The 72,089-nt window shown below is 44.6% G+C and overlaps 1 protein-coding gene across 2 annotated transcripts; it reads left to right on the top strand.

Moving 5' to 3' along the window:
- The first annotated feature begins 3,769 nt into the window (after window positions 1–3,769).
- plpp3 (phospholipid phosphatase 3) lies at window positions 3,770–44,403 on the top strand. Of its 2 annotated transcripts, none has more exons than XM_031833440.1 (7): window positions 3,770–4,326; window positions 28,258–28,415; window positions 30,409–30,501; window positions 30,624–30,811; window positions 30,932–30,989; window positions 34,726–34,902; window positions 41,919–44,403. In XM_031833440.1, exons 1-7 carry the CDS (start codon window positions 4,221–4,223, stop codon window positions 42,045–42,047), a joined length of 909 nt encoding a protein of 302 aa, XP_031689300.1. In that variant the 5' UTR covers window positions 3,770–4,220; the 3' UTR covers window positions 42,048–44,403. The 2 variants fall into 2 exon arrangements, with proteins under 2 accessions (XP_031689300.1, XP_031689301.1); XM_031833441.1 differs by lacking the exon at window positions 28,258–28,415 and adding an exon at window positions 27,645–27,799 and having other exon boundaries at window positions 3,809–4,326; window positions 41,919–44,330.
- Window positions 44,404–72,089: the final 27,686 nt, after the last annotated feature.

Consider the following 72,089-nt stretch of genomic DNA (forward strand, 5'->3'; position numbering starts at 1 on the left):
GCCAGGCAAATTATTAACTAGATCTCCACTATAAAAAACATCTAGACTTTATCTCACATTTCCTTTCAACTAAAATTTCATTTTCAACAGTGGAGATTTATATAAACCTTTCTGTCTGTCTGTGTCTGACATTTGCAACATTGTTTTAATATTCAAATTCGATCTCCAACTGTCCCATGGTGGGGCAAAGGGGTTGAGTACTTATTGACTCAAGACATTTCAGCTTTTCATTTTTAATTCATTTGTAAACATATCGAAAAACATTATTTCACTTTGACATTATGGGGTATTGTGTGTAGGCCAGTAATCCATTTAATATTCAGGCTGTAACACAACAACATGTGGAAAAAGATAAGGGGTGTGAATACTTTCTGAAGGCACTGTATATACATATAAAGTGGGTAAAACAGCTTGCACCTGTACTGTCTCCTTCTTCTAGATGGTAGCGAGGTGAACAGGCCGTGGCTTGGGTGGCTGAGGTCCTTGAATACCTTTTTGGCCTTCCTGTGACACCGGGTGCTGTAGATGTCTTGGAGGGCAGGCAGTGTGCCCCCGTCGGGCTTGACCTCACACCCTCTGGAGAGCCCCGTGGTTGTGGTTGGTGCAATTGCCATACCAGGTGTCGGTACAGCCTGACAGGATGCTCTCAATGGTACAAAGACAAATTTCTTCAGCCTCCTGAGGTTGAATAGGCGCAGTTGCGCAGTTTTCACCACATTGTCAGTGTGAAGGCACCATTTCAGGTCGTCAGTGATGTGCACGCAGAGGAACTTGAAGCTTTTGACCCTTTCCATTGTGCCCCCGTCGGTGTGAATGGGGGCGTGATCTGTCTGCTGTCTCCTATAGTCCACGATCAGCTACTTCGTTTTGTTGATGTTGAGAAAGATGTTATGTTTCTGGCACCACTCAGCCAGGACTCTCACCTCCTCCCTGTAGACTGTCTTGTCGTTGTTGGTAATCAGGCAGACGACACACTATTGTGTCCTCTGCAAAGTTGATGATTAAGTTGGAGACATGTGTGGTCAAGCAGTCATGGGTGAATATGGAGGACAGGAGGGGGCTGAGCATGTTGAGGATCAGTGTGGTGGAGATTTTGTTGGCTACCTTCACCACTTGGGGTCGGCCCGTCCATGACCCAGTTGCACAGGGAGGGGTTCAGACCCCTGACTACAGCTCAGCCCTGAGATTAGTGGTGAGCTTGAAGAGCACTAGGGTGTTGAAGGCTGAGCTGTAGTCAATGAACAGCATTCTTACATAGATGTTTCTCTTGTCCTGCTGGGATTGGGCAGTGTGCAGTGTGCAGTGGTGATTGTGTTGTCTGTGGATCTGTTGGGGCGGTATGCAAATTGTAGTGGGTCTAGTTTGCCGGGTAAGATAAAGACAATTTACCTACCTTAAATTTGACTGCTTTATTTAAAAAATATATTTTCTCTCTATACAAGTGGATTATTTATCTTTAGGCTCCCATAAGTGGATCTATAGTTTATAGATCTAACTTTAGATTACATTTGTAACTTTTTCCAAATTCTGAATTATTAGATACAGCTACCTCAAAATCATTTTGTTGTAGTGACTTACTTTTTTTTTGATCAGACAGAAAAAATGTTTTGTTGATTAAGAGTAGTAGCAACCAGGGAAAGTGTTAGAAAACAAAATTGTGACAAAGTAGTTTCTGTGCGAATTACAAGCGTGTACATTAGGGCACACCGAACCAAATGTTTTAAAACATTTGGCAAATAAATTGGAAATGAAAACAAACGTTTCTTTTCGCATATTCAGATACACCCGTTTCACTCAATTTCTGGGCGTTTTCTTCCATTTCATGCCAACTGGACACGACCCAGATATTTGGCTGATGGTTTTCTCCATCAGTAGCACAATATCCTAGGCCACAGTAGCAGTTTTATGTCTTTGGTTGCCTGTTTTGCATGTTATGTTGGCATTCATTTGTGTCACATAGCAGTTTGCAAACGATGTAAATATACAGTTGAAGTCTGAAATGTACATACACTTAGGTTGTAGTCATTAAAACTTGTTTTTCAACCACTCCACAAATTTCTTGTTAACAAACTATAGTTTTGGCAAGTTGGTTAGGAGATCTACTTTGTGCATGAAACAAGTCATTTTTCCAACAAATGTTTGCAGACAGATTATTTCACTTATAATTCACTGTATCACAATTCCAGTCGACAATCTTCTGGCATATCCTTGTCAATCCTTGTCATATGAAGAGAAATTACGGATAAAACATATCGGTGATCATCAGCCATTGGACATAAACATTACACAACAAGTCGGAAATTGCAAATACAACAATGAGTGGTTTAGAAGGAATCAATGGCTAACTGCAAGCATCTCAAAGCTATCACTATTTTGGTTCCCCTGCCTGCTGTTCAGTGGAGAGGGTGTGTTGTCCAAGTCTGAGTTTAATGATTTAAAACATCTATCTGAAAGGGTTTATTTTCCAAGCTTAAAAGGATAAACATTCACAGGCAACACCATGGGCCAGAAAAGGTTGAATACGTTGGCCATACTGCCAATCCAGCATGACTTCTGCCCCACGTTCAAAACAACCGAAAACTCAGAACTGATAAAACTCAGACTTCAATGCATTCAAGACAGCTGGGATCTTGGGGGGATAAAACGAGCTTGGACTGGGAAAATACGAGCTTGGACTGGGAAAATACGAGCTTGGACTGGGAAAATACAAGCTTGGATTGGGAAAAAACGAGCTTGGACTGGGAAAATACGAGCTTGGACTGGGAAAAAACGAGCTTGGACTGGGAAAATACGAGCTTGGACTGGGAAAAAACGAGCTTGGACTGGGAAAATACGAGCTTGGACTGGGAAAAAACGAGCTCGGACTGGGAAAAAACGAGCTCGGACTGGGAAAAAACGAGCTCGGACTGGGAAAAAACGAGCTTGGACTGGGAAAATACGAGCTTGGACTGGGAAAAACGAGCTCGGACTGGGAAAAAACGAGCTCGGACTGGGAAAATACGAGCTTGGACTGGGAAAAAACGAGCTTGGACTGGGAAAATACGAGCTTGGACTGGGAAAATACGTTTTGAACGGTCATCCTGAAGATCATTGACGTCATTTTTGCAAAAAATGTGGGGCTCAAAACAGGTGCCCTGAATGACGGGTCGCCACCGATGCCATAGATTGTACATCTCAAGTGTTATATTGCTTATATAGGTCTATCTCATTAGTCTCTTAGTCATCATTTTAGGGAATGTTGGAATTATTTAATTGTTTTGCCTACTTTGTGTATTATAATTAGCTCATGTGCTTTTCTTCACGAGGAGGGGATACTATATAATCTTGTTGGGTCTGTAACCAGTGACAGTCTCTTCCCATTCAAATATAATTCCAGTTGATATTTCAAGGGTTCTTTTTGTTGCGCAATGTGCTGTCTTTGCGCTGGAATATTGTATACACAAGTTGATCCTCGTGATTGTATTTTCGTTCCTTTTTAGACCACACAGGCCTAATAAAATAATAAAATGTTGTGTAGTGGCTTTGCTGGCATGCATCTAAAAAATAAAATGGGTTCAGTTTGCCCCATCAAGATGCACATGCTAAAATCGCCACTGCACACAAACGCCCTTTTATGATGTGTTCTGTGTTGGCCTCTCCGTAACCACCGCTGGGAGCAATGTCGGACTGCTCTTTATCCAGGTCCAGAGAAAGTTTTCTAGCAGGAGGTCTGGAGCTTATTACTGGGCTGTAGCAGAGAGAAGAGGGGGGTGGGGGGGGGGGGGGGGGGGGGGGGGTTGATAAAACTACGGTCTCTCTCCCAGCGCTCAGAGCGCTATTTTCTGCCAGGCTTTGAAGCGGACTGAGAGAGAGGAGAGGGAGAAGCAGGCTTCATTCATTATAGCGCCGTTACACACGTTTACCATCCCTAAAGCGTGGACCGGACAGACGTAAAGTTTTTTTTATCCGGGATCTGAAGAGGCGACTTCAGTGGAAAAGTTAAACGTCTCTAATAGTAGGCTAAAATACATGTTGTATTTGTTTAAGACGAGGCATCGCATCGTTGCAGCACTGATACTGAAGTTAGTTTCACATAGTTGGCTACTCAGTGACATTCGCATCTTTTCGGCTGGAAACCTTGACGGACTAAATAACGTGATTTAGTTTGTGTTTAGCACGCTTGTGGGATTTTAACTGGAGACGGAATTCTTACATGCAACAGTATTTTGTATGAGAAAGCCATGGCACAACAGAACAGAAACGGAGGGACTTCATTAAACAACAACGGCATCGATAACACCAAGAGGAAACTGTTGATAGGACTGGACCTCTTCTGCCTGCTACTAGGTGAGTTTCAAAGACATATTAGTCACAACTGTAAACAAATGAAATTACTTGACAGCACGGAATGAACTATAACGTGACAAGAACGTGACAATAGTGTCACACAGTAATGTCACCAGGGAAAAGTGCGGCCTATAACAAATTGGGCAATTACATAACATATTCAACACGTTAAAGGGTGTGACCATTATGTATAAAACTGCGCTCACTATAATGTACTATCAGTGAAAACAGAACAACTGTCAGTGTGTCATAACAGAGAGAGAGAGGCGGCGGGAGTGGGCACGCAACCCTGAGCAGAGAGAGAGAGAGAGACGGCGGGAGTGGGCACGCAACCCTGAGCAGAGAGAGAGCGAGAGAGTGAACACAACTGCATCCAATATGTCCAAAGGGACATACTATATTTAAAATAATGTAATATGTTAACATACTATATTTAAAATAATGTAATATGTTAACAACCTGCACCATGTCCACCTAACACACTTCGTTAACGTGATCAGAGTCAGACCGTGAAATAGACGCCAGACAGTGGGAACCAGGACCATGGGACTACGTTTTAAGTGCCACTGAGAGAGAACACATTGCGGTTGTTGACATGATGTGAAGTGGTCAGCCAACATGGCATATGGTGTCCTAAAGACCACTGTCTGACTGAACAAGACTCTGACTCTGAACATTAACCCAACTCAATTTATTAAGTTGCAGTTAAGTCAAATCGTTTATAAATGTTATTAACTCTAATGTTTTCAGAGTCTAAAATTGGATATTAGATTATCTCAATTAACAGTAGGAAAGGTCCCTGTGTGTGTGTATGTGTGTGTGTGTGTGTGTGTGTTTGTGTGTGTGTGTGTGTGTGTCAAATGAAATTGTATTTGTCACATGCACCGAATACAACAGGTGTAGACTTTAATGCTGCTTATGAGCCCTACCCAACGCAGAGTTTTAAAAACCAGAAAAATACAAATCGTAACACAACGAATAAATACACAAGAATGAAGATATATACCTGGAGTACCAGTAACATATCACTGTGCAGGAATGTGAGGTAGAAATGTACATGAAGGCAGGGTAAAGTGACTAGGCATCAGGATAGATAATAATACGAGTAAAATAACGAACAAAGTAGCAGGAGGAAAGGATGTGTGTGAAACTGTATGTATGTGTGTGTGGCATCGACATGCGTGTGTGTTTTGTGTGTGTGTGTGTATGTGATTGCGTGGTGGAGTGTCAGTGTAGTGTGTGTGAGTGTGTTAAATAGTGTATATACTGTATAGTATTGTGAGTGTGCAAAGTCAGTGCAAGATAGGGTCAATGCAGATAGTCCGGGTAACCATTTAGCAGTCTTATGACCAGGGGGAAGAAGCTGTTCTGGAGCCCGTTGGTCCGAGAGCCGCGATGTTCCGGTACAGTGTTTGCTGGATGGAAGCAGAGTAAACAGTCTATGGCTTGGGTGGTTGAAGTCTTTGTCATTTTTTTCGGGCCTTCCTCTGAAACCGACTGATATTTGTATTTGTATGTATTAAAATTAAGGCAGTTTATACAATTTTAAAAACATTACATTCACAGATTTCACAACACACTGTGTGCCCCCAGGTCCCTACTCCACCACTACCACATAGCTACAGTACTAAATCCATGTGTGTGTGTGTGTGTGTGTGTGTGTGTGTGTGTGTGTGTGTGTGTGTGTGTGTGTGTGTGCATGCATGTGTCTGTGCCAATGTTTGTGTTGCTTCACAGTCCCCAATGTTCCATAAGGTGTTTTTTTTGTCTGATTTTTAAATCTAATTTTACTGCTTGCGTCAGTTACTTGATGTGGAGTAGAGTTCCATGTAGTCATGGCTCTATGTAGTACTTTGTGCCTCCCAAAGTCTGTTCTGGATTTGGGGACTGTGAAGAGACCTCTTATGGCATGTCTTGTAGGGTATGCATTGGTGTCCGAGCTGTGTGCCAGTAGTTTAGGCAGATTGCTCGGTGCATTCAACATGTCAATACCTTTCATAAATAAAAGTAGTGATGAAGTCAATCTCTCCTCCACTTTCAGCCAGGAGAGATTGACATGCATATTATTAATATTATCTATTATCTCTCTGTGTACATCCAAGTGACAATCGTGCTGCCCTGTTCTGAGCCAATTGCAATTTTCCTGTCCTTTTTTGTGGCACCTGACCACACGACTGAACAGTAGTCAAGGTGCGACAAAACTAGAGCCTGTAGGACCTGCCTTGTTGAAAGTGTTGTTAAGTTTTATTATAGACAGACTTCTCCCCATCTTAGCTACTACTGCATCAATATGTTTTGACCATGACAGTTTACATTCTAGGGTTACTCCAAGCAGTTTAGTCATCTCAACTTGCTCAATTTCCACATGATTTATTACAATATTTAGTTGAAGTTTAGGGTTTAGGGTTTAGTCAGTGTTTTGTTCTAAATACAATGCTTTTAGTTTTAGAAATATTTAGGGATAACTTATTTCTTGCCACCCACCCAGAAACTAACTGCAGCTCTTTGCTAAGTGTTGCAGTCATTTCAGTCGCTGTAGTAGCTGACGTGTATAGTGTTTGGTCATCCGCATACATAGACACTCAGTGGCATGTCGTTAGTAAAAATTGAAAAAAAAACAAGGGACCTAAACAGTTACCCTGGGGAATTCCTGATTCTAACTGGATTATATTTGAGAGGCTTCCATTAAAAAACACCCTCTGTGATCTATTAGACAAGACAAGTAACTATTTATCCACATTATAGCAGGGGGTGTAAAGCCATAACACATACTGTACGTTTTTCCAGCAGCAGACTATGATCGATAATGTCAAAAGCTGCACTGAAGTCTAACAAGACGGCCCCACAATCATTTTATCATCAATTTCTCTCAGCCAATCATCCATCATTTGTGTAAGTGCTGTGCTTGTTGAGTGTCCTTCCCTATGAGCATGCTGAAATTCTGTTGTCAATTTGTTTACTGTGAAATAGCATTGTATCTAGTCAAACACAATTTAGTCCAGAAGTTTAATAAGTGTTGGTAACAGGCTGATTGGTCGGCTATTTGAGCCAGTAAAGGTGGCTTTACTATTCTTGGGTAGCAGGAATGACTTTAGCTTCCCTCCAGGCCTGAGGGCACACACTCTCTAGTAGGCTTAAATTAAAGATGTGGCAAATAGGAGTGGCAATATTGTCTGCTATTATCCTCAGTAATTTTCCAACCAGATTGTCAGACCCTGGTGGCTTGTCATTGTTGATAGACAACAATAATTTTTTTCACCTCTTCCATACTGACATTACGGAATTTAAAAGTATACTTCTTGTCTTTCATAATTTGGTCCGATATACTTGGATATGTAGTGTCAGCGTCTTTTGCTGGCATGCCATCCCCAAATTTGCTTATCTTGCCAATGAAAAAGTCATTAAAGTAGTTTGCAATATCAGTGGGCTTTGTGATGAATGAGCCATCTGATTCAATGAATGAAGGAACCGAGTTGGCTTTTTCCCCAAAATTTAATTTAAGGTGCCCCTAAGCTTTTTACTATCATTCTTTAAATAATGTATCTTTGTTTCATAGTGTAGTTTATTTTTATTTAGTTTAATCATATGATTTCTAAATTTGCAGTACGTTTGCCAATCAGTTGGGCTGCCAGACCTAATTGCCACACCTTTTGCCTCATCCCTGTCAACCATACAATTTTTCAATTCCTCATCGATCCAAGGGGATTTAACCGTTTTGACAGTTTTTTTTCTTAATGGGTGCGTTCTTATTAGTAACTGGAATAAGTAGTTTCATAAATGCGTCAAGTGCAGCTTCAAGATGCTCTCGATGGTGCAGCTGTATAACTTTTCAAGCTCCTGAAGGGCTCTCTGTGTGTGTGTGTGTGTGTGTGTGTGTGTGTGTGTGTGTGTGTGTGTGTGTGTGTGTGTGTGTGTGTGTGTGTGTGTGTGTGTGTGTCCAGGGGGAGAGATGTTGCAGATGTTTTAAAGTGCTGTAACTTGCACATTTTACTGCACCTTAATTAAATAGCCCGCCAGGCCCTCTCCCCTCCAGCCATCCTCCCTTTCCCTTATTGCTCATATTACCTGCTGAGCTCTCTTTCCATCTAGAGAACAGGAATGATATGAAACTAGGACTAAAGTTTAAGAATCAAAATCAAAATGGAATGGTGTGAAATTGGAATAGAAATAGACAAGGAATGGTGTGGAAATGGAATAGAAATAGACAAGGAATGGTGAGGAATTGGAATAGAAATAGACATGGAATGGTGTGAAATTGGAATAGAAATAGTCATGGAATGGTGTGAAATTGGAATAGAAATAAGCATGGAATGGTGTGAAATTGGAATAGAAATAGACATGGAATGGTGTAAAATTGGAATAGAAATAGTCATGGAATGGTGTGAAATTGGAATAGAAATAAGCATGGAATGGTGTGAAATTGGAATAGAAATTGACATGGAATGGTGTGAAATTGGAATAGAAATAGACATGGAATGGTGTGAAATTGGAATAGAAATAGACATGGAATGGTGTGAAATTGGAATAGAAATAAGCATGGAATGGTGTGAAATTGGAATAGAAATAGACATGGAATGGTGTGAAATTGGAATAGAAATAGACATGGAATGGTGTGAAATTGGAATAGAAATAAGCATGGAATGGTGTGAAATTGGAATAGAAATAGACATGGAATGGTGTGAAATTGGAATAGAAATAGACATGGAATGGTGTGAAATTGGAATAGAAATAAGCATGGAATGGTGTGAAATTGGAATGGAAATAGACAAGGAATGGTGTGAAATTGGAATAAAAATATACAAGGAATGGTGTGGAATTGGAATAGAAATAGACATGGAATGTGTGTGTGTGTGTGTGTGTGTGTGTTTGTGTGTTTCTGAGGTGATGATGGCTCGTTTGAACTGTAGACCCCCTTGAGTGTTACCAATGCCAGCCATCTCTTCTGTTTCTCTCTCGTTCTCCCTCTTTCTCACCCTCTTTCTCTGAGAGCAGGATTAGGGAGTCAAGCCTAACTTTACACATTCTTTTCCACAACCTTCCAGAAAATCCCCTTCAGCTGTCCGTACCCCATCACTCTACAGCAGATTATCTCTCTCTATCTCTCTCTCTCTCTCTCCTCTCTCTCTCTCTCTCTCTCTCTCTCTCTCTCTCTCTCTCTCTCTCTCTCTCTCTCTCTCTCTCTCTCTCTCTCCCTCTCTCTCTCTCCCTCTCTGTCTCTCCCTCCCCTCTCTCTCTCTCTCTCTCTCTCACTCTCTCTCTCTCTCTCTCCCTCCCCTCTCTCTCTCCTCTCTCTCTCTCTCTCTCTCTCTAATTGCTTAAACATGTGTTGTGAGTCAGGGGGAAGGTCTCTCAACTGTAAACCCTGCTCTGTGCACAGAGATAGATGGGCAATTCCACAACAACCCAAATTACTCTTTGAAAAAACATTGATTTCAAAGTTTAACAAACCATACAACTCTATGCAGAAGGACTACTTTGAACAATTTACACAGAAAATTTCACAAAAACACATTTACTTGAAGAACTGTGCAGATGCAAAGTTTGGTAACAGAATTACGGTAACATTTCCCACAGTTTTGTTATGCAACCAAATTCCCCCCCCCCAAAAAACTCAAACTCAAAAAACTCAGTTATTACATAACACCTTGAAATGTATATTTTGGTTACTGAACTACAGTAGGTGAAGTGGATTTACGTCCGGTAATGGAATTACTGTTACAGAATTACATCATGGGTGTCTTATCTTTACTATACAGAAATGCATAATTATGGACATGAATATCACTCTCTTCATGGTGATCTATCCTGAATAGGTACACAAAGGTAGAAATATGCAATGTTCTTCTTTTGCAAATGTGTGTGTTGTTATACACACTGGCTATTATTGTAATGAACTCCAAATCTGGAACAATCATAAATGTCTAGTGTCAATGCAGATAGTCCGGGTGTAGCACTCTTATTGCCAGGGGGAAGAAGCTGTTCCGGAGCCTGTTGGTCCGAGAGCCGTGATGCTCCGGTACCATTTGCTGGATGGAAGCAGAGTGAAAAAACAGAACAGCACAGCAGAGCACAGGTAGGAAGGGGGTGGCAGGTCGCCTATCAGTTAAGAGCGTTGGGCCAGTAACCGTGTAGGCCGTCATTGTAAATAAGAATTTGTTCTTAACTGACTTGCCTAGTTAAATAAAAGTTAAATAAATACAAATAAGTTTTTTAAAACTCAAAGTTACTGGTTCAAATCAAAGGCTGACTAGGTAAAAAAATAAGTCGTTGTGCCCTTGAGCAAGGCACTTAACCCTAATTGCTCCTGTAAGTCGCTCTGGATATGTGTCTGCTGAATACGTAAACAATTTAAAGTAGAGTACAGTAAAGTAGTCAAGTAGATATGTACAGTAAAATACAGTACTGTTTTCACAACTGTTTTCATACTGTTCTTTATCGTACTCTACTGTGCAGTCCAAACCTGGGAAACAGCCTATGATTGGTTCAGATTTGGTCCAGCCAGGGCGGACAGACCAAGTTTCAACTACTTTTCAACATCGAATGGCGTCCGGTGTCGGTTGGTGCTCAGTGGGTGAGGATGCTTGTTACAGTAAATGGAAAGAGGGTAGGTGGTAGGTGTCATGGTAGGTGTCAGTCTGAGAGGTGACATTAACTGGGGAGAGAGAGAGAGTGGCAGAGAGTGAGAGGGCAGGGTTGTCCCAACTGTTTTCACACTCTTGCTTGACCACTAGACAACAGAAAATGAAAGAAAACAGTTATGAGCTGAATATAACAGTATGCCAGTGGAAGGGAGGACAGTAGCAGGTGACACTATGAGCTGAATATAACAGTATGCCAGTGGAAGGGAGGACAGTAGCAGGTGACACTATGAGCTGAATATAACAGTATGCCAGTGGAAGGGAGGACAGTAGCAGGTGACACTATGAGCTGAATATAACAGTATGCCAGTGGAAGGGAGGACAGTAGCAGGTGACACAACTGTGATTTCCCATTGTAGCCTTTTGGGGTAATTCTTTCACCGATTTGGTAACAGAATGACAAGTTTTAATCACTTAATAAATCATAAAGTTGATATCAGTAAAAACACTATGATTAATTGGTAGGTCTACCTTTACCTTTCACTTCAGTGAACTTTCATTATTCTCCTTCCTTATGAGGTAAATAAATATTATCAAGATATGTGGTAACAGAATTACAAGGCAGAAGGTCCCTTTTCTTAAACTTACAGAAGATAAATAATTTCTCCATAACTAAACATAAATGTTGATATTAGTTGTGAGGGGTCTTAACTTCAACATTAATGTGTTTTGATGTATTTCTAATACCTTTTAAGACATTTTCTGGTAGATGTTGTCTAAGACCCTTCTAAGATCTGTTTGGATTCACCTGGTCAGTCTATGTCATGGAAAGAGCAGGTGTTCCTAATGTTTTGTACACTCAGTGTAGCATTTGCTTCATAAACATAGCTGAATTCAGTCTAGAAACAGTTGATTTACAACCAGTGAGTTACATTTCTATTGGTTTGGTATTGAAAAACCCTAAACACACACACTGTTTCAACTATGTCATCTCTAGCATATAAACTCAGAAACAGATACACTGTTTTATATAAACTCAGAAACAGATACACTGTTTTATATAAACTCAGAAACAGATACACTGTTTTATATAAACTCAGAAACAGATACACTGTTTTATATAAACTCAGAAACAGATACACTGTTTTATATAAACTCAGAAACAGATACACTGTTTTATATAAACTCAGAAACAGATACACTGTTGCATATAAACTCAGAAACAGATACACTGTTTTATATAAACTCAGAAACAGATACACTGTTTTATATAAACTCAGAAACAGATACACTGTTTTATATAAACTCAGAAACAGATACACTGTTTTATATAAACTCAGAAACAGATACACTGTTTTATATAAACTCAGAAACAGATACACTGTTTTATATAAACTCAGAAACAGATACACTGTTGCATATAAACTCAGAAACAGATACACTGTTGCATATAAACTCAGAAACAGATTCACTGTTGCATATAAACTCAGAAACAGATACACTGTTTTATATAAACTCAGAAACAGATACACTGTTTTATATAAACTCAGAAACAGATACACTGTTGCATATAAACTCAGAAACAGATTCACTGTTTTATATAAACTCCTTGAGACTTTGAATCCATGTGGAGTACATTTCCTCCACAAACCAACTTCTTCCACTTTAGAAACACAGGCTGGTATGCACACACACACGTGCACATACCCACACACACACACACGTGCACATACACACACGCACGCACGCACACACACTCTCACTCTCTTTCTTTGTGATGCTAAACTTGGAAAAGCTGTCTGTTTTTATTCACTGGCCTGGTTTAGTGGCGTGGGGGTGAGGGAGGGATGAATCTAGAGAAAGAGAAGAGGAGATAGAGGGGGGCTATCAGGGGGAATGAAAGGGGGAGGAATGCGAGTGTGGAGGACTTGAAGAATGTACGATTGGGAATGGGCTTTGTCCTTACCCGAGTGTGTGCTGCAAGTGGGTGTGTGTGTGTGTGTGTGTGTGTGAGGGCGTCCGATGGTGATGTTTAAGTGGCAGGAGAACCTCAGGGATAAGACAGAGTACTACCTGCCACTCCCCCAACACATGCAGGGTTCTGGTGAACACCGTCTAGGCAGACAGTTTATAGACCCTCCTGTTCCTCTTGTATAAATCAGAGATAATATATAAATCAGCTTCTATACTGTCAGAGAGAACAGCAGCCCAGAGAGGGATTGAGACAGACAGACAGTAAACAGTTAAACTCTAGTCCTTAATCCCATACTGGCCATATTACAGCATCTGATGATTGTCATAGTTGGAAAGAGCATGCACGAACATGGGAAATACACACACGCCACACGCACGCATCCCAGGGCTGTTTGAGAGTGGGAGATTGCAGATGTTGCAGATGTTTGTTAGAAGACGTGTTCTCGGTGGAGAGATGCTGCGGGACTGGAGCACTGTGTGTGTGTGTGTGTGTGTGTGTGTGTGTGTGTGTGTGTCTGTGTGTGTCTGTGTGTGTCTGTGTGTTCATGTTCAGACTAGAGCTGGGGAACTATTCAAGGTTGGCATCTTTCTCAGAATATAAATTCCAGTCCCTCTCTCTCTCTCTCTCTCTCTCTCTCTCTCTCTCTCTCTCTCTCCTCTCCACTCTGACTTTTAATCCAGTTGGCTGCTCAGAAGGCAACAAACAGTGAAAGTAAATGCTAAGTAAATGTAGCTAAGCAAATGTCTCTATAGCGACCAATCTTATTCTGTAAGGACCGAGGCCAGAGATGAGAAGCAGGTTGACATTTAATTATGAACAGACAAAGAGCAAGACAGAAACAGCGTCAGAACACAGATACACAATGACAAACAACAGTCAATACAGCAGTGGGGAACAGAGCAGGGGACTGACAAACACAGGGGAGGTAATAAACAGGTGATGAGTGAGTCCAGGTGAGTCCAATATCGCTGAAGCGCGTGACGAGGGAAGGCAGGAGTGCGTAATGCAGCGCCCTCGAGCGCCAGGGGGGGAAGAGCGGGAGCAGGCAGTACATATGCATTATTATGAACATTTCCTCATGTCACTGAATTAGCTGAATTTGAGATTTGAGGTAATGTGTGTTTGCGTGTGCAGTCTGACGTGACGTCAGTCTCTGAATAGCGTTCACCTCCTATAGCGGCTGTTAGCAATAACCCTGGTCTCTACCTCCCATTAAGACTTACAGCAATACATTACAGCAGTTTAACTTTAACCCATTCAATCACGTACATAACTTTAACCCATTCAATCACGTACATAACTTTCACCCTATAGTCTATCTCCTCAGTATGAGTATCCCTCCTCAGACACTTTATTCTGACTGACTGACTGGCTCTATACATATTTAACAGGATATCTTACATTCCTCATCACCCAGCAGTACCGAACTCTCTTGACGTCTGGCGTAATTGTGTGTGTGTGTGTGTGTATGCGCACGCGTTTGTGTGTGTGTGTATGCGCGCGCGTTTGTGTGTGTGTGTGTGTGTATGCGCACGCGTTTGTGTGTGTGTGTGTGTGTGTGTATGCGCGCGCGTTTGTGTGTGTGTGTGTGTATGCGCACGCGTTTGTGTGTGTGTGTGTGTGTGTGTGTAGGGGCACTCAGGAAAGGGTGGGGAACGGGAAAGGTAGTGTGAGTCGGATGTAGGTGTGTCTCACTTTGCTGTGAAACTTAATACTGTCCGCTTTCCAGCCTCCTCCCTCCTCCTCCTCCCTCCTCCACACCTCTACCTCCCTCTAACCCCACTTTGCCAGCCCCCTCTCCCTCTCCCTAGCTCAATCAGTGGAGTGATGGTGGTAGTGGGACCCTGTAGAGGGAGGAATGTGAGTAGTTTACTTGCAGGCTGGTAGCCCTAGTGTTAGCCAGGCGCCTGTTGGATGGATGACTAATCTAACCATAGGTGGCTCACGTCACAACTGTAAACACACACTAACACACACATACCAAACAGATTTTGGGTTAATTGTTGTGAGTGGTGCTGTTTATTCTCCAGTAGACCAAACACAGTTGTGTTTACAGATCGGGTCGCTCCAGAAAGTACAGTATTACATATTTTTACGGGTCTACTCTAGTCCAGGTCTTTCCAACCCTAGCTGTCAGGGAACAAGGTCGGAGAGCCCTGTTTTAGAGGACACATAGTGACTTGGCTCACGCACTACAGACAGACAGCCGTTCGAGTGGGAGTCGTCAGGCTGATATGGGAAGAGGAGCTGGGTTTAAACTCATGTAAACCGGTATGTTTACAGACCTCTTTCCTTCAAGAGAGAACATAAACCATTATTGGGTTGACTAGAGATGGTAAATAATCTCTGTAATCTATGTGATATGCTATGTACACCTCCACTCATTCCTCTTCTTGCTATTCCATGGCTGTATTCTGCTACAGAGGTTTTAGTCTGAGAGAGGACAGGAGGCCTGCAGTGTTATTATTGACATTTATTGTAAGTACACACACACACACACACACACACACACACACACACACACACACACACACACACACACACACACACACACACACACACACACACACACACACACACACACACAAACTCCATTATTTACAGTTCTGTGCATTGATACAGGGCCACACTAACCTATAGAGCCCTCAAACTCAACTCTGGACGTTGAAGACAGTTCCACAGCATTTTCTTTCTTAATTTCCCCCTCTAATCAGGGACTTATTTAGATATTTAGGTGTGTGCAATCAGGTCGAACAGACAACCAGCAGGCTCTGGACCTCGTAGGGTAAGAGTTGAATAACCCTGCTGTAGAGGGTCACGCATGTGAACATGATATCTATAGTATACAGGACATTTCTGGTTTGGTATTGTGATATGGTGGTATTATGGTTGAGTTGCTATGGGGTTAGGGTTGGGCCGATGCGTTTGTTATGGTATGGATTCCTTCTCTATTCAGAGCCTGTGTTCTGTTGTGTAGAAGGTGAGTTAGCTCCTGAGGCTTTAGCTCCAGTATTACTGCCTTACATAACTAGACTTAGCTCCTTGCATGTTGTCTACGCCAACCTTCATATAGGGCACCCAGACTTCCAAGAGTGTGAGTGCGTGTTTATAATCTAAGTGGCATCATGCCCAGGCTGATGTGTTTCTCTTAAACAGCCACCTGGTCTCCGGCTGCTGGTTGTACTGGTTACGTGACAGCATACACAAGAGGACGGCATATGGCAAACACACACACGCACACGCACACGCACGGGCGCACACACACACACGTACACACACGGTCACAGCTGGTGTTTGAGGCTACTGGTTGTACGGCTAGATGATAATGATACACTTGCGGGGTTTCTGAGGCCTCAGGGCTGTCATTAGATATGTTAGTGTAACAGACTGGACTGGCTGTGCGGGCAGCGTATTTGTGCTTGCCATATGCGGTGCCCTTTGTGCTTTCTGTAGCCAGTGTGTGTGATAGGAATAATGATGCCGATTCACTTGACCTGTCCTCTGCTCCTCTGATCTTACTCCTCTGTCTGTGTGTGTGGGTGTCTGATCTTACTCCTCTGTCTGTGTATGTGTGTGTCTGATCTTACTCCTCTGTCTGTGTGTGTGGGTGTCTGATCTTACTCCTCTGTCTGTGTGTGTGGGTGTCTGATCATGCATGCGTCTTGAACTCTTGATTATAATTCCAGGGTGTTTAGCTGTATGTTCTAAGTGTGGGTTTCAAGTTGACGTTTCGAGTGTGTGTTCTGTGGAATTGTGTGTGTGGGCATCACACATAAACATCTGACAGCCTCTTCTGTCTCTCTCTCCAGTCTCTCCCTCTCTCTTCGCTTTGTCCCTACCATCCTTGACAGGGCCTCATCTCTCCATCTCTTCTCTTCACTGTCACACTGGCCCCTCTGGCCTCAATACGGACTCCCTCTCTCTCTCTCTCTGGGGGTGGGGAGATATTCACTGTTTTGGGGAACAATGGTTCTTTTGATGCGTCTGGGCTCTTTGTGCCGCTAACGAGCACTAATAGTCCTCGGGGTAGAGAGAGAGAGGGATGGAGGGGAGAGCTGGAGAAAGGGGAGATAGAGGGAGATAGAGAGTTAGTTCCTCATTGCTTGTGTATCTCTCAGATACTCCCGCCCTTCCGCCGTGTCATTGGCTGGTTATTTAGTTGACAGGAGATACATGTTACAGAGGCTTTCTGGGGCTTTATTTCAGACTTTGTGATTCTATTGTTTGGATGTAGTCTTATCCAGCAAGAGGTGGTTAAAAGGCTGTTATAAGGCTGTTAGTTCTTATCCTTCTCTCTGACACTCTCTCTGTCCTGTTTACATACAGAGGGCTGGAGAGGAGAGGGTCACTGCTAAACTGGAGAACAATACTGAGGCCGCTCACACTATAGCCGGGATTTAACATCCATTGTCTTGATAGAAATAGAAGCTCACACTTACTTCTTTGAGCACGCAAGCACACACACACACACACACACACACACACACACACACACACACACACACACACACACACACACACACACACACACACACACACACACACACACACACACACACACATACACACACACACTTCAAGCATCGGCTGTCAGAGCAGCTTACCGGTCGCTGCAGCTGTACACAGCCCATCTGTAAATAGCCCATCCGACCAATTCCCTGCCTCATCCCCATATATATATATATGTATATTTTCTTCTGCTCTTTAGCACACCGGTATTTCTACTTGCACATCCTCATCTGCACATCTATCACTCCATTGTTAATTGCTAAATTGTAATTACTTCGCCACTATGGCCTATTTATTGCCTTACCTCCTTACTTCATGTGCACACACTGTATACAGATGTTCTATTGTGTTATTGACTGTATGTTTGTTTATTCCATGTGTAACTCTGTGTTGTTGTTTTTGTCGCAGTGCTTTATCTTGGCCAGGTCACAGTTATAAATGAGAACTTGTTCTCAACTGGCCTACCTGGTTAAATAAAGCTGAAATAGAAAATAAAAAAATACAATTGTACAACTAATCTTGTGGGGACACAACATTCAGTCCCATTCAAAATCCTATTTTCCCTGACCCCTAAACCGAACTCTAATCTTAACTCTAACCTTAACCTCAAAACCTAACCTTAATCCTAAACCTAACCCTAAACCTAACCTTAGCTCCTAAACCTAATTCTAACCCTAACACTGATTCTAACCTTAATATTAAACCCCCTAGAAATTTGCATTTGACCTTGTGGGGATGAACAAAATGTCCCCACAAGTATAGTTAAACATGTACACACACACACACACACACACACACACACACACACACACACACACACACACACACACACACACACACACACACACACACACACACACACACACACACACACACACACACACACACACACAGAGAGAGAGAGAGAGACAACCTTCGTTACAACACTGTATAAATACATAATATGACATTTGTAATGTCTTTATTCTTTTGGAACTTTGTGAGTGTAATGTTTACTGTTCATTTTTATTGTTTATTTCACTTTTGTACATTATCTACCTCACTTGCTTTGGCAATGTTAACATGTGTTTCTTGAATTGAATGGAATTGACCGGGGTAGTAGGCCCTGATCTCTAGCCCAGACAGAGACGGTACACTCTTCCCTTAGTGACAGCTGGCGCTCTGGTGCTCTGAGCCTCTGATATCGGGGCCTGGCGGTAAGGATGGGTGGAGAAAGGAGGAGGGTATGAGGAGAGGGGAACGAGTAGAGAAATAGAGGAATGGGGTGGGGGTGGGGGGAGGGCGGGTGGAGTCATCAGCTTTCAAAGGGCCTCCAGCCCTACTTTCCAGACCAGGTCTTTGTCCTACAGGGTAATGTAGAGGAACGCCCAGCAGGCCTGACAGACGGCTCTATTCTATACACTGTCCTTTATTCTCTATACTATAAAGCCCTGGGATCTGTGTGCTGCTGGGGTCCTATGGGGTCTCGGGTTTCCCTCCTAAAGCAGATATAACATGATGGAAGCAGTGTGCTGGACTCGCCAGTCCCCAGGGGGTCTGGCACAGGAGCGGGTGGATGATCATATCATTTGATCTCTGAGCACAGGAACTCTGCCTCAAAAGTGCCATGTTGGGCCCCCCCTCCTATGGAAAACATGCAGTCCCCCCCCCCCACCCCCCTTATGAAACGAAGACTAAAGGCATATAATATTGCACCAAACAAAATCAATGACAGAAAATCAAGGACTGACCATCCATGATATCAATGCCTACCATCCAAAACAGTTCGGAACAGTTCGTGCATATATTATGATGACATTTTGTGACGTTTTGGTTCGTTTTGGTCTTTGGCAAGGATGTTTTTTTCGGCTGCACACACAAAACAGGCAAGCCAAAGTCGGTCCCCAAAGTCTACGATTGGTCAACATTAGGGATTCTTCAATTAAGTGTGTGTTGTCATTCAAGGAGAGACAAATCGTGTTCATGCACGTTTTTTAACTTGAGAAATACTGCACCAAACAAAATCAATGACAGAAAATCAAGGACTGACCATCCATGATATCAAATGTATAGTTTTAACCATGTTTGAGGCTATGCAGTGTTTGTTTAGATTTACGTTGTTTACAAACATTGGAGTAAAACAAGCTTATATCTTGGGTTCTGATGGGGTAGGACAGTTGATCTAAGCTAATGAGGCATATTCTTCAAGAATCAATGGGTATGTGTCATTCATTTATAAGTCCAAAAATTGATGTACCAAAAATGTATGTAGGATTAAGGCTTAGAGGTCAGGGGTAAGGGGAGCTGAAGCAAGGACCTCAGAGGCTGTCTTTTGCAGGTGCCTGTCTGTAAAGACCCCTGGCCCAGAGGCTGTCCTATCAGGTGCCTGTGTGTCTCAGAGCAATCTCTCAGAGCAAGCACCCCGAGCCCTCTGCCTAGCCCTAACCCTGCCTAGCCCTAACCCTGCCTAGCTCTAACCCTGCCTAGCCCTAACCCTGCCTAGCTCTAACCCTGCCTTGCCCTAACCCTGCCTAGCCCTAACCCTGCCTAGCCCTAACCCTGCCTAGCTCTAACCCTGCCTAGCCCTAACCCTGCCTAGCCCTAACCCTGCCTAGCTCTAACCCTGCCTAGCCCTAACCCTGCCTAGCCCTAACCCTGCCTAGCTCTAACCCTGCCTAGCTCTAACCCTGCCTAGCCCTAACCCTGCCTAGCTCTAACCCTGCCTAGCTCTAACCCTGCCTAGCCCTAACCCTGCCTAGCCCTAACCCTGCCTAGCTCTAACCCTGCCTAGCCCTAACCCTGCCTAGCTGGCTGCCCTTTCACTGCAGGAGAAAAGAGGCCATTCACACTGTACAGTGCTCTGCTGATGCAGCAGCTTGTCTCTCTCTGTGTGTGTGTTTGTGTATGTGTGAGTGACATCAGCAGCTTGCACAGACAAAACTCTCTCAAACACACTCATACACAGATCAGCTATGGAGTAGAATTGAAAAGTAGAATTGAAAATGAGAGCAGAGAGAGTAGAGGAGAGGAGAGATTGTAGCTTCTATGCTAAAGCTGTTCAAGTCATTGGTAGTACAGTATTTCAGGCTTGCACTGATCTCATGTGAGGGTTCTCTCCTAACCCATAACCCCTGACCCCTGATCCCTGACCTCTAACCTTGCAAAGTGGAATAGCACACTCCTAAAGAGTTCCTCAGGGTCCACACATTCCGTACCTTAATGCCCATGTAGCATGCACACACACACACACACACACACACACACACACGCTGGCATTGACGGGTCAGATCAGAATAATGCCGCCGGGCTAGCGGAACTGGTGCCCAGCCACCCATTCTTCATACAGCTCCTCCTCCTGCCACACACACACACATACAGCTCCTCCTCCTGCCACACACACGCACACACACGCACGCACACACACGCATGCACTCGCACACACAGATACATGCACACACGTACACACAGCTTATCAGAGCAGACCAGCGACCAGGCCCCCAACTGCCCTGGGCTCAGAAAGGCCCTGATAACGCAGTTAATGGACCAGACACACTAGAGCTGTGGTACCTGTGTGAATCGAGTTGCTAGGGAGTTTTAACCCTTTGTTCTAATCCGGAACTGGAGCTTAGCTAACGATTGGATTAGCAGACCTTTATTATGTCATCAATAAGGAGCAGGGAGAATGTTCACTTCCTCAGAAAGTTGTCAGGTAGCCTCCTGAACTCTTTCAACCCCTCTATCTCTCTCCCTGTCATTTCCCTCCCTTTTTCTCCCCAGTCTGTCCAGCGTTCTCTCAAAGAGCCTCGAGTAGACACGCACGCTAATGGTGCTGTGGTGCTGTTTGTTCACCCGCAATTGCTAACAACCCGTCCGCATCCGCCAGACTATTTGTGATAAAGTGACGATCTTAGGCCCGCATTCGACCCTAAACCGCCAATATAGAAAATGTGCTGTAGGCTACAGTCAGAGACGGCACAATTATTTTTGGACAGGGGTTTCAGTTTTTGTTGTTGTTGCCTGATTTAGATACAGTATGTTTCTGCTCATAATTTCTCATTTCTAATAGTCAACTTGTCTATAATTAGATACATGCAGCTTCCCTTCTTTCATGATATGTAGCCCTAGAAGACCAAGTAAACCCATTAATCAGTAGAATGATCGCTTCAATCTAGTTGACATCGGTAGTTTTCTCTGTCAGCTGGATGAGCTTTTCATAGTGTTGTTTTTGATTAACTTCACCCCTGATTCAGAGGGGTTGGGTTAAATGCGGAAGACACATTTCGGTTGAATGCGTTCAGTTGTGCAACTGGCTAAGTATCCCCCTTTTCACTTTCACAGAGCAAAGAAGTTTAGGGCCCGTTGAAAGCACCGTTACCAAAGAAATTGGAAAAAAAGATTCTCTACAAAATCGGTTTGACCGGTTGTAAGGAAGTAGAAAGCTGCGAAAACGACCCATTATTTTTCTGATGAGATTTCAGTGGGCCTTCGATGCATATTTTATGTGGTTGAAATACTATCAGCGTTTACGATGCTGATAAAGATAGCGCCTCTACAGGCGATATCTAACTGAGCATTCACATTCTTTCAAGATGTTCCTGAGTAAAAATGTTGCCTACATTTGGTGTATCATTTTACTGCAAGAAGTCCTTCATTTTGCAGGAGTTAATATTAAGTCTTTATGAGAGGACAGACCTACAGTCTGTCCAGATGTCAGTTTCCATTTAACCCATCTGAACAGCAGACATTTTGAACTTCCCTATTTGCAGTCCCCATCTTGTGACTGTTAAATGTGTATATCGCCTCACAATCATCACTGCTATCATCGTCTTTTACCAGTTCATCAGATCTTTCCCAAACATTACTTTTCCCTCCCATCTCTTTATTTTCAACTCTCCATTTCGCAGCTTTTCTCTTACTAAATTAAACTCCGACATTGTCCTCTTTGCCTCTGTGGATTCGATGTGAACTTTTTCTGCCCGTTCCCAAAAGCATTTGGTGATTGGCGTGTAGGCTATTTGGTGTGTGTACAGTTAGGCCTTGAAGTTTAGCCTTACGCACTAATGCCAGATAGCCTAAAATAATGAAAGACAGACCTCAAAGTAGCCTATAGATATAAATTGCACAAGAATTATACATTTATGGATCGTTTAAGGTATTGTTTTCTCTTTATTCAATCCACCAGCCACCTACCTGCCCTTCATCCACACAGTATTTAATGACCCTAAACCCGCCCGCCCCGCGGATATAACCGCTGGGACTGCGGGTTATGAGTCAACCCGCGCATCACTAATGACGTGCGCACACACACGCACGTACACGGAGTTGCATGCACACTAATGCTGAGCTGATCCATCTTCATGCAGAGGAGATACAGAAAAGGAGGAGGAGGATTGTAGCTTTAATAGACTAGCAGGGCGAACAGGGTCAAACCCTTTAGTCTCTTCCCCTCCCCCTCTATCCTTGACCCCTGGCCCCCTGTCTCCGCAGGCAGGGCTGGTATGACTGAGACAGCAAGACACAAGAGGAAATCCTCTGTTTAAAGCAGATCACAATGCTTCTTCCTCTCCTCTACACCTCCCGTCATTCACCCTTATTCACACCATCCTCCCTCCCTCCCTCCCTCCCTCCCTCCCTCCCTCCCTCCCTCCCTCCCTCCCTCCCTCCCTCCCTCCCTCCCTCCCTCCCTCCCTCCCTCCCTCCCTCCCTCCCTCCCTCCCTCCCTCCCTCCCTCCCCTAGTCATCAGGGTGTAGTTCAGGGTACAGGTCTAAAGCCCTGTATAGTGCCACTAGAGTTTCAGAGAGGAATCAGTCCTCTAATTGGCAGCGGCAAAATTAACCACAAAGCCAATCAAACAGGCGCCAGCTGTAATCTCTCTCATACACGCTCACACAACACACATGCATGTACACACACACACACACACACACACACACACACACACACACACACCTACAGGTCCTGCGGTCGGTAATTGCTCATATTGTTGTCAGTAGATTAAAAGTTGGATATTGGAAATATAATTGTGTGTAAACAGCTTTCTTCCCCTCTCCCTCTCCCGTTCTCTTACTGTGTTCTCTCTCTCTTTCTCTCTCTCTCTCACGCGTGTTCTGCGGTTTCTCTCTCAGTCTAGAGGAGAGAAGTGCATAACAGAATCCGATAAGACTAATAGAAACTTTCCACTGAGCACAACCACGACTCTGCTCGTAAAACCACCCACGTCACTCTTCCCTCCTCCCTCCATTCTCTCCTCTGTCTCTCTCTCCCTCCTTCTCCCATATCTCTGGATGTGACCCCATGAAAGATCTTTATTTAATTCACTCAAGTCCAGCTGGGCTCTCGCCAGCAGCCCTGCCCACCTCTTTCTTTCTTTTCGCCTCTCCCTCGCTCTCACCCTCTCTCTCACTCACTTTGGGGGGGGGGGGGGTGGTATGAAGAGAATGCCTACATACCAGGCTGCTCTCATAGAGATGGCATGGTGGGCAGGATAATACAGGACTGGCATCTCAGCCAGATCGCTCAAGATTGACTTCGAAACTGGACGTCTGTCCATGTCCTGAGAACGTCGGGAAATGCCTTCAGACCCGGCCACTATTTATTTATTTTATTTATAGGGAACAATGCACATTAACATCAATAATGCAACACCCATGTAAATGTGCCAAAAGATCATTTGCACCCATAATCCCTGGGCAGGTAAGGGCTTTTACACAGCCACTATACAAATACTCACTAAAACAATACAAAAATACAAATACATATATAATTCTAACGACAACAACAACAACAACAACACTATCATCAGCTGTTGTCTTACATATGAGGAACCACAGATACAGTAACTCATGTGTGAAGAGGGCACTACAAAACCTAGTCCCCCTCAGGAGACTGAAAAGATTTGGCAATGGTCCTCAGATCCTCAAACAGTTCTACAGTTGCACCATCGAGAGCATCCTGATTGGTTGCATCACTGCCTGGTATGGCAACTGCTCGGCCTCCGACCGCAAGGCACTACAGAGGGTAGTGCATACAGCCCAGTACATCACTGGGGCCAAGCCTCCTGCCATCCAGGACCTTTATACTAGGCGGTGTCAGAGGAAGGCCCTAAAAATGGTCAAACACTCCAGCCCCCCCCCCCCCCCTTATGCTGCTGCTACTCTGTGTTGTTATCTATGCGCAAGTCACTTTAATAACTCTACCCACATGTATATATATTACCTCAATTACCTCGACTAACAGGTGCCCCCGTACTCTGTACCGGTACCCCCTGTATATAGCCTCGTTACTGTTATTATACTGCTGCTCTTTAATTATTTGTAACTTTTATTTCTTATTTCTTTTAGGTATTTGTCTTAAAACTGCTTTGTTGGTTAATGGCTTGTAAGTCAGCATTTCACTGTAAGGTTGTATTCGGCGCATGTGACAAATAACATTTGATTTCATTTGTAAAGGTTTGGATAGATTTTTTACATGTAAAAATACAATAATCAGTGCAGCTTCTCAAGTCCACGGGCATTGCATTCCAGTATATTGTAGCGCTAACAGAGAAGGCCGATTGACCGATTTGACTGTGTCGTGGATGAGGGTGGTGGATGGCCGTAATCCCATGACTCCATAGCCGAAGGTCACGTGTTCAATCGCAGTGGTAGACACTCGTTTTCTATTTCAACCCTATCCCATATCTTAACCCTTAAGTTAACCAGTCGGAGTGAATGCCTAAACGTCATGTTTTATCCTATCCAAAAGCTTTAACTCTTAACTTGACCATTCAGAACAATGCAGAGCAGGAGGAGCACCCCACGGTGTCAAAAACACGTTGAAGTTTGACATTTGGAGAAATGTGGATAAACGTCAGAATCTGAAGTTAAATTTATAAAACGGTGATATCTTGTTGGGCATCTACTGGGCAGAGAGAGGGGGAAGGGAGTGGATACAGCACGGACAGAGAGACATTTATAAACAGGCATTCAAGGCAGAGAGGAGAGTGTCCAACATCAGCCTCTCTCTCTCACTCCTCTTTATCCCACTGCTGCCCCCTCTCTCTCTCTCTCTCTCTCTCTCTCTCTCTCTCTCTCTCTCTCTCCCTCCTCTTTATCCCACTGCTGCCCCCTCTCTCTCTCTCCCTCCTCTTTATCCCACTGCTGCCCCCTCTCTCTCTCTCTCTCTCTCTCTCTCTCTCTCTCTCTCCTCTTTATCCCACTGCTGCCCTCTCTCTCTCTCTCTCTCTCTCTCTCTCTCTCTCTCTCCTCTTTATCCCACTGCTGCCCTCTCTCTCTCTCCTCTTTATCCCACTGCTGCCCTCTCTCTCTCTCTCTCTCTCTCTCTCGCTCCTCTTTATCCCACTGCTGCACTCTCTCTCTCTCTCTCTCTCTCTCTCCTCTTTATCCCACTGCTGCCCTCTCTCTCTCTCTCTCTCTCTCTCTCTGTCTCCTCATCCGTTTTTTTGGTCACCCTCTTGAGCTTCCCAGCTCTTTGAGTGGTTTAGGTAGGTTAGTGGAGGTCAGCACAGTGTGTGTGTGTGTGTGTGTATGTGTGTGTGTTTCCCACGTTTGTTAAGCCCATGACCTCCTTTCACTCCTCCTCATTAGCATTTGAATCCCCCCCTCCCGCCGAGGACCCGGCGAGTATGAAGGGAGAGAGAAAGAGAGAGAAAGAGAGAGAAAGAGGGAGAGAGTCCTCAGAATGGGCTTGGCTGTTTACCATATGGATCTCTGGAAGTCTCACAGGGTGTGTGTATTGAAAGTAGGCTCAACAGAGTATTGAGATAGCTATCTACATGGGTGACAGAAACCTTGCCTGGCTACCCAGACTTCTTGCTTCGACCAAACGCTATGCCACGCCCATGGATGTTAGTTGCTTCTCCGCAATGAGTCTGGAACTGAGTGTAGGTTGGCATCTATTGTCATGAATCTTGCCCTGGAGGCAGCTCTGTAGAGTGGTCACTAAACCTAACCCTAACCATAAACCGAACCACTAAACCTAACCCTAACCATAAACCGAACCACTATACCTAACCCTAACCATAAACCAAATCACTAAACCTAACCCTAACCATAAACCGAACCACTAAACCTAACCCTAACTACGCTGCTAACCGCAATGCCTAACCCTAACCCAAAAAGCACATTTTTGTTTCAATTCATTTTTACTACTTAGACAATTTTTTCTTTGCGGCTGGCCCATCTAGCAGAAATCGCTCGGTTCTGCCTTCAGGGCAAGATTCATGACAACAACCATCAACCTGCTATCTGAGTACCTCCCTGACCCTTCACCAATTGCGAACACATTTGGGGCCGTCTGATTGGTCCAGAATCTGATGGGTTGGGCCAGAGCCAGAACACACGTGGGTAAAGCAGTGGTTTGAAAATGAATCATTGGCTTTGATATGCAATCGCCGATGACTTTGTTTTGTACAACGCCACCCGTCACCACAAACAACTTCAATGATGGCGGTCTCAGACTAAAGTATGTAGTGAATGACAGAGCACCGGAAGAATTTTAGTGTGAGTCGTCAGGCTGAGAGATCCCCACGCTTAGTCTCTCTCTCCCCAGTCTCCCTCCTCAGTCTCTCTCTCCTCAGTCTCTCTCTCCTCAGTCTCTCTCTCCTCAGTCTCTCTCTCCTCAGTCTCTCTCTCCTCAGTCTCTCTCTCCTCAGTCTCTCTCTCCTCCGTCTCTCTCTCCCCAGTCTCTCTCTCCTCAATCTCTCTCTCCCCAGTCTCTCTCTCCTCAGTCTCTCTCTCCTCAGTCTCTCTCTCCTCAGTCTCTCTCCCCAGTCTCTCTCTCCTCAGTCTCTCTCTCCCCAGTCTCTCTCTCCCCAGTCTCCCTCCTCAGTCTCTCTCTCCTCAGTCTCTCTCTCCTCAGTCTCTCTCTCCCCAGTCTCTCTCTACCCAGTCTCTCCCTCCTCAGTCTCTCCCTCCTCAGTCTCTCTCTCCTCAGTCTCTCTCTCCTCCGTCTCTCTCTCCCCAGTCTCTCTCTCCTCAGTCTCTCTCTCCCCAGTCTCTCTCTCCTCAGAGGGAGGGAGAAGGAAGGAAAATCGACACATATAACTGACAGAGTAGACTGACGCAGTACAGAAAAAATCAACAGGAGGATGTTGACAACGTAAACAAAGGGTTTAATGAATGTCCTGGTAACCACTAATCAGCACACACTGTGTACCAGAGAAAGGCTTCTCCCCACAGGTCACAGGTAAGTTGACTGTATGTGTTGCGTGCTCTGGTGTGTAGTCTGAGAGTTGTCCCAGGTGTGTGGTGACCTGTGTGTGTGTGTGTGTGTGTAGTCATGCTGCCAAGCCTGGTTCTCCACCGGTCCTCAGTGCGTCCATACCAGCGTGGATTCTACTGCAGCGACGTCAGTCTGCGTTACTCCTACAAGAACTCCATCATCCCCTCATCCGTCCTCACTGCTGTGGGGCTCATTGTGCCCATTGTGGCCGTAAGTCTGCCCTACCACAGAGCACTCTGCCTGGGGAAGGCTGGAAGGAGAGAGGGGGTACGCCTGGAGGTCTAGAGGTCTGCATGGTCAACTGGGTCAGACAGAGTGACCATATTAGATTAAAGATTTAAATAGTGGGTTATGTTTGGAGTTAACTGGGTGGTGATTAAATCACTATCTCTGGCTGATTTGAGCTCCAACAACCATCACTCTTCTAGACTCAGACGACCATGTTGGACCAACCTCTGTTTCTCTCTCCTCCTTTGCTATCCCATGTTCCCCTGGTGCAACCAGCCCCCTACCTCGACCTCCCGTTTGTGTCCATGTCACTAACCTTATGTCTCTCTCCCTCCCTCTCTACCCCTCTCCTCTCGATCTCCCTCTTTCTCTCTCTCTCTCTCTCTCCCGCCTGTCTCTCTCCCCCCCTCTATCTCTCCCACCTCTCTCTCTCTGTGCAGCTGGCCTGCCCTTCCTGATAATAGAGTCTAGCACCATACGGCCGTACCAGAGAGGTTTTTACTGTTCTGACGAGTCCATCCGGTACCCATATAAAAATGGAGACACTATCAGCGATGCTGTGCTCTGTGCTGCTGGCATTCTTATTGCCATCCTCTCTGTAAGTCTACCTCTCTTACTATCACTCCTCTCCCTCACTTCATACTCCATACTCATCCCTCCATGTCTCTGTCTGTTTGTCTGTCTGTCTGTCTGTCTGTCTGTCTGTCTGTCTGTCTGTCTGTCTGTCTGTCTGTCTGTCTGTCTGTCTGTCTGTCTGTCTGTCTGTCTGTCTGTCTGTCTGTCTGTCTGTCTGTCTGTCTGTCTGTCTGTCTGTATGTCTCTCTGTCTGTATGTCTCTCTGTCTCTCTATGTATGTGTTGTTTCATGTGTTGTGTGCTCTGTGTGAAGTAATTTTCCATCGCCATACCAGCATTGGCTCCAGACTGTTTCCATTCTTCTGATGAGTGAGGGAGGGTGTGTGTGTGTGTGTGTGCTTGTGCATTTGAACCACACACATACACTCCTGGTTTGAGCTGTTGATTTCCATGCCTCTTGTTGCCTGCCCTCAAGGCTTGGTGCCCCCAGTGCCCTCGCTCACCACACACACACACACACACACACACACACACACACACACACACACACACACACACACACACACACACACACACACACACACACACACACACACACACACACACACACACACACACACACACACACACCCTGCACTGAGTCCTAGCCCCGTCTACTATATGAGACCCTAGACTGTGCTTTGTTGGCATCTGCCCTCATGGTGGTACAATCTAGCTACCAGCTCAGCGCTTCGGCTTATTCAAACCAGGAGTGTATGTGTGTGTGCGTGTGTGTGTGTGTGTGTGTGTGTGTGTTTTCTCACAGCTCATGGTGTGGGTAAGCTGGTGGAGTCCACACATCTGTATATCATTAGTGGTGTCTCCTGTGATTCTGACACCAATCCTACTCGGACACACGCATGCAGAAACTCTCTCACACACACACACACACACACACACACACACACACACACACACACACACACACACACACACACACACACACACACACACACACACACACACACACACACACACACACACACACACACACACACACACTTTCCTAGCATGGCCTCTTGGCTGTGTTTTCCCCAGGGAAACCCCCTCCCCCCTTCTCTCCCTCCATCTCCTGCTGCCATCCCTGACAGATTCTGTCTGCACAGTGGGATGAGATAGGCAGCGTGGAGAGTGATGGAGAGTGGGAGGGAGGGAGAGAGGGAGGGAGGGAGGGAGGGAGGGAGGGAGGGAGGGAGGGAGGGAGGGAGGGAGGGAGGGAGGGAGGGAGGGAGGGAGGGAGGGAGGGAGGGAGGGAGGGAGGGAGGGAGGTGGATTCATAGCAGTATATGGGGAGAATGTTGAGGTACAGTAGATCTCTAGCTGTCTCAGAGGAAAGGAGAGATATAGTGAGAGAGGAGAGGGTGGGTGGTTGTTGCACAGAGGGCTGTGTGTGGACATTCAGAGATCCAGGGGGTCTGCAAACGGGATGGCGTGCCCCTGTGTCTCTTGGGGGGGAGGCTGTACCCCACCGCAGCCCAGCCCTGCTAGAACAGTTCAGCTCTAGTGTTACAACATCACTGCAGGATCGTATGAGACAGTGTTAACCCACAGAGCTAAGGCCAGAACCATAGATATAAGCTGTGTTATCTCTATTTGTCTCTGTTAGAGGTGTCATCTGTCCATCTCATCCCCTCCTCCTCCCCTCCATCAGCTCCTCGGTCATTAAAGCCTCGTCATTAGTTATCATACCAGTGGTGCCTGAGGGAACGTCAGGCCATGCTCATCTCTCCATCTGTCTATTATCTATTCATCATCCTCACTGTCTCTGTCTCTCCATCCTCCCTGTTTTATCCATGTCTTCACTTACTCAACATGAGAATGATTAACGATAGATTGTCACTGTGTCCATGCATGCGTGTTTGACCTAACAGCATGAGAGTTGACAGTATCACTCATCGGAGCATCATCAAGAGTTTGTTTGTAAGGTTAAATTCTTTCCACCTTTTCATTGCAAATCCTCTCCTTTCCTCTCTACAGATTGTTATAGGAGAGTGTTACAGGATTCACTATCGCAGAGAGGGATCGAAGTTGTTCATTGGGAACCCTTATGTCTCATCTCTCTACAAACAGGTGAGTACCAGTAGAGGTGTGGGAGGGTAGAGACGGACTATAAATGATACATAAAAAAGACCTACATGTTTTCATGCTAATAGTTGTACATCGTGGTACTAAGGGTTGTTTGCATCCTCCAGGTTGGAGTGTTTATATTTGGATGTGCCATCAGCCAGTCGTTCACAGACATTGCCAAGGTGTCAGTGGGCAGAATGAGACCTCATTTCCTGGATGTGTGTAATCCTGACTGGTCAGCCATCAACTGTTCCCTTGGATACATCACCTCCTACACCTGTAATGGCCCTGAGAGCAAAGTACAGGAGGCCAGGTCAGTATACACACACACACACACACACACTGAGTCCTGGCCCCCTCTACTATGTGATACTCCATACTGTGCTCTGTTGGTGTCTGCCCTCATGGTGGTACATGTTTGTTTGTTTTTCAGGAAATCCTTCTTCTCAGGACATGCCTCCTTCTCTATGTTTACTATGCTCTACCTGACTGTGAGTAACACACACACACACACACACACACACACACACACACACACACACACACACACACACACACACACACACACACACACACACACACACACACACACACACACACACACACACACTGTGGTACACAGAAACAATGGAGTGCAGATGACAGAGAGCATTATGGGAAGTAGGTTTAATGAGCTGAAGTCTCTCTCTTTTCCTCTTCATGGATGGATGGATGGCTAGATGGATGGATGGCTAGATGGATGGATGGCTAAATGGATGGATGGCTAGATGGATGATAGATGGATGGATAGATAGCTAGATGGATGGATGGCTAGATGGATGGGTAGATGGATGGCTAGATGGATGGATGGATGGATAGATGGATGGATAGATGGATGGATGGCTAGATGGATGGATAAATAGATGGATGGATAGATGGATGATAGATGGATAGATAGATGGATAGATGGATGGACGGCTAGATGGATGTAATGATGGATAGATGGATGGATGGCTAGATGGATGGATGGATGCTCTCTACCTCTTTTCCTCTTAACAGCTGAACTCACTTCCTCTCTCCTTCTCTCTCTCCTCTCTCTCCCTTCCTCTCTCCACCTGGTTCATAGGTCAGTTTCTGTGCCCCGGGGGGCCTCCATCCTACCAACACTAATTAGTATTACATCCACTACCCCCACTCTCCCCCTATCTCTTTGTCTCTCCCTCCCCTCTTTATCCCCTCCATCTCTCGTTCCCTCTTCTCCTCTATTACGACTGCAGATATTTCCACAACTATGCTCACTACTGAGCTAGTGTGACTCAGTCAGTGTTTTGGGCTGGGCTAGGTTAGGTTTAGCTTGGCTGAGCTGGGTTGTACAGGCTGTTGGGTGTGCATGGTTGGTTGGCCCATGCCTCCTGGGGTATTGTGTGGTATTTTGTGGCGAGCTCTGGATATATCCCCGCCTCTCTCTGGCAGCCTCTCGGGTTAGAATGGAGAGAGGTGGTGCTTTCAGAGCACAGGCTTGATATTTAAACCACGAACAAGTCTTCTGGGAGGTGGAGTGTGGTGAAGTCAAAGAAGAGCAAGAAGAGAGGGAAGAAGGAAAAGAGCGAGGAGAGAATAGCCAACTCTCCTAGGAAATAGATCCTGACCAACAAGTCAGATTGTACACTACTCACACACACAGCGACACACACATCAGCACACACTCCAAGGATCCTGTTTTTCAAATAGATGGCTAGTAAACAATATTACAGGCATTCTGTGCTGGTGCGGAATGACGGCAGGAAATCTCTTTCTCTCTCTATCTCTTTCTCAGTTGTGTGTTTTATATCTGTCCCGGAGTTATTATGTGAGTCAGAGAGAAAACATCTCTCTTCTTGAGTAGAATTTTCTAAGAAACCACTAAACTTATGAGAAGACTATTGTTGTTTTTTTATTGCTGTTTTTCTAAGGACACAAACACAAAACAAATTATCTAAGACATTCCTCAGTCTGTGGTGGGAAAATGTATCTCATACTCACACAGAAGCCTCTATCTCTCTAGGACCGGGACTGGAACTCCAGCCTCCATTTCTCTAGGACCAGGACTAGAACTCCAGCCTCTATCTCTCTAGGACTAGGACTGGAACTCCAGCCTCTATCTCTCTAGGACCAGGACTGGCACTCCAGCCTCCATCTCTCTAGGACCTGGACTGGAACTCCAGCCTCTATCTCTCTAGGACCAGGACTGGAACTCCAGCCTCCATCTCTCTAGGACCAGGACTGGAACTCCAGCCTCCATCTCTCTAGGACCTGGACTGGAACTCCAGCCTCTATCCTCTAGGACCAGGACTTGAACTCCAGCCTCTATCTCTCTAGAACCAGGACTGGAACTCCAGCCTCTATCTCTCTAGGACCTGGACTGGAACTCCAGCCTCTATCCTCTAGGACCAGGACTGGAACTCCAGCCTCTATCTCTCTAGAACCAGGACTGGAACTCCAGCCTCTATCTCTCTAGAACCAGGACTGGAACTCCAGCCTCTATCTCTCTAGGACCAGGACTGGAACTCCAGCCTCTATCTCTCTAGGACTAGGACAGCCCTTGACACTGCTACAGTACGCCTAGTAAACATCATGGCTGTGAAGGACAGACATTCCTGTCTTACCCTCTTCCCTTTGCCTGGTCTCCACCTTTTCCCTCCTTCCCTTCACCGTTCCCCCCCTAGACCTGCGGACAGGGGGGGGGGGGACTTAGTGACTTGTCTGATAATCAATTGTTAATTGAATTCTGGCTGGTCAAATAAGTGGAGGTGGTAGCTCATTCATTAGTTTGCTCATCACTGATCAGAAACATTTAGCACGTAATAATGTAATCAATTGTATTATTTTGCTCTTGACTCTTGTATCGGCTATAGTAGCCTCATACAGTATAATCTATCCACCATCGAACTGTCCTGTTTTATCGTAACCTGCTTCAATATGTCTAAATCAATCATTCATTCATGTTATTACACAGCATTACATTCATGGTATTACACAGCATTACATTCATGGTATTACACAGCATTACATTCATGGTATTACACAGCATTACATTCATGGTATTACACAGCATTACATTCATGGTATTACACAGCATTACATTCATGGTATTACACAGCATTACATTCATGGTATTACACAGCATTACATTCATGGTATTACACAGCATTACATTCATGTTATTACACAGCATTACATTCATGGTATTACACAGCATTACATTCATGCATTTCAATAGGCGGCTATTAGAAAAACGTGGATTATATTAATATTGATATGTATGGAAAGAAATCGTTGACTTTATGATGGATTATTATTCGGCTGTATGAGGCGGGGCCTCGTGCTGATAAATTATTATTATATTCAGTTTTGATTACAATTTTTATTTTATTATAATGACCAGTTCACGAAGCCCCTGATGATGTCAGGCCTGAGGCAATTGCCTCTTCTGTCTAATGGTAAGTCCGTCACTGCCTGCGGAAGCCAGAACTCTAAACATCCCTGAGAGGAGAGAGGGAGAGAGGGATGGGAGGGTGCCTTCCTCTCCTTCCTCGAAGATGAGCTTGTCTTCCAGGAAGAGCCAGCAGCCTCCTCCATACCTTCCTCTGGGAATCCATGGCATTATGGGGGAGGAGCGGGAGTTAGGCAGGGCTGTTGTTATTGTAGGTCTGCTTATTAGGACTTGGTGAGAGTGGTTGGGTGAGAGAGGGGGTGAGGGAGACCTTGGCTTCTTAAAGACACTCATCTCAGTAATATAACACAATATATTTCACACGTATTCCCTTTTACCAAGGAATTTCTCCTGATGAAATACATATCTACACATGTGCTTCATATCTGATGTATAAATCTGTCTGTGTAACACTATAAATCTGTCTGTGTAACACTATAAATCTGTCTGTGTAACACTATAAATCTGTCTGTGTAACACTATAAATATGTCTGTGTAACACTATAAATCTGTCTGTGTAACACTATAAATCTGTCTGTGTAAGATCAAACACATACTGCTCAATGTCTTTCTGTGGTCATCCACTCAAATAATAATCCCTTTCTTTCTTTCTTTCTTTCTTTCTTTCTTTCTTTCTTTCTTTCTTTCTTTCTTTCTTTCTTTCTTTCTTTCTTTCTTTCTTTCTTTCTTTCTTTCTTTCTTTCTTTCTTTCTTTCTTTCTTTCTTTCTTTCTTTCTTTCTTTCTTTCTTTCTTTCTTTCTCCCTCTCTCCATCAGTTCTATCTCCAGTCCAGGTTCACGTGGAGAGGTGCCCGGTTGCTCCGCCCCCTCGTCCAGTTCACGCTGCTGATGATGGCATTCTACACCGGCCTATCACGTGTCTCCGACCACAAGCACCACCCCACAGATGTACTGGCCGGCTTTGTACAGGGCGCCCTGGTGGCCTACTGCATAGTGAGTACAGACACACACACACACACAAACACACACACATTTTAGTTTTTGCCCTAGCACTGCACACCTGATTCCACTCAGTCCCAGTTTAAAAGGCTTGATGAGTTGATTATTTAAATCAGGTGTGTAGTTCTAGAGAAAAAAACTAAACTGAACACCCCTTTGGGTCCCCAGGATCAGAACTAATAAACGCTGGCCTACTGCATGAGTCACTGTTAGTAATCTATTGTATTGTGACTGTAAGGGTTAGGGTTAGAGGTCAGAGGTCAAGGTTAGTCTGCTGTGAGTCAGGCCAGATCAGGTAATCAGAGATATTAGGGCTGAGAGAGAGAGAATGTATTGAGGCATTAAACTACTACAAGACATTCTCCAGATCTTCTCCCCTACTTTTTCTCTCTCTCAACTCCGCCTTTCCCCTTTCCTCGCGCTCTCTCTTTCAGTCTTTCTACCCCCTACCTCTCTCTCTCTTTCTCTCTTTCTCTCCCACTCCCTCTCTCTCGCTACCTCCCTCTACCCTCCTCTCTCCCTCTCCATCTACCTCTCTCGCCTACCTCTCTCTTTCTCTCTCCCTCTACCTCCCTCTCTCTCTACCTCTCTCTCTCTCTCTCTCTACCTCCCTTTACGTCCCTCTACCCCCCCCCTCTCTCTCTCTCTACCTCACTCTCTCTCTCTCTCTACCTCACTCTCTCTCTCTCGCTACCCCTCTGTGAAAAAAAACAGGCTCCGAAGTGAAGAGAATCTGATTCCCTTTAATGAATAGCACATTGCCTGGAGCCAGCTCCCCAGGAGAGAGAGAGAGTGTGTGTGTGTGTGTGTGTGTGTGTGTGTGTGTGTGTGTGTGTGTGTGTGTGTGTGTGTGTGTGTGTGTGTGTGTGTGTGTGTGTGTGTGTGTGTGTGTGTGTGTGTGTGTGTGTGTGTGAGAGAAGGAGAGCGAGAGTCCTTACAATCTGTAACCATCATAGCCTTATAAGCCGTATGTTGCCAAGTAAAACATTTGGGTGAGGGGAGAGAGAGAGAGAGAGAGAGAGATCGGGGAAAGAGAGAGAGAGATCGGGGAAAGAGAGAGAGAGAGAGATCGGGGAAAGAGAGAGAGAGATCGGGGAAAGAGAGAGAGAGATCGGGGAAAGAGAGAGAGAGAGAGATCAGGGAAAGAGAGAGAGAGATCGGGGAAAGAGAGAGAGAGAGAGATCGGGGAAAGAGAGAGAGAGATCGGGGAAAGAGAGAGAGAGATCGGGGAAAGAGAGAGAGAGAGAGATCGGGGAGAGTCGGGGGACTTTGAAACAAAAATGAGGTTGTTAATTATTTGTTTGTTTTTTATTTGGCTGCTCTGGTTTTATCACCTCAGCATGACACACACACACTCCTGCCTTGCCCCCATTCAGTTCAGGAATGGAAATGGTTAGATTCATAAAGTGGGAGAGGCCATGGTGGCGCCTAGACTCAGCTACTGACATATCTCTGGCACTGCCACACACACCACTCTGGCAACCTTTACACACACACACATATTGCCAGGGCTGGGCTGGGGTACTGACAGCACCCCTTTTATTTTTTAGAAACTTTCTACCAGGCTGAACTTAGAGAACCTTCCCTTCCCTGCCCAAAACTCCACTGGGTAGGAGAGGTTGTGGGAGAGGTTCTGGTCCAATCAAAACTGTGTAAGCTGTTCTTATTGCCCTGTCAATCATCTGGAACAATATAAATATTAATAAGAGAAACATCAACATATACTGAAATGAGTTCAGATAATGGGTTATTCGGCTGTCCTCATAGAACCCTTTGAAGAACCCCTTTTGCTTCCAAGTAGAACCCTTTTCAAGTAGAACCCTTTCCACAGAGGGTTCTACATGGATCCCAAAAGTGTTCTACCTAGAACCAGAAAGGGTTCTTCTATAGGGACAGCCACAGAATCCTTTTGGAACCCTTTTTTCTAAGAGTGTACGAATGAGAGGACAGAGGGAGGAGCGATAGGGAAGAGGAGAGAAAGGCAGAAGGAGAAGAGAGGGAGGACTTCTTAGCTCTGTGTATATGTGTATTTCATAGAGAGCTCAGCTATTCTTCAGCGCGACAGCCAAGAGACCTGCACACACATACACACTGCTGCAGGTCGCGGCTATCGGCTTAGCTAGTTTAACGACGCTGCTGCCTTCTCCAATCAGAGTTGAAACACAGACACATCTGGGATCACTTTAGAGGGGCTGTTAAGAGAGGGGGAGGGAGGGAGGTGGAGATATGGGTGATTCTAGCAATTTAGAGGTATTTAACCCTCTCAATAAGCTACAGTGGAGAGATGAAGGTACCTGCATGTTCATACCACTCTCACCCACTGGCCTTTTCTGATGTCTGAAGAACTTCTATAGAAGCACACAGACATGTCAGTCTACAAAACAGGAACTCCTTCAGAGCAGCCGCAATTTGTCTGGAACATGGACTCTACAATGTGACGAAAGCATTCCACAAGGATGTTGGTGTCACATTCGTCATAAGGAGTAGACCAAGATGCAGCGTGGTATGTTTCCATCCTTTATTTTGGAAATGAAAACTTCAAAGAACAAAAATAAAAAAACTAAACGCTAATAATAATGCTCACTGGCAAAATCCCACAAAGCACAATGGGAAAATGGCTACCTAAATATGATCCCCAATCAGAGACAACGATAAACAGCTGTCTCTGATTGGGAACCATATCAGGCCACCATAGAAATACAATTCCCTTAGATAACCCACCCTAAATCACACCCCGACCCAACCAACATAGAGAATAAACAGCTCTCTATGGTCAGGGCATGACAGTTGGCCCATGTTGACTCCAGTGCTTCCCACAGTTGTGTCAAGTTGTCTGGATGTCCTTTGGGTGGTGGACCATTCTTGATACACACGGGAAACCGTTGAGTGTGAAACACAGCAACGTTGCAGTTCTTGACACACTCAAACTGGTGTGCATGGCACCTACTACCATATCTCGTTCAAAGACACTTAAATATTTTGTCTTGCCCATTCACCCTCGGAATGACACACACACACACACACACACAGACACACACACACACACACACACACACACACACACACACACACACACACACACACACACACACACACACACACACACACACACACACACACACACACACACACACACACACACACACACACACAATCCATGTCTCAATTGTCTCAATGCTTAAAAATCCTTCTTTAACCTGTCTCCTCCCCTTCATCTATACTGATTGAAGTGTATTTAAGAAGTGACATCAATAAGGGATCATAGGTTTCACCTGGTCAGTCTACTGCATGTCCTTCAAACTCAACTCGAAGCCAGTTCCATTGCATTTTTTCATTGCTCCCCTCTAATCAGGGACTGATTTTGACCAGGTGTGTGCAATTAATGCACTAAACTCGATGTCCTTCTGATCTTTATTTTATCTCTCAGATATAGGAGAGACACTTCAGAATGAACTTCCTTTAGATTTTTTGTGGGGGATTATTTGTTGTTCCATGTAGTGAATCTGTTATTCAATGCGTTTGTATGGGCTAATAGCAATAAGGCCAAAAATACTTTTTTATAAAAAAATTAAAATGGTATATATTTTTGGTAGAATATAAAATCCAAAATCAAATAGCTAAATGATCCTTGGTATGACCTTCTTAAAACAATTCCGTATAGCTTAGCAGAACCCCCTCCCCCGGCTTAGACAGGGCTTCGACTGATGGGTTAATTATCAGGTCGAACAGAAAACCAGCAGGCTCCGGACTTCGTAGGGTAAGAGTTGAATACATCTGGTTTATGTCCTGGAAAGAGCAGGTGCTCCAAATGTTTAGTATACTCAGTGTATAGAGGCTTCTCTGTTAGTGATGTTGAAGGTCTCTATATATAATCTGACAATTCCCCATACTGCTATCTCATGCGGTCTCTGAGCGAGGGGTTAGCTTTAGAAAAACACACACATACACCAAGCTGTAGGAGCAAGAGGTTTGCTTTAGACACGCTATGAGCTGTGGTAGGTTCTGATGAAAGCCACAGGTTGTATCAGGCGCTGTATTCTATAAAACACAGTGAGCTGTGCTTGTTCATTTTAGACATGCTCACTTCCTTCCTGCCATGCCACAATGTCTGACTCAGTGTCTTCGTGATTCACATGGTGTGACAGAGGACTCTAAACATGACCAGCAGACTGCCGTTAAAAATAGTATTATGACTGCAATCTCGCCTCGGCAAATGCAGACCCATGCCAGGCTGTACGCAGTGATGGAGCGGTCTGACGAAAGGAGGGATAGAGGGACGAAGCACGCCTCCATCAGTGGGGATGACTGTATCCTCTATCTATCTATACACACCAGACTTCTCCCTGACTCCCTGAGACAGTGTGCCCCCTTTAAATGTTCCGCTGGCATGTTTCCAGTAGGACCATATTTAGGAGCACACATTCCCCTACTCTCCTGGTGTCTGCTGCTGAGTCTGCATTTCTCACACAATAGGCTGGAAGGTGGTGTGTGTGTGTGTGTGTGTGTGTGTGTGTGTGTGCGCGCACAGGAAGCTTCTTTGCTGTGATAATGCTACGACCAGCCAGGGGTGAGAGGTCAGAGATGGTCAGCAGGGGGACAAGGCCTGCTCTGATTGGATGACTAGGTCCTTGTGAGGACAGTGTTTTGGAATGCATCCCGTCTGAGGAAGGGTTTTGGAATGCTGCCCACATCTTTAACTGTAGTGGGCAGATATATGATACCATTCACCACTCTGCTCAAAGCGCTGCTACACACAGATGCTACAGTGATATATGTGCATGCAAAGAGCAAACAACAAGCTGCACAAGAACTCACTACTGTAATGGTCCAGGTCACAAAGTGGCTCAGTGACTCGTGTTTGCATCTCAATGTGAAAAAAACAGTCTGCATGTTCCTCACAAAGAGGGCAACTGATGTTACTGAGCCAGATGTCTATGTGTCAGGGGAGAAGCTCCAGGTGGTATCTGATTTTAAGTACCTTGGCATCATACTTGATTCCAAATCACCAAATTCAACCTAGCTAATTTTCCGATTTATACGAAATTGTTTGACTTCAGAGGTAGAAAAACTGTAATTTAAATCTATGATACTCCCCCACTTAACATACTGCTTGACTAGTTGGGCCCAAGCTTGCGGTGCAACTTTAAAACCTATTCAGTCTGTCTACAAACAGGCTCTCAAAGTGCTTGATAGGAAGCCCAATAGCCATCATCACTGTTACATCCTCAGAAAGCACGAGCTCCTGAGTTGGAAAAATCTTGTGCAATACACCGACGCATGTCTTGTATTCAAGATCCTAAATGGCCTGGCTCCCCCTCCAATCAGTAGTTTTGTTAAACAGAAAACCCAGACATATGGCAGCAGATCCACAAGGTCTGCCATGAGAGGTGACTGTATAGTTCCCTTAAGGAAAAGTACCTTTAGTCAATCTGGTTTCTCTGTGAGAGCTTCCCATGTCTGGAATACACTGCCATCAGACACACATAACTGCACCACCTATCACACTTTCACAAAAAACACAAAGACGTGGCTAATCAGACTTGTGAACATAATCCCTAGTAGTGTGTTGCCGCTTTTCATGTTGTCTGTTGTCTGTAGCTTGTGAGGTGTGGAAACACTTTGTTGCTTTTATGGATTTTGTCTTGTTGCTTTTTGTGCTATGTTGCTCTGTCTGTATGCAATGTCTTGCTTGTCCTATGTTGCTCTGCATGGGCTCACTGCTCATTGATTGTCTGTAATGTCTTGCTTGTCCTATGTTGCTCTGCATGGGCTCACTGCTCATTGATTGTCTGTAATGTCTTGCTTGTCCTATGTTGCCCTGCATGGGCTCACTGCTCATTGATTGTCTGTAATGTCTTGCTTGTCCTATGTTGCTCTGCATGGGCTCACTGCTCATTGATTGTCTGTATTGTTATTGTAACCGGCCCTTTTACTGAAACGTTGATTAATGTGCACTGTCCTTGTAAAAATACAAATAAACTCAAACACTCCACATATGAATTTACATTTGTAAGTACGAATCTACACACACACAGGCACATACACACACACACACACACACACACACACACACACACACACACACACACACACACACACACACACACACACACACACACACACACACACACACACACACACAGGGCCTTTTTTTCTAGTGAAGTGTCTTTGTGTGTTGTTGGGCTGGTAGAGTCTATTATGGGTCTCTCTATGATGATGTCATGACTCCGTCAAAGGTCATTAGTAAAGGCTGTTAAAGGTCATGCTCTGACAGCAGGCGGTCTGGAATATGACCCCTCACCTTTATATCGGTCCCCATCAGCTGAGCCTGTTTGGATGTGGGGGAGAAGGAAAGATGTAAGGAGGAGAGAAAGAAGGGGAAAAGAGGAAGAGAAGAATGGAAAGAGAAGGAAGGAGTAGTGAAGGAGAGAAGGGGTCTTCAGGGCTTAAGTCGTAATATCCCGTTGCTAAGGGCTGATATATCCCGTTGCTAAGAGCCTTTTCCATGGGCCCACTTCCTGCCTAGTCTTCCCGGTTTCCTGTTTGGCCCGATGATGTCATCAGGACCTCCATATCTCTTCCTCCCTCTCGGGAGACCAAGGGTGAGGCGGATGGTGGAAAGAGTGGGGAGGAGAGGGGACTAGTCTAGTTCTCAGGGAGGAGATGGGTGAAAGAGAAGGATAGAGCGGTGACCTCAGGAAGAGACTGGCAATTCCGTTTCTCTTCCTCCCTCTGCCTCCCACGCTAGGGCACAGTGAGCTCACTACCTGAGGGGGAGTGGGAGGAAGAGGGTGGAGAGAGGGCTGAGGAAGGGAGAAACGCCTGGCTCACTGTGTTCTAGTCCTAATGATGATGATGATGATGATGATGATGTAGGGCTGTGGTCACTGTGAGCCATATTCAGTCATTTCCTCTGGTCAAATTCCTCACTATAGCTGCTTATTATGTATCTCTCTCTCCCTCCACCTCTCTCTCCCTCTATCTCTCTCTCTATCTCTATCACTCTCTAGGTGTTCTATGTATCTGACCTGTTCAAGCCGAGGGTGAAGCCTGCCTCACCCCCTCCCTCCCCCATCAAGAAGGAGCTCCTCCCCCCTGCTGACATCATCGAGCGGAACAACCACCACAACATGGTGTGAGACAGGCCCCGCCCCTTCCCATGACCGAGGAGCCTATCACAGCACTGTTTGCCTCCCATTGGACAGTAGAATGTAGCGACCAGAGAGACTGTCGCCGTGTCTCATATCACACTCTGTTCCTTATGTAGTGCACTACTTATCACGCGCTGTGGTCCAATGTAGTGCACTACTTATCACGCCCTGTGGTCCAAAGTGGTGCACTACTTATCACGCGTTGTGGTCCAAAGTAGTGCACTACTTAGGAAATAGCCTGATATTTGAGACCTGCCCTGCAGAGACCACTCTCACTATCCAGATTCTTTAACTACTATTGTTATTACTACTATTCTGATTTGAGCCCAAGTTAGAGCAAAAAGAAGACTCAAAAGCTAAAAGACAAGAAGTTACAGACAGCAGTGCAGAGCCACTGAAACAGAACACTTTGTAACTACACAAAGGGAAAAAAGTGTAAAAATAAATGAATGAGTGAATGAATGAAGCAAGGAAAGAAAGACAGTCTCTGTCTGAGGCCTTGACATAGGATAACAACTTCCTTAGTGATAGGAACGATATTACTGCAAAATTACTAGCAAACGACACATACAGTATATGAGTAACAATATAGAGCAGAATAACTTACAGCACTATAATCCAGTTGACTGTCAATTATCACTACTCGCCACCAGATGGAGCAGCTATTAGAACACTTGTTGATGATCACGTAGAGCAGGGTGTCAAACTCTTTCCATGGAGGGCCTAGTGTCTGCTGGTTTTTGGGCTTTCTTTTCGATTAAGACCTAGACAACCAGGTGAGCAGAGTTTCTTATTAATTAGTGACTTATTAATTAATTCATCAATCAAGTACAAGGGAGGAGCGGAAACCCGCAGGCACTCTGCCCTCCGTTGAATGAGTGTGACACGTGACGTAGACGGATAAAGTAAACCTGTAAATAGTTAACTTGTCCACCAGCTACTGACTACTACTAGAGAAGGAAGAGACCTGGAGAGGAACCAGACCCATACTACTCTAGCTCCTACCACCAAGTAGAAGTTTGGACTAGTCTAGTTCTCAGTTCGACAAGGCTCTTCTAGCTGCCCCTCTGGGTAACTTAACCTGGGATGATGCTTTCTGAAAGAGGGGGGTGGATGAAGCAGGGGTTCTTGAAAGAGAGATGTTAAAAGAGTAGGGATATTGATTGGTATTAGTTTGGGGGATTCGGGGGAGGAAGAGGGGGAGGTAAATATCTCTCAGCCACCTGTCACCCTGTCTGGGGGCGTGGCTGTGCCATGCTGCCGCTTGATTGGCTGCGTATGTGGGGGTGTGGTCTGTCACCATGGACAGAGGGTTGATTGACAGCTAAACTGGGACATTATGGGATAGGGGCTCTTTCCGCTGGCAGGGAGGGGCTCTGGCCCATCCAATCACTCGTTAGCGGTATGTATGTATGTGTCCTGTGTGTCACTGTGTTGGTGCCTGCCAGTGTGTCTGCTTTTGTGTATGTGTGATGTGTATAGGTTTGTGTGTCCTGTGTATTTGTTTGTGTGTGTGTGTGTGTGTGTCTTTGATGAACCCTCCGGGTAGTGTGTGTGTAGAATGAACCCTCCTCACACACACCATTGTCTGTGCCAAGAATGTGTGCCACTATATGTGTGTGTGTGTCAGAGAGGGCCAGAGGTGGAGGACTGAGACCCTGTCCAGAGAACGTTAGAAAACTGTGGATTTAATATTTGTATTTTCTGCTACGATGCATCTTTAACATGTTCAGTGCTAGTCCAGTCATGTCATTAACTAACTGCTCCCCATCAGTCATTTTATTTTACACTTCAGCTTACTCAGGGCAAATCTCAAATGGCATGCTATTCCCTATAGGATGGACTTCTGGCTAAAATAAGTGCACTAGATAGGGAATAGGGTGCCATTTTGGATGGAGCCTAAGACATCTTCTCACCATCACCACTTCAAAACGTTGCACATATTTCTAATCACGTTTAGTCCGTCCTATCTTTTTGGCAAACCCTTTCCTTTTCATTTTATAAATATATAAATAATGTATAGTTCACAAAATTAACTATGTAAGATATTATTTCTTATGTTTAACTATTGTCCACTATGAAACGACAACCTCTGTTCTCTACCAAGTGCTGCTTAAAAAGCATTGATTTACAGATTTTTTTATTTAGTTAATATTGTAGATTTGTGGTAGTAAGTTTTTAATCTGCATTGAAAACAAACCTACAATTGTATTAAAATTCACTATTAGTATTTTTGTATTGTCTCATTTTGTACAAAATAAATATTAGCAAAATTTTTGTTTCTGCTTAATGTACTTAGCTCTACTACATGTGGTTTTAAATAAAAATCCCGTTATAAACACGACTATGTGAAGTCTAGTCTTGACTGTATGGGTTTATGTTGATGGTCTGTAGTGTCAGTTTCATGTCTGAACTGGGTCTAATGAAAATAAGGTAACACTTGAAGTGTTGTTCATGACAACTCCGTAACAGTGTCTTAAGAGCGTCCATAAGTGTCATAACACGATTCAAAACGTGGCCAAGATGTTATAAAAGCTTATGTCAACTGCAACAACTTGAGAGTCATATTTGTCTATATTTCTTTACATTAGCATAGTAAGATATTGACAACACTTATGTCATGAACAACACTTTAAAAGCAAATTGTTACTGAAAGTAGTATTCTACACACATCTATCTTGGCGCAGGAGCTGGACTCGAGAAGAACCTCCCATTTTTAAAATAGTGTTTATACTTTTCTTGAAGGTAAAATGTGTTAGCACAGACACCAGCAACAGTTCCAGTCAACAACAAACACCACAGACACCATAGGAAATAGGACTGGAAGTACTGTAATTATAAGTATTTAGGTCATACGGGTGTAATTTACACACACATACACAGTGAACTCGAGAGGGCTCAGAGGAGTTGATTTCCCACTTTGGCAGAGCAGAGGAGCAAGTGTATGTGTGTGCGTGCCTGGGTGTGTGTGTGAATGTGTGAGTGTGTATGTACAGTGTCATGTTGTGTGACTGAGTGAGGAAAGGACAATGTAATTTTCTCTGCAGTAAAGTCCGTTTTCAGCTCAGGAGAGAGAAGTCTTTTAAGAACTGAACATAACTAAATAGTTGTGGTGTTAGAATCCAAGTTCTGGGTGGACAGTGTGGTGTTAGAACCCAGGTTCTGAGAGGACAGTGTGGTATTAGAACCCAGGTTCTGAAAGTACAGTGTGTTGTTAGAACCCAGGTTCTGAGTAGACAGTGTGGTGTTAAAACCCCGGTTCTGAGAGGACAGTGTGGTGTTGAAACCCAGGTTCTGAGAGGACAGTGTGGTGTTAGAACCCAGGTTCTGAGGGACAGTGTGGTGTTAGAACCCAGGTTCTGAAAGTACAGTGTGGTGTTAGAACCCAGGTTCTGAAAGTACAGTGTGGTGTTAGAACCCAGGTTCTGAAAGTACAGAGTGGTGTTAGAACCCGGGTTCTGAGTGGACAGTGTGGTGCTAGAACCCAGGTTCTGAAAGTACAGTGTGGTGTTAGAACCCAGGTTCAGAAAGTACAGTGTGGTGTTAGAACCCAGGTTCTGAGTGGACAGTGTGGTGTTAGAACCCAGGTTCTGAGAGGACAGTTTGGTGTTGAAACCCAGGTTCTGAGAGGACAGTGTGGTGTTGAAACCCAGGTTCTGAGTGGACAGTATGGTGTTAGAATCCAGGTTCTGAGTGGACAGTATGGTGTTGAAACCCAGGATCTGAGTGGACAGTGTGGTGTTAGAACCCAGGTTCTGAGAGGACAGTGTGGTGTTGAAACCCAGGTTCTGAGTGGACAGTATGGTGTTGAAACCCAGGTTCTGAGTGGACAGTGTGGTGTTAGAACCCAGGTTCTGAGAGGACAGTGGTGTTGAAACCCAGGTTCTGAGAGGACAGTGGTGTTAGTACCCAGGTTTTGAGAGGACAGTGGTGTTAGTACCCAGGTTCTGAGAGGACAGTGGTGTTAGACCCCAGGTTCTGAGAGGACAGTGGTGTTAGTACCCAGGTTCTGAGAGGACAGTGGTGTTGAAACCCAGGTTCTGAGAGGACAGTGGTGTTGAAACCCAGGTTCTGAGAGGACAGTGGTGTTGAAACCCAGATTCTGAGAGGACAGTGGTGTTGAAACCCAGGTTCTGAGAGGACAGTGGTGTTGAAACCCAGGTTGTGAGAGGACAGTGGTGTTGAAACCCAGGTTCTGAGAGGACAGTGGTGTTAGTACCCAGGTTCTGAGAGGACAGTGGTGTTGAAACCCAGGTTCTGAGAGGACAGTGGTGTTAGTACCCAGGTTCTGAGAGGACAGTGGTGTTAGTACCCAGGTTCTGAGAGGACAGTGGTGTTAGAACCCAGGTTCTGAGAGGACAGTTGTGTTAGTACCCAGGTTCTGAGAGGACAGTGGTGTTAGTACCCAGGTTCTGAGAGGACAGTGGTGTTAGTACCCAGGTTCTGAGAGGACAGTGGTGTTAGAACCCAGGTTCTGAGTGGACAGTGGTGTTAGTACCCAGGTTCTGAGAGGACAGTGGTGTTAGTACCCAGGTTCTGAGAGGACAGTGGTGTTAGAACCCAGGTTCTGAGAGGACAGTGGTGTTAGAACCCAGGTTCTGAGAGGACAGTGGTGTTAGTACCATGGCCTTCCACCTCTCACCTGCATCCATCTAACATGTTTGTGTTTCAAACCAGACAGAAGACAACACCAGTTTAAACACATCTACTCACTACAGGCAGATTCATGAGGAAATGTAGAGGGTATTAGAAGGTGCTAACATAGTTTTAGTAAATCCAATTATGTGAAGGTGTTAGATTACAATGAAGACAGTTGAATGGTTTCCATGATCTCATTCAATTCTCTGACAGACTAGATGCGTAGGTGGTGGATCAGAGACAAACAATAACATGAGGGAGTAGTGATAATCTGGTTTACCCAAGATTATGTTCCAAAAGCAGGATCTTTATGGGAAAATTAAATCTTCCAGTTTCCCAAAATACTGTACATGAAATAGAGTTCATGTTTTTTTAAAATTCCAATAATACTTTTGCTGTTGTATTAATCCAAAAAGCACATTGAGATTTAATTGAAATTATATTCTAGCATTTCTAATCAACAGTGGATATTTTCTGACATGAATCTGAGAAAATCCTGTTATCTGAAACAGACACAGAGGACTGACAGAGACAACACACACACAAGCTGTAACGATCCTCTTCCTGTGAATGACTGGACCAAAGCGCAGCGTGAGACGTGTTCATGATATTTTATTCAAATCAGAACACTAGAACAAAAAATAACAAAGAGGAAAACGAACAGTTCTGTAAGGAAACTAACTATACAGAAAACAACTACCCACAAAACCCATGTGGGCAAGAGCTACCTAAGTATGGTTCCCAATCAGTGATGCCTGACATCATGGGAAATAGAAAAGAAATCAGCCAAGACCTCAGAAAAAAATTTGTAGACCTCCACAAGTCTGGTTCATCCTTGGGAGCAATTTCCAAACGCCTGAAGGTACCAAGTTCATCTGAACAAACAATAGACTTGGAAAAGGAAGTGATGCGTAAGAGAGGCCGACTTGTGTGTTTTGTGTGTCTGTCTGATTTACCTAACACAAACATTGACATTAATGTCTCATCTTTATTACCATAAAACAATAGTTACACAATGTCATAACAAAACACAGTACATACAGTATTGGATTATACTAGACCCACCAAAGCCCTGAAAAAAACAATAATCCTACAATGGTCCATATTAAGGGTTCTTTTCGATCTGTAATGCTGAAGCAAATTCCGTCATAGAAATGTAACGGTAATTGTCCTATTATGCAGCTGCTAAAGAGGGAACATTGTCCTTATATTTAAAACACGCCGTAATGCTGAACTTCCGCGATACACATTGAATAGAAACGTAAAACCTCGATCACTGTCACGTTCTGACCTTAGTTATTTTATTATGTATTTGTTTTAGTATGGTCAGGGCGTGAGTTTGGTGGGTTGTCTATGTTCGTTTTCTATGATTAGCTATTTCTGTGTTTGGCCTGGTATGGTTCTCAATCAGAGGCAGCTGTCAATCGTTGTCCCTGATTGAGAACCATATTTAGGTAGCCTGTTTTCTATTGTGTTTCGTGGGTGATTATTTTCTGTCGTGTGTCTGCACCCGCCAGAACTATTTTCCTGTTTAGTGTTTTTTTTGTGTGTTGTCATTCACCTTACGGGACTGTTCGTTGGTCGTTTATTGTTTTGTTCAAGTGTTCTATTACTTAATTAAAATATATAAACACTTACCACGCTGCGTATTGGTCCTCCGATCTTTCTTACTACTCCTCCTTGACAGCCGTTACAATCACGCCAAAGGATTTTTGCTGCAGTGGCACTTTCAGTGCGTTATGTGTGGTGCATACGTTGGAGTTAACTATCGAACGTATGCATCAAATTGTACCCGTAGACGAATTGACAGAAATGTTAACAGAAGGTGACCGTTGAACTTTTGTTGCACACATATCCAGATGATGCTGTTGTACCATTTTGCACAATGATGCTGTAGGTGTGATTGAGGCGGGAAGCCTCATTCACATTAACCATAAGCACCCCGTTACATTGCGCCAAATGTCATTCATTTGAATCGGGAGCGTCCACAATCTTAACGCCTCCTTGCATTTGAAGGCTCTGTTTATATACGTTCTCTGTACTTCGTATTTTTCAAAACTCTTAATCTTCTTCAGTCTGGCCAGAGTCCAATGAAGAACAGGAAGTCACCAAACCACAGAAGGCATAAAAGGCATAAAAGACACACACTTGTGCCCTTGGGGGAATCCCTGCAGCCGTATTTGAGGGCCCTGGAGTGGTCCAGCGTTGTCTGAGTTTGGCCGGTGTACATTGTAAATAAGAATTTATTCTTAACTGACTTGCCTAGTTAAATGAAGGTTAAACATATATATATTTGGCGTTGGTCCAAATGATTAGCCAAGCAAGGGAAGTTTGCAATGTAAGCCCCTCAGTCCTCGTTTTTAATGGAGTTTGCGAGTGTACAATTATGTTCACTTTGGGGCCTGAAACACCCCATAATTCAATTTGTGATGACTGTACATCTGCTAAGAAAAGTCAGCCAAAACTTAAAACCACAACGTCAATATGGAGTCAACATACAAGTGTAAGTAAAAACGAATGTAAATAAGTTAGAAATTGTGCTACTAATGCACAAACACATCTTATAAAAGTAATTATGTTTTTGTTTGGTTAGCTTTTGGAAATGGTTGAAAAAAAAAAAACTTCAGAAGTAGCTAGACAGGCTAACGTTAGTTAGGAAATTAATTTGCCAGCTATCATACAGTAGGCGTATATTAATAATTATATAGTTGATATAAGTAGACATGCAATCATAATTGACAGTAGGGCATATAAAGCACCCACAAGCTACCGGTGGCTAAAAACACAATCGTTGCGGGACAAACGAGTGACTATTTTCCGGGGAAGAGCAGTCCATTTCAAATGAATTCCTTCCTCCCTCGCCCCTTGCCCTGCAAGTGTAAACTCGTCAGACGTCATGATATGTCATCAGAAGTCTCCACTTAATTTGAGGGCTGAGGGGAAAGGGTGCGTCTTTTACGTGTTTGGAATGGGTTTATGGGATATCTAGCAACTTGTAAACAATGGCCAATTCCTATAAGTGAGTATTATAATAATACTATGTTAAAATATAATACACATTGGCTGTTAAGCCAGTTATACTTTGACTGTTGCCTCCCGTTTTAGTTTATTGTGATGGTAATGACGTTTGTTTTAGATTATAATTATTAGGTGGAGGTTGCTAGCTAGCTAGCTGCTTTGTATGATAACTTGACTTGCTAGAACGTTTTAGAAACAACTTTAGGAAAAAGTAACTAAATTAAACCTGTTTTATTATCAACTGAAACAATCTGTTTATCCTGTCTTGAATGCAAACGTCATACTTCGCAATCTCCCAAAATAAATGTGATCTCTGACTAGACTCTCCTCCACCTTGTCTTGCGTTGTGAAACCCTGTGCTCTCTGTCCAGTAGCAGAACAAGATTGCATAAAGATGATTTACGGCGTAATGAAATATGCCACAATGTTAACAGGGCAAAGGCCTAGATTCAATCAGATATGACACCCACATAAATTATGTTTTGACAGTGTTGGAGGTGTTAAAGGTGCAATATGCAGAAATCACTCCACCATTTAATGGTTGCAATTTTTTTAATAGTTTGCCTAATTTCAGTTTATGTGATGAAACAAGCAAGTATAGTGAAGAGAATCATTGTACCAACTAAACTTCTATGAAATATCTTTTCAATAACCAAAAACTGATTTTCAGATGTTTGAGGCTGAAACCGAACGTAAAAGACGCAAAACCGAAACACAAGAAGAAATAGTGCACACAGAACAGATCTGCCACTTCTTAGACTTGCTTTCAATGAGAATGCTAGATCCATAATTAACATGTCAATTTAGTCAGGTCAACCAAAAAGTGACATATTGCAGCTTTAAGTTATTTTCAGACAGTACATCACTTGTCCCTCTCGTCAAAACGGCTAAAGCCTTTACACAAGAGGGTGACAGCCGCCGGTGACCATAGCAATGAAATAAACAAACATTATTGACGTGCATAAAGTAAATTGCTATAACACAATAATCATGCATAAAACGTATTTACATGCAACAGAAATTATTAATCCAAAAATCGATTAGGAAACAATTATTTGTATTATTAAACGTGACTCTGTAAACTGATAGTGCTAGCCAGCCAGCTAGCTAGCTAGCTATAGCTAGAGTGGGCAAGTTAGATGGTCCGGTTGTTGGACGCATGTGCTGACGTATCACAGGCTACGTTTTCTGCTGTGATCAATGGCGCCGCTTGAAAAATAGAGCAGAATCCTAAGCTGTGTTCGAGTACCCATTCTAACATGCTGTATACTACATACTTAATGAGTATATACTACATACTATTTGTTCATTCTAGTATCGCATGAACGAACGGTTTCATTTCAGTTGAGTGTACTAGTGCTTTGCCTGTCTGACGGAAGTTGATGCTGTTGTTATGCAACTTCTTGCTAGCTTGTTAGCATAACAAATGACTAGCTAGACATCATATGACTTCATTAACCATGTCCATTGGCAACGCACAATGACTATACCACTTAGCTAAGCTAAGAATGATGTAAATAATCAAGTCAATGCACATTGGCTAGTTAGTTAGATAGCATATATAGTTAATATACTGGCAAGTCCGATGTATTAGTAGCTAACTAACGTTAGGTAGCTAGCTAACATACCGGTACAGACAAGCAACTGCTGTAATGATATGCTATGCTATGCCACGCCCATTTTCTGAAGAATTCCATTATAGGCCCTAAAAGCACGGAAATAGTGTCCACTGCTTGTATAGTTCGTGTTTTTGCGAATGTAGTACGACATCCGGGAACTTTTGGCATACTAACTATATCCATATTATGATTAATAAGCATTCTACATACTCAATTTACTAAGTAGAGACTACTGATCGCTGTCCATGGTCCTGAAATGGTGACGTCTACGCGGCTGCCTATCTACAGGGTATCAGATTATGTGATGCTATTTTTCTCATGTTTCACGAAGCTATAGGCCTACGGTATCGCCGTACTGCCATTTAGAATCCTGGTAGACAGCAGTAATGTAATTACTTCAGTAACCCTACCTTAGCCCTACCTCTCTCGCATCTTTACGATGCGTTTGTGCTGCGTAAAACCAGTCTATAAATGCAAATAATACATCAGTCCACCATCAAAACAACAGTTTTCTAGGGATTGTTTCATTATACAGACAATGTAATCTAACATACTAGACTATCTATAGCTACGTACAGTATATGACTATAGAGTCCCATATTCTCCTAGGGCGAGATTTTACACGGGACATTCCATGGCGACAGCCCAGCTGGAGAATGGGACTGAGGTTCGGAGGTTCCACTGGGTTAGTTAATTGTTTAATCTCACTGTTTATGAGCTCATTATCAGGCTGTCATATGAGCTGCATTCCTCAGGAGTATGTGGTGTGAATGTCTGGGAGTCTGGGTGGAGCCGTATTGGGTGTGTGTGGTGGGAATGAGTGGCTTTCACTCCTGTGTGTTCCTCTAGTGAGTTCATTAGGAGAACATATTGTACATTTAAAGGCCCTTATCTTCTACCTAGCAAGGCTCCGAGGACCAGTAATAAAGCTAACTATAAGCATGCAGTCATCCAGGAGCCAGTTCTCCATGTGGACAGGTTGTTATTATTACTTCTACTGCAGACATGAACGTGTTTCATGCAAAACCTGGAATATACTTGTGTTTCCTGGCCACAGATGAATCTCAATAGAGATTCAATAGAGGGATAATGTTGCATGGTGTTGCGGTAGTGCAGGGGTTCCCAAATTGGGGTACTGTATATACAGTATATATATATATATATATATATATATATTCAATGTAATTTTATGAATATTGCTAGCAACAACAGATTTTGGATAAGGGATAAGGGAAAGGCAGAAAAAGTTTAGAGGGTGCAATACAATACAATTTAAGGGCTGCCTTGCTTCTAGTTCTTAGGAAACCTTGCACTATTTCATTTTTTAATGTATTATTATTATTTCTTACATTGTTAGCCAGAAAATCTGTTATTACCTACAACCGGGAAGAACTATTGGATAGCAGAGTGACGTCAACTTACCAGCACTATGACCAGGAATACGACTTTCCCGAAGCGTATCCTTTGTCTGTACCACCCAGGGCATTTGAACTGATTCCAGAGGCTGACCCAAAACAACAATGCCGGTGAAGAGGTAGACGGAGCGTTCTTCTGGTCAGACTTCGGAGGCAAGCACACCACCCACCGCTTCTGAGTGTATTACTCACTGAGTGTCCAGTCTCAAGATAACAAGGTAGACAAAATTAGGGCAAGGGTTGCTTTCCAGAGAGACATCAGGGATTGTAACATACTCTGTTTCACGGAAACATGGCTCTCTCGGATATGCTGTCAGAGTACAGCCACCTGCATTCTTTGTGCGTCACCTGACCTAGAATTCCTCACATTCAAATGTCGACTGTATTTTCTCTCAAGGGAATTCTCCTCGGTTATTGTCATATCCCCCTCAAGCCGATACCATGATGGCCCTCAAGGAACTTCACTGGACTTTATGCAACTGGAAACCATATATCCTGAGGCTGCATTTACTGTAGCTGGGGAGTTTAACAAAGCAAATTTGAGAACAAGGCTACCTAAATTCTAACTACCGGCGCTACCAGGCAGGAGGCCGGGAGTATGGGAGTGGGATCCATGGGCCGCTCCTCTGTGTCATACAGCCGGGACAGTGCGTCTGCCTTCACGTTCTGGGAACCTGGTCTGTAAGAAAGGGTGAAAACAAAACAGGTGAAAAACATGGCCCACCTTGCCTGTCGAGGGTTCAGTCTCCTGATGTTCCACCGCAATCTCTACTCCAGATTGTGGTGGTCAGTCCAGATGAGAAAAGGGTGTTTAGCCCCCTCAAGCCAATGCCTCCATGCCTTCAAGGCCTTGACAACAGCCAACAGCTCCCGCTCCCCCACGTCATAGTTTTGCTCCGCCAGGCTGAGTTTCCTCGAGAAGAAGGCACAGGGGCCAAGCTTCAGTGGCATACCCGAGCGCTGAGAGAGCATGGCTCCTATCCCAGCCTCGGACGCATCCACCTCCACTATGAATGCCAAAGAGGGATCCGGATGGGCCAGCACAGGAACCGAAGTAAACAGAGCCCTCAGGTGACCAAAAGCCCTGTCCACAGCCGACCACTGCAAACAGACCAGTCCCCCCTTCAGCAGTGAGGTAATGGGTGCCACCTGACCAAAACCCCGGATAAACCTCCGGTAGTAATTGGCAAACCCTAGAAACCACTGCACCTCCTTTACCGTGTTGGGAGTCGGCCAATTACGCACGGCTGTAATGCGGTCACTCTCCATCTCCACCCCTGAGGTGGAAATGCGGTACCCTAGGAAGGAGACGGACTGTTGGAAGAACAGGCATTTCTCAGCCTTGACGTACAGGTCATGCTCCAACAGTCTACCCAGCGTACCAGGGACACATGCTCGGCGCGTGTAGCGGAGTATATCAGAATGTCATCAATATACACCACCTGCCCATGCAGGTCCCTGAAAATCTTGTCTACAAAGGATTGGAAGACTGATAGAGCATTCATCAACCCGTACGGCATGACGAGGTACTCATAATGCCCTGAGGTCGTACTGAACGCCGTCTTCCATTCGTCTCCATCCAGGATACGCACCAGGTTGTAAGCGCTCCTGAGATCTAGTTTGGTGAAGAAGCATCGACTCAATCGCAGTGCCGTTAAGAGGTAGCAGGTAACTGTTTTGATTATTTTTGATTTGACCTTTATTTAAGTCAGTTAAGAACTTATTTTCAATGACACCCTAGGAACAGTGGGTTAACTGCCTGTTCAGGGGCAGAACGACAGATTTGTACTTTGTCAGCTCGGGTATTCGAACTTGCAACCTTTCGGTTACTGGTCCAACACTCTAACCACTAGGCTATCCTGCCACCCCAACTGTACCTCACAGTGATCTGATTTAGGCCTCAATAGTCAATACACAAAATACACAAAAAAGAAACTCGAGGAGGCGGGTGAAGTGGAGGACCGAATGAACCCCTGATGCAGGGATCCTGAGACATATGTTTCCATAGCCACCGTCTCCGCCTGTGACGGGATACACGTGACTCCTGAGAAGTGCGGCGTCTACCAGGAGATTTATTGCACAATCCCCCCGTCGAAGGGGTGGTAATTGAGAGCCAAATCGGCATATTCGGGGGGGGGGGGTGCACACGGTGGAGACCTGGTCTGGACTTTCCACCATAGTAGCACCAACGGAAACCCCTAAACACCTCCCCGAGCACTCTCGCGACCACCCTGTGAGAGCCCTCCATTGCCATGAAACAGTGGGGTCATGACAAGCTAACCAGGGTAGGCCTAGCACCATGGAAAACGCAGGAGAGTCAATGAGGAAAAGACTGATTCTCTCCATGTGACCCTCCTGCGTCACCATGCCCAGAAGAGCAGTGGCCTCCCTAATCAACCCTGACCCTAATGGTCTATAAAATTCCCAGCCGCGCCTGAATCGACGAGCACCTTATGCTGGGAATGCGGGGAAAAGTAACAAACAAAAACATTTGTGCAACAGAGGGCTCTGGGTGAGAATGGTGCCTTCTCACCTGGGGTGACGCCAGAGAGCCCTGCCTGCTGCCTCAACCCCCAGAGGAACCAACCCGACACCGACCGGCAGTGTGACCTCTGCGGCCACGGATGGTGCACGTGGCGGTACCTCCTCCGGTCTCCCAGCTCCATGGACATCAGAGCGGTATTGCTTTTGGGATGGAACTGACAGACCCCCGTCTGGACGTCCGCGGGTGGCCAGCAGGTTATCCTGCCGAATGGACAGGTCCCCTAGCTGGTCGAAGGTGAGGGTGGTGTCCCTGCAGGCCAGCTCCCGACGGACGTCCTCGCGCAAACTGCAGCGATAGTGGTCAATCAGGGCCCTGTCGTTCCATCCCGCGGCAAGGGTCCTAAAGTCCAAAGCGAACTCCTGGAACTCCTATCCTCGTCCCCTGCCTCAGATGAAAGAGACGTTCACCCGCCACTCCACCCTTGGGCGGGTGGTGAAATCCTCGAAATGGTCCAAAGTCGTATCTCCTTCTCCCCACACGGCGTTGGCCCACTCCAGGGCTTTCCCCGAGAGGCGTGAGAAGAGGATGGACACCTTCTCACGGCCTGAAGGAGCTGGGTGGATGGTTGCCAGATAAAGGTCCAGCTGTAACAGGAAATCCTGGCAGCGTGCAGCCGTCCCGTCGTATTCCCTGGGAAGTGCGAGACGAATCCCACTGGACCCGGGTGTGGAGAGGGTGAGTATTGTAGACCCCAGTGGTGCTGGGGAGGGCGCTGGAGGGACTCTCTGTCTCCAGGCACTGCTAGGCAGTGAATAATCGCCGTGTGCTCCCGGACGCGCTCCTCGACCCCTATACCAGTGGCACCTGCTCCTGCTGACTCCATCTTCTGGGTGTGTAATTTTGTCAAGATGTGGGTGTAGCTGGTGCATTGGAAGTCGCAGGAGCACACTGCGCAGGAGAGCAGAGATGAGTGGACAAGGCACTTTACTGAGGAAATATATGAATAGAACGCAACCGCGTTACAAAACAAATGCCCTCAGAAACAAGTGAGGCAGCACTAAGTACAAAAATAACAAAGTACAGGCTGTCAAAAAGCACGGGTCTAAAATTTAACCAGCCGGAAGAGTGCCAACCTGACAATAAACAATTACACACACAGACATGGGGGGAACAGGTGTGTGGAAAAACAAGACAAAACAAATGGAAATGAAAGGTGGATCGGTGATGGCTAGAAGACCGGTGACGTCGACCGCCGAACGCCTCCCGAACAAGGAGAGGAACTGACTTCGGCGGAAGTCGTGACACCATCAGACTGTTAAACAGCCATCACTAACACAGAGAGGCTGCTGACTACATACAGACTTGAAATCATTGGCCACTTGAATAAATGGAACACTAGTCACTTTAATATGCCACTTTAAGAATGTTTACATATCTTGCATTAGTCATCTCATATGTATGTACTGTGTTTAATACCATCTATTGCATCTTGCCTATGCCGCTCTGTCATTGCTCATCCATATATTTACATTTATATATAATCTTATTCTATTCCTTTACTTAGATTTGTGTGTATTAGGTAGTTATTGGGGAAGTGTTAGATTACATGTTAGATATTGCTGCACTGTCGGAACTAGAAGCACAAGCATTTCGCTACACTCGCAATAACATCTGCAAACCATGTGTATGTGACCAATAAAAATGGATTTGATTTAATTACAATATTACCACATTTTTATTTATTTGTAAAGCCCTTCTTACATCAACTGATATCTCAAAGTGCTGTACAGAAATCCAGACTAAAACCCCAAACAGCAAGCAATGCAGGTGTAGAAGCACGATGGCTAGGAGAAACTCCCTAGAAAGGCCAGAACCTACAAAGAAACCTAGAGAGGAACCTGGCATTGAGGGGTGGCCAGTCCTCTTCTGGCTGTGCTGGGTGGAGATTATAACAGAACATGGCTAAGATGTTCAAATGTTCATAGATGACCAACAGGGTCAAATAATAATAATCACAGTGGTTGTTTAGTGTGCAACAGGTCAGCACCTCAGGAGGAAATGTTTGCTTTTCATAGCCGATCATTCAGAGTATCTCTACCACTCCTGCTGTCTCTAGAGAGTTGAAAACAGCAGGTCTGGGACAGGTAGCACGTCCGGGGAACAGGTCAGGGTTCCATAGCCGCAGGCAGAACAGTTGAAACTGGAGCAGCAGCACGGCCAGGTGGACTGGGGACAGCAAGGAGTCATCAAGCGAGGTAGTCCTGGGGCAGGGTCCTAGGGCTCAGGTCCTCCGAGAGAGAGAGAGAAAAAGAAAGAGAGAGAGAATTAGAGAGAGCACACTTAAATTCACACAGGACCCCAGAAAAGACAGGAGAAATACTCCAGATATAACAGACTGACTCTAGCCCCCAGACACATAAACTACTGCAGCATAAATACTGGAGGCTGAGACAGGAGAAATACTCCAGATATAACAGACTGACTCTAGCCCCCAGACACATAAACTACTGCAGCATAAATACTGGAGGCTGAGACAGGAGAAATACTCCAGATATAACAGACTGACTCTAGCCCCCAGACACATAAACTACTGCAGCATAAATACTGGAGGCTGAGAAAGGAGAAATACTCCAGATATAACAGACTGACTCTAGCCCCCAGACACATAAACTACTGCAGCATAAATACTGGAGGCTGGGACAGGAGAAATACTCCAGATATAACAGACTGACTCTAGCCCCCAGACACATAAACTACTGCAGCATAAATACTGGAGGCTGAGACAGGAGAAATACTCCAGATATAACAGACTGACTCTAGCCCCCAGACACATAAACTACTGCAGCATAAATACTGGAGGCTGGGACAGGAGAAATACTCCAGATATAACAGACTGACTCTAGCCCCCAGACACATAAACTACTGCAGCATAAATACTGGAGGCTGGGACAGGAGAAATACTCCAGATATAACAGACTGACTCTAGCCCCCAGACACATAAACTACTGCAGCATAAATACTGGAGGCTGAGACAGGAGAAATACTCCAGATATAACAGACTGACTCTAGCCCCCAGACACATAAACTACTGCAGCATAAATACTGGAGGCTGAGACAGGAGAAATACTCCAGATATAACAGACTGACCATGGCACACCGACACATAAACTACTGCAGCATAAACACTGGAGGCTGAGACATTATTCAACAACAATTTATGTTCTTAACCCATAGTGGCCAATATAGTCCTGGGAGGCTCACAGGGAGAATGGTATCCACAGTACTCCATCATTGATCAATTTCTTTAACTCAATTCTTGTATTGCCCAAAAATGTTGTTTTGAACATAATACACTGCAATTTAAGCTTAAAAACAGCTAATATTTATCTCTGATGAATCAGAAACTATCATGAAGTTCTAAAGAATAACCTTTCTCTCTTTCTATCATATACCACCAGGCACCCGTCCGCCTTCCCTCTCCTCCTCCCCCCCCCCCCCCCCATCCTCCCTAATTATGTCAGTTTTCATATCTCTGCAGCTGGCTATACGTGTGTGTGTGTGTGTAAGAATGCGCATGTAGCTATATATTGGTCCTTCAGTTCTGTTCAATTGTTTTCGTGGCTTTGATTTCTGAAATTGTAATGGAAAAGGAATTGGAGACGGCTTAGAAACAACCTCTAATGTAGCAAACTGCTCTAGAACTCTAGGAAGGTTTAGATACTCCCAATGGGACGTGGACACGCGCACACGTATACACATACACACGCACACACTGCGCCAATCTTTCTTTGGCTCTGGGTAAGGATAAAGTATGTGAGGTGTGTTAGAAGGTGAGCGATCGTTTATCGGAAGCACAAGCTGCTCTCCTCTCTCTCTCCTGTTCACTCACTTTTTCACAGACTTTTTCTCAGAATCCAGTCTTTCAGTGTGGGACTGCAAGGCCTGCATGGTAGGATCCAGTTGGACTCTACTGTGGGGAACTGAGCAGACGGGATTTTGTTGAGTTCATCAACACCTTATGCATTTCTCAAATGTTTTCTGTCTTTCTGTTCATCCTTGTCATCTCCCTCTCTTTACCCCTGAACATAAGGGCCCTAAACTAACCCTAAACCTAGCTACATGTCCACACCCTGGCTCAACCTTAACACTAGCCATAACCCTAACCCTAAACCACATAACTCTGGGGGAGAGAGATGGGAGGTGGAGATGGAGAGAGGGATGGAAGGGGTAAAGGGAGGGATGATTTTGTTTTCATGCAGACTATTTGAGTGGTAATCTCTTCCTCAGAGTGGTGAGGGGGAGAGGGGTACAGTAGGTAAGAGGTGAGAGGGAACAGTAGGTGAGAGGTGAGGGGTACAGTAGGTGAGAGGTGAGGGGTACAGTAGGTGAGAGGTAACAGTAGGTGAGGGGTAACAGTAGGTGAGAGGTGAGGGGTAACAGTAGGTGAGAGGTGAGGGGTAACAGTAGGTGAGAGGTGAGGGGTAACAGTAGGTGAGAGGTGAGAGGGAACAGTAGGTGAGGGGTACAGTAGGTGAGAGGTGAGGGGTTACAGTAGGTGAGAGGTGAGGGGTTACAGTAGGTGAGAGGGAACAGCAGTAGGTGAGAGGTGAGAGGGAACAGTAGGTGAGAGGTGAGGGGTTACAGTAGCTGAGAGGTGAGGGGTTACAGTAGGTGAGAGGTGAGGGTTACAGTAGCTGAGAGGTGAGGGGTTACAGTAGGTGAGAGGTGAGGGGTAACAGTAGGTGAGAGGTGAGGGGTAACAGTAGGTGAGAGGTGAGGGGTTACAGTAGCTGAGAGGTGAGGGGTTACAGTAGGTGAGAGGTGAGGGTTACAGTAGCTGAGAGGTGAGGGGTTACAGTAGGTGAGAGGTGAGGGGTAACAGTAGGTGAGAGGTGAGGGGTAACAGTAGGTGAGAGGTGAGGGGTAACAGTAGCTGAGAGGTGAGGGGTTAAAGTAGCTGAGAGGTGAGGGGTTACAGTAGGTGAGAGGTGAGAGGTTACAGTAGGTGAGAGGTGAGGGGTTACAGTAGGTGAGAGGTGAGAGGGAACAGTAGGTGAGAGGTGAGGGGTTACAGTAGCTGAGAGGTGAGGGGTTACAGTAGCTGAGAGGTGAGGGGTACAGTAGGTGAGAGGTGAGAGGTTACAGTAGGTGAGAGGTGAGGGGTTACAGTAGCTGAGAGGTGAGGGGTACAGTAGGTGAGAGGTGAGGGGTTACAGTAGGTGAGAGGTGAGGGGTAACAGTAGGTGAGAGGTGAGGGGTAACAGTAGGTGAGAGGTGAGGGGTAACAGTAGGTGAGAGGTGAGGGGTAACAGTAGGTGAGAGGTGAGGGGTAACAGTAGCTGAGAGGTGAGGGGTTACAGTAGCTGAGAGGTGAGGGGTTACAGTAGGTGAGAGGTGAGAGGTGAGAGGTTACAGTAGGTGAGAGGTGAGGGGTTACAGTAGGTGAGAGGTGAGAGGGAACAGTAGGTGAGAGGTGAGGGGTTACAGTAGCTGAGAGGTGAGGGGTTACAGTAGCTGAGAGGTGAGGGGTACAGTAGGTGAGAGGTGAGGGGTACAGTAGGTGAGAGGTGAGGGGTTACAGTAGCTGAGAGGTGAGGGGTACAGTAGGTGAGAGGTGAGAGGTTACAGTAGGTGAGAGGTGAGGGGTTACAGTAGCTGAGAGGTGAGGGGTACAGTAGGTGAGAGGTGAGGGGTTACAGTAGCTGAGAGGTGAGGGGTACAGTAGGTGAGAGGTGAGGGGTACAGTAGGTGAGGGGTGCATTAGGTGAGAGGTAACAGTAGGTGAGAGGTAAGGGGCAACAGTAGGTGAGGGGCAACAGTAGGTGAGAGGTGAGGGGTAACAGTAGGTGAGGGGCAACAGTAGGTAAGGGGCAACAGTAGGTGAGAGGAGAGGGGTAACAGTAGGTGAGGGGTGAGGGTTACAGGCATGTTGGGGCCTATGTACCCTATATGTCTAGTTATTACCCTACACTCAGCCCCACCCCTGAAACAATAGTGGACATTTCCATAGTCCCACCCCTGAAGGGATAGATGATTTATAGACAATCACCATCCTGTCCTCCTAGAAAGTACACAGAGAAGATGGAATGGGTGAGGGAGGTTGGAGATGAGAGGTGGAGGTGTGGAGGTAATATTACACTCCACATGGACTCCATCCATCACCAATAGCTGGGGTAGCTAGTGAGAGAGAGAGAGAGCGAGAGAGAGAGAGAGAGAGAGTAATATCCGTTGAAGTGCAATCTGAGCGTTTCATTCAGAAACTGACATTCCACGATGACCTCATCAGCTTTAGCCTGCAAGACCCTCTGATAGGTAGTGTGTGAGAGAGAGAGACAGAAAGGGAGGTAGAGAAATGGGGGAATTTTGAACCAAGAAAACCCGTTCAGTGGGATCAGTCAGGAAAGGGGGACTACTGTATGTGCATCAGACCCCTCAGACACACACATGCATGCTTGCAAGCACACACATACTATACATTCACACACACAGAGAGAGACGGAAAGAGAGATAGCGAGTGAGAGAGAGAGAGGGGGGGTGATTTTGCACATTTAAGGGGTTGTGATGTGCAAACAGAGTGTGTGAGTGTGAGGGACTGGGGAGGGGATGGAGGGATCATCATAAAGGAGAAGAAGGGATGGAGAATTGTCATAAAGTAGTGTTCATCTCATCCTGCGGGGAAGTTGATCTTCCGCTGTAGTCTCCTAATCCTTAATCTAGACACAAACATGCATGCTGAGAGAGAGAGAGAGAGAGAGAGAGAGAGAGAGAGAGAGACAGAGATACAGACAGAGAGATTCCAAGAACACAAGATGAGATGTTACTATCCTTTGTGCAAGCACTTCCAAGAGTTAATGAACAGTGAGCCTGGTGAAATTTGGGGTGCGCATCGTCAGTAGTGTACCTTTGGTTTCTAGGGTGTTTCGGCCTTTCACACTATACACCCTCCCCAAAGGCGGCCAGCGACAGGGTGATCAATCCTACGCTTGCGTCCCATTCCCAATTAGTCATAGGAGTTGCCCTGTTGTTGATAGCCAACATCCCATGGGACTATGCATGGCAGGGGCGTCCTCCTCCCTGAGTCAAGCATTGTTGACTGCATACCTCCTGGCCCTCTCACTTCGGGGCCCAGCTGGGGTCTTTCCTCTTCATCGAGAGCCACTGACTGCTGCCTTCTGCCGCCTCCGATACAGCTTTGATTGCCGAACGCTGGCTCTGGCCCTTAATTCCCAGGTCTTTAAGCAGTCTGGTTGTAGATGTTGCCACAAAACCTCTGCAGCCCACCTCCACTGGTCGGACTTCTGTGTTCCAGCCATGATGCCGTGCTTCGGCAGCTAGATCGGCATAGCGCAGATGTTTTCGCTTATAAGCCTCATCTACTGAGTCCTCCCAGGGTACTGTGAGCTCAATGATGAAGACCTTCTTGAGCGAACGGGACCAGAGCACCATGTCAGGTCTTAGGGTGGTGGTTGCGATCTCCGGAGGAAACACAAGTTGCCGGCCAATGTCAGCTAGCATTTTCCAGTCGCGGGCCAAGCGCAGCTGGTCTCGCTCTAATGGTGTAGAGCCGCTCTTCGGTGGTTTAGCCCCTTCGTGGACAAAGTTTGTCCGTAAGGGGTGTGATGCTGCTGGGGGTGGTAGGGAGTTGGTGGCAGCTCGCTTGTCCTCCAGGGTGGACGCAAGGTTTTTAAAGACTTGGTTGTGACGCCAAGTGTAGCGTCCTTGGGTGAGGCTTGTTTTACACCCTGTGAGAATGTGCCTGAGGTTGGCTGGCATGGAACAGAGGGCACAGTCCGGATCTTCACCATACCATTGGTGAAGATTAACTGGTGTTGGAAGGACGTCATATGTTGCTCTGATGGAAAAGTTCAACTGCCTCGCTTCCATGGCCCACAGATCCTTCCAGCTGATCTTCCTCTTCTCCACACTGTCCCATCGAGTCCACTGTCCCTGTTTGGAAAGAGAGACTGCCTTGGCCCACCTTGCAGACAGTCAGTCAGTCAGTCAGTGATGGGCAACTGGTGGCCCGTTGTGTCAAATATTTATGGATGTGGGGGAACATTTAAGGGAGACTGACTACCCTAATGATCCTTGACTTTGGCGATGTCATTAACAAAATAGCCTCCCACACTCTACTCAGCAAACTGGATGTGGGGTGGCAGGGTAGCCTAGTGGTTAGAGCATTGGACTAGTAACCGAAAGGTTGCAAAATCTAATCCCTGAACTAACAAGGTACAAATCTGTCATTCTGCCCCTGAACAAGGCAGTTAACCCACTGTTCCTAAGCCATCATTGTAAATAAGAATTTGTTCTTAACTGACTTGCCTAGTTAAATAAAGGTTCAAAGAAAATGTAGTCCTATCACAGTGCCATCTGTTTTGTCACCAAAGCCCCATCTACTACCCATCACTGTGACCTGTATGCTCTCGTTGGCTGGCCCTCACTACATTTTTGTTGCCAAACCCACTGGCTCCAACTTGCACATCATCATCTGCACATCTATCACTCCAGTATTAATGATGAATTGTAATTATTTCTCCTCTATGACCTATTTATTGCCTTACCTCCCTACTCTTCTACATTTGCGCACACTGTACATAGATTTTTCTATTGTGTTATTGACTGTATGTTTGTTTATGTGTAACTCTGTGTTGTGGTTTTTGTTGCACTGCTTTGCTTTATCTTGGCCAGGTCACAGTTGTAAATGAGAACCTGTTCTCAACTGGCCTACCTGGTTAAATCAAGGTGAAATATATATATTTTTAAACACCCTATTAAGACACACACGACTACACACTGTGGCGGCTGAGCGTGAGGGAGTGGTGAAGGCTGTCCCTCTCTTTTCCTGTTTGGTTCTTCCTGCTTCCTGTGTTCTAGGAAATACCACTTGACTGTTTTACGTTTTACAGGTTTATATTTCTAATGAAATATGGCTCTAATATAAATACATGTAATAATTGATGTTTGATTGTCCTTAAAATCCACAGACACACACACACAGACACACACACACAGACACACACACACACACACACACACACACACACACACACACACACACACACACACACACACACACACACACACACACACACACACACACACACACACACACACACACACACACACACACACACACACACACACACACACAAACAAACACACTTGCAGTCATTATTCATAAAGTGTTATGTGGGAGGATATGAATGCTGGTCTGACTGTCTGCCCAGATGTATTTCTGGGTGCATCGTTCACCAGACTCTGGGTCCAACACACTAATTCACCAATACAGTGTTTCCCAAACCTCTCCTGGTATGGGGGACCACAGTGTAGTGTAGTGTCAGTGAAGGGCTGGCACAAAAAAATTACTGATTACTGCACTGTTGGGTTTGATTACTGAATTATTGGGTTTGATTACTGATAACTGATAACTGCATTGATGGGTTTGATTATTGATGGCTGATAACTGCATTGTTGGGTTTGATTACTGATAACTGATAACTGCATTGTTGGGTTTGATTATTGATAACTGATAACTGCATTGTTGGGTTTGATTACTGATAACTGATAACTGCATTGTTGGGTTCGATTATTGATAAGTGATAACTGCATTGTTGGGTTTGATTACTGATAACTGATAACTGCATTGTTGGGTTTGATTACTGATAACTGATAACTGCATTGTTGGGTTTGACTACTGATAACTGAATTGTTGGGTTTGATTACTGATAACTGATAACTGCATTGATGGGTTTGATTACTGATAACTGATAACTGCATTGATGGGTTCGATTATTGATAAGTGATAACTGCATTGTTGGGTTTGATTACTGATTACTCCATTATTGGGTTTGATAACTGATAACTGATAACTGATAACTGCATTGATGGGTTTGATTATTGATGGCTGCATTGTTGGGTTTGATTACTGATAACTGATAACTGCATTGATGGGTTTGATTACTGATAACTGATAACTGCATTGATGGGTTCGATTATTGATAAGTGATAACTGCATTGTTGGGTTTGATTACTATTTACTCCATTATTGGGTTTGATAACTGATAACTGATAACTGATAACTGCATTGATGGGTTTGATTATTGATGGCTGCATTGTTGGGTTTGATTATTGATGGCTGCATTGTTGGGTTTAGAGCTTGCAAGAAAGGCATTTCACTGTACTTGGGCACGTGACATTAAAACTTGAAACTTTAAAGAGGGAGTCACTAGACTAGCTGGGGTTGGGAGTGAGAGCGGAGACACACACATGCACACAAATTCACATGCTGTAAACATTTAAACACAACCACACATTTTGCAGTCATTACCAGTGAGGGGACATCAGTGTGTGTATCTGCCAGGACTGTGATTCCCACAAACATCCCAACAAACCAAACCCTGGCTGGAGCTCCTCAGAACCATTCACAGCCCTGAAGACCACTGACTCTGGTTGGGCTTCTTCCAAACACACAACTCAACAACAACAAGTCCATTTGGCTGGCTTAAAGAGACCGCGTTCAATCATAGTTCTATAAGCTCTCTCTCACACACACACACACACACACACACACACACACACACACACACACACACACGCTCATGCACATACACACACACACACAGTGAAATGCTGGAGCCATTATAATAAATGCGGAAGTAATTTATATTACCTATAATGTTGCAATTTGTGACACAGAACAATTTCTCAGAGAGAGAGAGAGAGAGAGATCTCCCATTAAAGGGATAGTGCGAGATTTCGAGATTTAGGTCATTTTCCTACTTACACAGAGCTAGATGAACTCATGGATACCATCTTATGTCTCTGCATTTTTATGTCTTTAGGTAAGTAGAAAAAGTATCTACATCTCAAAATGTTGCAGAATCCCTTTAAGGAATGAGACTGTGGTGTGTGAATGAATGAAGTTGCTGAAAGTTGTTCCCAAGAACTGATACAAGGGCAGATGTTATTTCATCCCTTCCAATAACCTTATAACTAATAACATTTTGATTGGGGTTTGAGTAATCTGATTTAGGATCTGTGTTGAAGGCATCCCTGAGGTTGGGAGTTGTGACTTTTTCTGGTTCAAACCCAAAGAGTTGTCAGAGACACCCTCTAGTGGCTGGTATAAACATGACACTTTCATCTGTTATGTTCACTGAGACATTCATGAAACGCCACTGTCTATCCTTCTAGCCATGTCCTGTTGTATGCCTATGGAGGTAAATATTCTCTGTAGGTGAATATAAAGCTTGTTTACTGATATGGAGGATGTGCATTGGTGTTCTGGTAAAGGTTCCGGCATATGGGCACCGAGTGCATTTGTCTAAACGTTCCATTAGGGGTTATGTGAAACCAACACCTCATCACCTCTATCTGAGAGCTGCACTTACTGCTGCTACTGCAGGTCAACCTGGTGGTACACACATGCACACACATACCAAGTACACAACACATTACAGAGGAGACACCAAGTCGCTCCCGGGCAGATAACCACACTCACATGACTGTTTCACTCTTAGTGCTACTGATGGCCCATGGGAATCTACAGCCATGGACAATAGAGTGATATGCAGGCTTCTATAAACAATAGGTTCGCATACAGGTTAAATATAGCAGGATAGGAAGTAGGAGGAGAGGAAGTAAGGTGACAAATAAAACCCAGCGTCCCATGTCTTGGCTCAGAGAGCAGAGAGTTGTGCCAGCTGACTGGAGGGAGACATCCTCTTCCTCGCTCTGTGTGTATATGCATGTGTGTCTATAGAAAGAGAAGTTACTGGCGACATCCTCTTTTCTCCCTTCCTCGACAGCAGACAGCTTCTTCCTCTTGATGTTGTTTTATTCCTGTAAATGTCTGTATAATGTCTCTGGGGTCTGTTCAGTGTCCATCCTACATACAGAGCTCTGGAAAGATGCCTCAAGATATTCCACATCATAAGTAGAGAGAGATACTAGGATTCTCTCTCTCTCTCTCTTTCTCTCTATCTCTCTGAGCTGCTGGACAATCTATTCACCACTATCATTCAAGACTCCGGAGCTGAGGGCCTTTCACACAGCCAGCAAAAAGGCTCTGTGCGTTAAAAGTGGCTCAGAAATACCATCTGCATTAGCTGAGGGCAACAAGGTGTGCTTTTAATGGTGGAATCATTGGGCCAATAAAGGTATTTTTTAAAAATCAAGATGCACCCATGCACAGGCGCACAAACACACAGGCACAGACATGGTTCTCAGGTATGTGGGCTAAAGCAAGAGGCTCAGGGAATGATTGGATGGCTTTAAACGTCTTTGAAATCTGGGTGTGGCTACCTTAAAGTCTACTTAACATAATTTAAATAATCACTCCAAATTTTGGCAAGTAGTGAAAAGTTTGGAGTGCAAAAAAGATACACAGCTTCCCAAACAATTGTTGGTCGACACACAGATTGTAACTGAGAGAACTTCCATTCTGAATGGAATTTACCTGACACCCCTGTGAACTCCTTCGCCACGAACTCCTTTTCATCCTTCTCTGTTTCAGAAGTGCATAAAGCCCTGAAATAAATTGATAGAAATCCCCTGGCCCTGATAAACTAGACCCCAGCCTCCTACACCTAGCTGCAGACATCATTGCTCCCCCTTAACATGTATTTTTAACCTCACGCTTGACGTTATGGAAATCTGCTTTTGTACTGCCTCTCCTGAAAGGTGGAGATCTTTCGCTACTTGACAACTATCGACCCATATCAAGATTGTCTGTACTGTCAAAGGTACTGCAGTCCTTTAGTTAGTAGGCAGCTGAAGGCCTACTCCCAAGAAAACATCTTAAATGGAATTTAATCAGGTTTTAGGTCTGGCCACAGCACTGTTTCAGCAACATTGAAGGTTTTAAATGACATTTGCTGCGCTCTTGATCAGTAGTTACATTGTGTGTCTGTCTTTATTGATTTGTCGAAGGCATTTGACACCGTGGACCATGCTGTGTTAGTGCAAAGGTTAAAATGTTGTGGGATTACTGGTCATGCTCTAAATTGGTTTATAAATTACTTATCAAATCGTACACAATGTGTAATGGCGGATGGTTGTAAATCAGAGTCCAGAGTTGTGCTGGGGTGTTCCGCAATGTTCTATTTTGGGCCCACAGTTGTTCATTTTGTATGTCAAAAACATTGGGGATCATATTGAAACAGCGGATGTAAATTTCTATGCAGATGATACTGATACTGTTCTTTATTCAAGTGGTAGTAGATTATTTTTAGCTTTTGAAAATGCCCAAAGAGCATTTAACATTATACAACAGAATCTGTATGATTTGAAGGCGGTTCTGAATTCTGGAAAAACAAAATGCATGGTATTTTCAAATGCCAGGCATGTTACTAATCATGTCATTGCTACATTGGATAGACATACTATAGAGCAAGTCAAAGTGTAAAACTATTTGGGAGAGTGGTTGGATGACAAGCTGAGCTTCACTTTTCATGTGGACAACTTGATAAGGGAGCTCAAGCTGAGAATAGGTTTTTATTACCGGCATAAGGCTTGTTTTCCTCTGGAAGCCAGGAAGGAGCTGGCGGCTTTAGATTTTAGTGATGTTATATACGGTGCCTTGCAAAAGTATTCATCTCCTTGGCATTTTTCCTATTTTGTTCCTAGTTTTTTACAACCTGCAATTTAAATGGATTTTAATTTGGATTTCATGTAATGGACATAAACAAAATGGTCCAAATTGGTGAAGTGAAATGAAAAAAAGAACAGAAAAGTGGTACGTGCATATTTTTATTTTTTTATTTCACCTTTATTTAACCAGGTAGGCAAGTTGAGAACAAGTTCTCATTTACAATTGCGACCTGGCCAAGATAAAGCATAGCAGTTCGACAGATACAACGACACAGAGTTACACATGGAGTAAAACAAACATACAGTCAATAATACAGTATAAACTTGTCTATATACGATGTGAGCAAATGAGGTGAGATAAGGGAGGTAAAGGCAAAAAAAGGCCATGGTGGCAAAGTAAATACAATATAGCAAGTAAAACACTGGAATGGTAGATTTGTAGTGGAAGAATGTGCAAAGTAGAGATAGAAATAATGGGGTGCAAAGGAGCAAAATAAATAAATAAATTAAATACAGTAGGGAAAGAGGTAGTTGTTTGGGCTAAATTATAGGTGGGCTATGTACAGGTGCAGTAATCTGTGAGCTGCTCTGACAGTTGGTGCTTAAAGCTAGTGAGGGAGATAAGTGTTTCCAGTTTCAGAGATTTTTGTAGTTCGTTCCAGTCATTGGCAGCAGAGAACTGGAAGGAGAGGCGGCCAAAGAAAGAATTGGTTTTGGGGGTGACTAGAGAGATATACCTGCTGGAGCGTGTGCTACAGGTGGGAGATGCTATGGTGACCAGCGAGCTGAGATAAGGGGGGAGTTTACCTAGCAGGGTCTTGTAGATGACATGGAGCCAGTGGGTTTGGCGACGAGTATGAAGCGAGGGCAAGCCAACGAGAGCGTACAGGTCGCAATGGTGGGTATTCACCCCCCTTTGCTATGAAGCCCATAAATAAGATCTGGTGCAACCAATTACCTTCAGAAGTCACATAATTAGTTAAATAAAGTCCACCTGTGTGCAATCTAAGTGTCACATGATCTGTCACATGATCTCAGTATATATACACCTGTTCTGAAAGGCTACAGAGTCTGCAACACCACTAAGCAAGGGGCACCACCAAGCAAGCGGCACTATGAAGACCAAGGAGCGTTCCAAACAGGTCAGGGACAAAGTTGTGGAGAAGTACAGATCAGGGTTGGGTTATAAAAAAAATTGAACATCCCACGGAGCACCATTAAATCCATTATAAAAAAATGTAAAGAATATGGCACCACAACAAACCTGCCAAGAGAGGGCATTAATCAGAGAGGCATCAAAGAGACCAAAGATAACCCTGAAGGAGCTGCAAAGCTCCACAGCAGAGATTGGAGTATCTCTCCATAGGACCACTTTAAGCCATACACTCCACAGAGCTGGGCTTTACAGAGGAATGGACAGAAAAAAGTAATTGCTTAAAGAAAAACATAAGAAAACATGTTTGGTGTTCGCCAAATGACATGTGGGAATCCTTAAACATATGGAAGAAGGTACTCTGGTCAGATGAGGTTAAAATTGAGCTTTTTGGCCATCAAGGAAAACGCTATGTCTGGCGCAAACCCAACACCTCTCATTACCCGAGAACACCATCCCCACAGTGAAGCATGGTGTTGGCAGCATCATGCTGTGGGAATGTTTTTCATCGGCAGGGACTGGGAAAGTGGTCAGAGTTGGAGGAATGATGGATAGCGCTAAATACAGAGAAATTCATGAGAGATACCTGTTTCAGTCTTCCAGAGATTTGAGACTGGGACAGAGGTTCACCTTCCAGCAGGACAATGACCCTAAGCATACTGCTAAAGCAACACTCGAGTGGTTTAAGGGGAAACACTTAAATGTCTTGGAATGGCCTAGTCAAAGCCCAGACCTCAATCCAACTGAGAATCTGTGATATGACTTAAAGATTACTGTACACCAGCGGAACCCATCCAACTTGAAGGAGTTGGAGAAGTTTTGCCTTGAAGAATGGGAAAAAAATCCCAGTGGTTAGATGTGCCAAGTTTATAGAGACATACTCCAAGAGACTCCCAGCTGTAATTGCTGCAAAAGGTGGCTCTACAAAGTATTGACTTTGGGGGGTGAAACGCTATGCACGCTCAAGTGTTCTGGTTTTTTGTCTTATTTCTTGTTTGTTTCACAAGAAAAATCTTCAAAGTGGTAAGCATGTTGTGTAAATAAAATGATACAAACCCCCCAAAAAATACATTTTAATTCCAGGTTGTAAGACAATAAAATAGGAAAAATGCCAAGGGGGTGAATACTTTCACAAGCCACTGTATATGCAGGCCTCAACCAGTACCCTGAGAGCACTTGATTCAGTATATCATGCAACCCTCAGGTTCATTACCAATCAAAAACGTTGTTTGCTGGTCATCATTTACCTTTTGTAGGCTTAAACACTGGTATACACTGATTTACAAGGCAATACTGTGTAAAAGGCCACTTTATCTTTGTTATTTTTTAAATCAGGTCAGTAAATAATATAAATGATGGTCCCATTCTCATTTGTTTTTAACAGTACCAAGATTTAGAACAGGTCATGGTAGAAATAATTTTAGTTACTCAGCTCCGTGGTCATGGAATTCTCTCCTGAACATTTAAAAATATGATGATCTAGTCACGATGGTGGAGTATAAACACTTGGTCGATGTAAATATCCTAGAAGAGTGTAATTGCCTTTAGAACAGCTATTTTTTTGTCTTTACGTAATATGTCATTGTTGTACTGTATGTGTGTCTATAGTTTTGTTCGATGTTGTGTCAGTGTATGTAAGTTGTTTTGTCTGAAACGTTGTTCCCTCTGCTGCTGTTGGACCAGGTTTCTCGTGAAAAAGAGATTTGATCTCAATGAGAAAAACCTGTATAAATAAAGGTTAAAAAAAAGAAAAAAAGAGTGATGTTCCCAGAACCCGGCCTGGTGACTCAGTCATTCATTGAAATTTACTGATATCGCTCTCAGTTCAGTCATTGTTCTACAAGATTCTTCTACAACCAAAGAAAACTTCATCTTCCCTCCTTGCGTTTCTCAGCAGCACAATGTTCTTCACAGATGCTCACAGCTCTCTTTCTCTCTCTCTCACTTTTAGCCGTTCCCCTACCGGAAATGTATGTTAAATACGTGGTAGAAATACAGTATTATACAATATTAGTTGGGGTTTTTTGTAACACAAATTGAACTGTGAGAGGCTAGTTATGTTTTCTTTTGGAAACAGGTTTAACAAGGTACACCTGTTAATTGAAATGCATG

This window comes from Oncorhynchus kisutch, linkage group LG10 (genome assembly GCF_002021735.2).
Source record: "Oncorhynchus kisutch isolate 150728-3 linkage group LG10, Okis_V2, whole genome shotgun sequence".
In the NCBI taxonomy this organism is placed as follows: domain Eukaryota; kingdom Metazoa; phylum Chordata; class Actinopteri; order Salmoniformes; family Salmonidae; genus Oncorhynchus; species Oncorhynchus kisutch.

Bases quoted from the DNA above. Each gene is read 5' to 3' on its own strand.
- plpp3 (XM_031833440.1), top strand. From the start codon at position 4,221: ATGGCACAACAGAACAGAAACGGAGGGACTTCATTAAACAACAACGGC. The intron at 4,327-28,257 runs GTGAGTTTCAAA...CTCTCTGTGCAG, and splicing joins CCTCTTCTGCCTGCTACTAG to CTGGCCTGCCCTTCCTGATA. The intron at 30,812-30,931 runs GTCAGTATACAC...TTTGTTTTTCAG, and splicing joins AGCAAAGTACAGGAGGCCAG to GAAATCCTTCTTCTCAGGAC.